This window comes from Psammomys obesus, unplaced genomic scaffold (genome assembly GCF_907164565.1).
Source record: "Psammomys obesus unplaced genomic scaffold, mPsaObe1.curated_primary_1811, whole genome shotgun sequence".
NCBI classification, from domain to species: domain Eukaryota; kingdom Metazoa; phylum Chordata; class Mammalia; order Rodentia; family Muridae; genus Psammomys; species Psammomys obesus.
The window spans coordinates 17643300-17709162 of NW_026585580.1; the positions used below are offsets into that span (position 1 = coordinate 17643300).

Here is a 65863-nt window from a genome sequence, read left to right on the forward strand (position 1 = left end):
CACATACACACACACCACACCAGATACACACACCACACACACACACACACACACACACCACACACACACACATACCACACATACACACACACACCACACCAGACACACACACCACACACACACACACACATACACACACCAGACACACATACACACACACACACACACAGACACACACTGCTTCTAAGTACGCAACCCTGGGAGTTTAATCCCCTGAACCTCTTTCATGAGATGACAAAAGATTTTCCTTCCTGATTATCTTATGAAAACATCAGCAGGATAGTAATGAATTAGGAGTGAATAGGTGAGAGAGGTGTAAAGCAAAGACTTCTCATGAGGGGGTTTCCAGGGAAACGTAAGAGTGCAGTGAAGAAAGAGCAAATGAAGGGGTCAAGAAAAACCAGTGATGTCTCTGCTCTTACCCAGGTCAGTGTGAAAGCTTGCAATACGAACTCAGTCACCTGGGGTTCTGTTGTCTGTTTCATCTTGTCCTCAGTGGAATTCAGAATGTGTGGTGAAAGATAAGAGAAACCACAGGAGAGAAACTGCAAGCATTAGAAGCAGAACCAGAAATGACAGAGGCCAAGAGGCTGACAGGTGTTGTGAAATAACTCTGCTTAGTGTGGTAACCGTCTAAGAGTAACAGCAGGTGAGGAGTGCTGAAGGAGTTGCATGGGAACTCTCCTGGAGCACAGAACAGGAGGAACAACACTGTAGTAAAAGGCCATGTCTTCGGGGGACTCAGTAGGAGACCTGAGTCCGCCAGTGAGAGAACTGTAGGAGAAAAGTGAATGGAAAAGTCCCAAACTGAAAAACAAAAAGGATGTTACAGAAAAGAGCAGAATACTCATGAGCCAGGCAGTTTGGGAGAGCGTAAGCTGTGCATATTGGAATATCCCAGGAGACATGTTCCTCATACACCCCAACATGGCCCAAACATAGAAAATGTCTCAGTAGGCGAGATCCTAAAACCAGTTAGCTGCAGGTACAAGCCTGTGGTCCTAGCTCTTGGGAAGGATGAGATAAAATTGTAAGGTCCAGGTCAGGCTGGGTCACACCATAAAAGCCTGTCTCAAAAACAAAACAAAACAAAACAAAACAAAAATATCCTAAAACCCAGTCGCGTACAGAATTTTACTGTTAAGTACAAGCTGTGGAGGACGGGCCAGGGATCTCCTGTGTAGCTCCTGTGGTTGTAACCAACAGTCACGGTCTCTTTTTGACTGAAACTTCTGTGTCTTAAGGAAATCGTGCCATCTGATGTGCCTTGGGGAAAGGTGTCTTCTTTCTGACATGAGCCACGTTTTCTTTGTTCTGTGTACCTGGTTCTCCTCATGAATACATTCACATCCTCCCAGATGTCAAACCATCAAACCTTACGATGTGAGGTATTTGTGCGCCTTCCACGAGCAGTCGGTGGCTGAGCGAATAAAGCACAGTTGAGTGACTTGGATTCAGGTCCTGCCGTGAGTGCCGTCTGGTCTTTCTGGAATGCCTCAGAAGTGAGTATGGTAAGAATTATTTCCCAAGATGGCACACTAACACACATCAACAGCGTTCTCTGTGGAACAGAACGCACACTTAGGGAACGACCCTGTGGGAACTGGCAGTATCCTATAGGGACTCCTGTGTCTTCCCTTTGCCAGTCACATGGTTGAAACACGGATCCCAGGTAACTGGGTTTTCCATTTCCTGGCTATTGTCAATAGCTGTGTGTAAGTGTGCTCCTTCTCCACATTCATGGCAGCATTTGTGATCCGTGGCTTCTGTTCTTAACATGTGAGCTGGATATAATGAAATCTCGAAGTAGTTTTAGCTTGCATTTAGTGAAATGCGAGCTAAAGGGATTGAACTTTTTTTTTAATGTGTCTCAGACATTTATTTATATTTCACCATTTGAGAATTCTCTGCTTAATTCCATGCTCTTCTTTTTAAAATTGGGGTTTTTTGATGTTTAGTCATTTGAGTTATTTGAATATCCTACATGCTAACACTCACTCAGATGTAAACATTCCCCCATTATGTAGGCTGCCTTTTCTGGTAATGATGGTATCCTTTGCTAAGGAAAAGCCCCTTTTAGTTTCAAGTGGTCCCATTTATTAAGCACTGGTGTTAATCCCTTTCCTGCCAGAGTTCTGGTCAGAAAGACTTTTCCTGTGCTCATAAGTTTTAGCGTATCGCCTATTTTCTCCTCTGTGGGAACCAGGGATCTGGGTCTTATGTTAAGTCCCTGATACGTCGGCAGTTGAGTTTTATGTACTTTGAATGATAAAGAGCTTTATTTCATTCTTCCTTTGTATCTATCCAGTTTGACCAGCACTGTTTGTTAAAGGTATTGTCTTTTCTCCTATGTTTATTGTTGGCCTCCTTGTCAAAAATTAGGTGTCTGTGAGAATGTCAGTTTATTTGTGGGCCCTCAGTTCTACTCCATTCATGATGTTGCTGTCTCATGCCATGCTGTTTTCATTGCTAGAGCCCCATGGAATAATTTGAAACCACCTAGACATCAACTGATGAACTGATAATAAAATCTGATACATTTACACCATGAACTGTCACTTAGCTACTAAGAAAAACAAAACTGAGATTTGCAGGTGGATGGGTGGAGGTGGAAAGACTCCTGGGTGAGGTCACCAGGCTCAGAAAGACAGACATAACGTAGTCCTTCTCTCTCATATGCAGATGTTAGCTTTGAGTCTGCAGACATTCCTGCTTTATTTGAAATACGCATTGAAGTCAGGAAATTAGTGAGAGGTCATGGGAGCCAGCACTTAAAGGAGGGGAGGTGGATAAAGAGTTATAAGGGAATAATGGGGCTGAGGGTATTAAATTGGGGAGATGGGGGAGTAGGGCCGATGATGAAATATGGGAAGAAGAACTGACACTAAGACTTTTCAGGAAGTCATATGGAAGCCTGCTACTGTAGGTGGGTCACAGTGGCACACGCCTGTCATCCCCAGTACTTAGGGAGGCAGAGGCAGGCATATCTCTGTGAGTTCAAGCCTAGCCTGGTCTACAAAGTGAGCCCAGGAGAGACAAGACTACAAAGAGAAACCTTGTCTAGAAAAATCAAAATCACTCAAATGCAAAATGTGTGTGTGTGTGTGTGTGTGTGTGTGCATGTGTATTCCAAGTTTAAATGGAGTTACCCTATAAAGAAGACAACACCTTCCTTACTACACACAACAGGCTAACAAACAAATGCCAGGATTGGAATGCCTCTATTGCAGTGATTAGCCAATGAGGTCCCACGGACCCTCCAATATCACAGAAACTTGCCAGTACTCTTAGTTACCCTTCATAATGACATAGTACAATAAAGACCTCTCACTGCAGACAGCACCATATGCTTGAGTCATAGAACATATGGAAATCAAGCTGGTGCTCACCCAGAGCCTTTATCCCTACTGACATTTTTTTAAAAAAATTAATTCTTTGAGAATTCCGTACAATATATTTTTATCAAATTTACTTCCCTTCATCTCTTCCCATATCCTCCTTCTCCATCTTAACGTTTCCATTCAGCCAACTTGAGAGTTTCCTTCAACTCAAAAGAATCAGTAGCCCTCCTATATACAAAAAACAAAAGGACTGAGAAAGAAATCAGGGAAACAACACCCTTCACAATAGCCACAAAGGACATAAAGTACCTTGGTGTAACGCTAACCAAGCAAGTCAAAGACTTGTATGAAAAAAACTTTCAGTCTCTGAAGAAATAGAAGAAGATATCAGAAGACATAAAGATCTCTGATGCTCATGGCTTGGCAGGATTAACATAGTAAAAATGGCCATCTTACCAAAAGCAATCTAAAGATTCAATACAATTCCCATCAATTAATTCTTTATAGACCTTGAAAGAAAAATTCTCAACTTCATATGGAATAACAAGAAACCCAGAATTGCTAAAACAATCCTGTACAACAACAGATCTTCTGGAGGTATCTCCATCCCTGATCTCAAGCTGTGCTATAGAGCAACAGTTATAAAAACTGCATGGTACTGTCCTAGAAACAGAATGGTGGATCAATGGAACCAAACAGAGGACCCAGAAATAAACCACACACTTACGGACACCTGATCTTTGACACAGATGCCAAATCCATACAATGGAAAAAAGATAGCATCTTCAACAAATGGTGCTGGTCTAACTGGATGTCTGCATGTAGAAATAGATCTATGCAAATAGATCCATACTTATCACCCTTAACAAAACTAAAATCCAAGTGTATCAAAGACCTCAATATAAAAACGAACACTCTAACGTGTTAGAAGAAAAAGCGGGGAAGAACCTAGAACTCATTGGCACAGGAGACAAGTTCCTGAACAGAACACCAACAGCACAGGCTCTAAAATCAGCAATCAATAAATGAGACCTCATGAAACTAAAAAGTTTCTGTAAAGCAAAGGACACTGTCATCAGAACAAAACAACAGCCTGCAGACTGGGAAAGGATCTTCACCAACCCTGTATCAGAAAGAGGGCTAATATCGAGAATATATACAGAACTTAAGAAGTTAGAAGGCAACAAATCAAGTAACCCAGTTAAAAAATGGGTACAGTGCTAAACAGAGAACTCTCAATAGAGGAACATCAAATGGCAGAGAAACACTTAAAGAAATGGTTAACATCCTTTGATTCTCTTTACCAATTAAATCCCCTTTGTGATGCCCAGGAACTCTGGGGGCAGAGCCTACCTCAGAGTGCGACCCAACAACAGGAGTCAGATCACTGAAGAAGTCCGACTCTCCCTTTGCCGTCATCATTCAGACATCAACAGGGCCTCAGCTTTCAGGGGATTCATCGGCTGTGTGGGGAAGCGTCTCTGAGGAGAACTGAGACACACTCTTCTGTGGGTGTAGTGAAAGCCACTAGCGGTTACTTTACTGCTACATCATTTAGCAGACAGGGCCTGGGACTGCTTCACTCATTGTCCTTGTCTCTGTTCTCTGCACCAGTGAAGGATTCACACAGTTCATACCTGGGCGAGACTGATGCTCTCTTCTCTCCAGCAGGAGCATGGTTCTCACTGTTGAGCACTATGAAAAGTCCCTCATTTTCCAAAGTTCCCAAAGAACTTATAAAGAGGAAAAAGAAATTGCATTTTCCCAGGGGATCTTATCTTGAGAGGAGGAAAAGGCTGAAGCTTCAGAACAGCCAGAAAAGAACTTGTCTCCAGAAAGGGCTCTCACAGTGTCCTGATGCTTTGCTGGACACCTGGCTGGAGACACAGGGTCTAAGACAACAATTCCACATGACCAGGAATACGTATCCACATTTCTTGTCTTCTATTTAGGCTTTAGCCTCCTGGCCAGGCTGGGAAGGCAGACTCGGGAGTGTGTTTGTCCCTCTTTCCAGTGTGGCCACGCTGACTAAGCCTCCTCTCTCTCTGCCTGACTGGTACCTGTCTAACAGGCCTATTGAGAATGGGTGGTAGGGTCTTGCTTGTTCTGGCTGCCGGGCCCAAGCTCTGATCCTAACTAATCATTCCAGAGGGAGTCAACTGCTTTTGGACAAGTGAGACATTTTTTGTAATATAATTTCCTTTGTGTGAGCTTCCAGAATAAACAGAGAATTAAATGGAGAACAAGGTGAGTTACTGAAGGGAAAGAGTCTAGAGCCCTTGTTTGTATTCAAATGTAAAAATGTCCCTTGAGGACAGCAAGAAAGAGAATGCAGTATTTGCCTCTGGCCAGCAGATGGCAGTGTTCAAACCAATTCTGGTCAGTATCCATCAAGACTGACAACTCGGTTGTTGAGCAATCTTTTACCATTTCGTGCCAGTTGTTAGAGAGGCAGGGAGTTAAACCAGACCCACGAAGAATTATTAGTTGTTATTTTCTCGTATAATATAATCATACAATAAGGGAGTAGCTGTGAAGATACTTCAATGTCAATGATGTGGTACGGGGAACCCGATGTCTGCCTGTACGTACTAAGTCCCATTAATAAAAGAAATTTAAAATTTACTCAGAAATAAGCCCAAGTACCATGTTACAAAAGTTTCAGAGGAAAACAATAAAACAAGCAAGCTGAAGTTCCCAGCATCTTCTGGAGAGGAGGTAGAGAAACATCCATTTGTCATAGGCATGAGGTCAGAGAAGCTAGGAAAAGGCCTAAAGCAGGTTGGAGATTTAAGTCCATGTCTGAAAAAGAGATTGAGAAAAGCAAAAGAAAAAGAAAGACCATGTTCATACTGAGTTCAGAGGACACCTGGCTCCTGGTGACGATTAAACTGTGGACACATGGTTATGAATGGAGACGATTTATTTAAAAATGGAAAGCTCGCCGGAGAAAGGAGCAGGTCAGTGTGCTGAGCTGCTGAGCAGACACCAGGCCATGAGGCCGACAGTGGGACCAGGCCTTTCCATAGTCCCTGCCTCTTCCGTTTGCATTGCGCTGGCTTTGCTCACACCTACTTTTCTGTAAATAAAGCCCAGGTGACAAAGGGCCTCCATCCTCCTCTGTAAGCTAATCCCATCAACAGCAATCTTGGTTTTCAGACTCCAGCGCCGTCTCTCCTACCGCAGCGGGGAGGAGCGTGTTACACAAGAACCACTACTGTACCGGCAGGCATGTTGTGCCCAGTTGTTGCTGTAGCTTCCATGCTTCAGAGCTGGGTAAGCGTTAATGACTGCTTTCTACTTGGATTTAAGGTCAGCTCCACATGACAGAAACCAGGCTTGGTGTGGCAGACCTGGCCGAGAACCCATGGCTGGGGAGCTCATGGCCAGAGCAGACCAACTACTATTACTAAATGCATCAAACCGCCTCTCAATTCCCGTCTCTGTGCAGTGTGTAAGCGCAGCTCTGAACCCTCAGAGAACCTCATCCTGCTGGGATGGCGATTGATACAGAAACCCACAGTTAAAGTGCTGAGGATCAGTGACAGCAGACAGTACAGCCCTAAACGGGATGTCCATTTCACAGACCCTGCCTCCCAAAGCTCAGCAGTCACTGAGGAAGGTAGGAAGACCGTGGGAGCCAGTGGCAGTAGGTGACTGCAAGGAAGCAGTGGTTTCCAGACACACTAGGGCATGTGAACTCTCAACAGTTGTGATAGTGTTCACAAGCCTTCAGCAAGCTCAGGCCAGGACGGTTCTGCTCTTGTTTGTGCTAGGATCCTGGAGATCAGGCAGGCCCTCCTGGGTAACGGAGCATCTCCACAGATCAGGCAGCGACCACAGTGTCTGTGGTTGTGTTTGCTCTGCCACACCTCACTTCAGCTGGGTTCTTGGGAAGTGTAGGGTAGAACCCAACCAAATGTTTGACATAGTGAGATCTTAGGAGGCTTAAAGGAACAAGAAAACGGCTTAAAACCCACTGGGACTGAAGTGGAGACTGGGGTTTAGGGAGTAAGTACAAAGGATCCGCAAGTTCTGTCTTGCACTGTGTGATCTCAGAGACGAGGGCAGCCAGGGTCAGCAAACCCTAAGCCACCGCTTTGGGCAGGACATAGGGCAGGGCTGTTCGGATGCTGCTCGTGGACGAATCCCAGGCAACACAGGCCACAGGCAGATGGTGCTGGTGTCTCAGGAAAACAATCTGAGCATTCGCTGGAGGTCAGCTCAGATAAACTTTCAGTATGGCTGAGCCAGAGTGCACGGTCCTTAGATAACTCCGGTTGCAGGTAGGAAGAACCAACCTGGACCTGTCGTTCTTTCTAAGGATTTTTGTGCCCACAAATTCCTTCTCCAGGGTTTCTCATCAGAAGAGGTAGCAAGCTGGCAGTCCACAGAGGCCTAGGTAGGTGACCAAAGATGCTGTGTGCCTATTGAGCAACAGCAGCCAAACGGAAAGTGAGTTATAAACAACTCAAGAGTACATTTTAAAAGCTCACTGGCATGTTTAGATATGAAACCAAACAGAGGAACTGAAGAGACAAGGGCAGAAAGAAACAGAGTTGTTTCTATTGCATTGTCTTTGTAGATAGCAGGCATGGTTTATATTTTAAGAAAATACAATACTGAAAATAAAAAAAAGAAAGAAAGAAAAGAAAGAAACCCAGAAAACAATGTACCTGAAACTTAAATTCAGCTTTGAGATACATATTCAGAACAAATTAGTTTGTGAGCCACCAAAAAACAGGCTTTATGTCCCTACATGATACTTCAGGAATTGTGTTTCTAGAGCTCTAAATGATCTTTTAGATATCATGTGAATGTATGAGTTATAAACCTGGACCAAACCTACATTTTCTCTTCCCCTGAATGTCCACATGTAATTTAGAGGTTAATTACAAATTCCATTGTTTTTGAGAGCTCTCTCTCGGCTCTGGGTAGTGGCAATTTACATTTCCAAGAGCCTCTCAGACCTCTCCAAGTTGTCACACTCATTTTAGCCTAAGAGGGGCCTGTTCTGACTCTCAAGAGGAGGCCAGAACAGAACCCAGAGGCTGGGCTTCCCTCTCCACCTGTATGGATTGCCCAACAGCAGCAGTGATAATCTGAACCCGCCTCCGTCTCTTTATAGTCATGGGAAGGTCAGCTATTTTTTGATCCCCAAGGGAGAAGGAAAGCTTCTCAATCAGTATCTTAAAATAGCCAGCCATTCTCAGCTGCTGGCCTGGAGCCCCTCCAGGGGGAGCAAAGGGACAGGGTGGAAGGGAGAAGCCACCACAGCCCAGCGAGGACCTGCTCCCCAGAGCTTGCCTGCTCGAGTGCCACTCTTCCTCTGTCGTTCCTGAGAAGTTGACTGTTCAGTCAGTTTGTTCCTTCATTTGGAAGGAAACCAGTCAACTGGAAAATGAGACTGAATGTGGCCATTTTCTTTGGGGCTCTCTTTGGAGCTTTGGGGGTTTTGCTGTTTTTGGTAGCTTTTGGATCGGATTACTGGCTTCTTGCGACTGAAGTGGGCAGGTGTTCAGGTGAACAGAATGTGCGTTTCTTCTTCAAAATACCGATGTACTTCATAGCAATGAGAGCAGCTTCATGCGTTATCTGGAAGGACAGCAGTGGGGCGTTTGTCTCTTCATGGGAGAGATATGTAGGGAGGTAGCGGTCGTCATTCTTGGGGACTGTAGGCTCTGAGAGGTAGCAAGCTTGACTGTACTCGGGCTGACCATGGGCCACTTGTCTTCTGTGCAGATAGAAAACATCACTTTCCACCACGAAGGCTTTTTCTGGAGGTGCTGGTTCAACGGCGTGGCGGAGGAGAACGACTCCAGCATCTGGAAGTTCTGGTACAGTAAGTGCAGCTGGCCTGTTTTTCCTTCTTTGTCTGAGACAAAGGCAAGCAGCCTCCTAGGTAGTACCTGTCACTGCAAGTGGAATGGATTCCTTCATTGTTCATTCTCGGTAGGGTAGCATCAAAGGGTCACAAACCGACCTTTACAGGAAGGAGAAACGTCGCTAGGAGTAATTTCTATTCTGTCATAAGAGTAGAAGTCTGATTATTTATAATAAACTTGAGTACCTGCTGTTTCTCTGGCCATATTTAAAATCCACTCCCTCTAATTAAAAAAGCAGATTTTTGTCCACGCTGGTTTCTTTTCAAGTGTCTATTATTGCTATGTTTCAAATAAGTGTTTCGGAAATTCCTTTGGCCATAAACTAAAATTTCAAATACAAAAGCCCAGAAATAGAGGTATTATTTTGTATTCGTAGCTTAAGGTTTTTTTTCTTAATCTTTTTTTTTTTAATGAAACTTAATTACAAGCGGTAGCAGGTGAATGCCGCCTTCATTGGGCTTCACCCAAGTTTGTAGGCAACATGAAGAAAGCCTTCCTTTTGACGCTCTGTTCTTACAGGGGAGTTTAAAGTCCTCTTTGAAGCCCAGGAACTTGAAGACTGTGATGCATTCCTTGAACTGTATTCCTTCTGCTGTGTTTATCTTTGCAAAGCAATTCACCAAAAACAGCTACTTGTCATCTATTATCCTCAGCAATAGGAGAGCTAGCTATTAGCCTAAACCTTAGCGGGCTTAAGCGTATAGTCTTCTTTTCAAATTCTCCTGTCAGTCCCTTGCTCTGTGTGTGTGTGTGTGTGTGCGTGTGTGTGCGCGCGCGTGCTGCGACTTGTCCCTAGACTGACTAAAGCTCTGGTGACCTTACATCCTCCTCATAGATTTTGCCACCTTAGCCACTGTCAGAATACAGACTTAGACCTTGAAACCTCAGTGCACATGGGACAAATTTTAAGATTTTATAGGACATAAGAGTTATTCTTGTTTTCTCAAATGCTGGAATTTTGTTTGAATTCTTAATTTTAATATCCCATTATTTGTATCTTTTCTCTAACATTAGAATGAATACAAAAGAAACTTTCTGATAGTGTGAACAAGTCAAAATCAAGCCTAACTGCATTAGGTTCCCAAGACAGGCATTTTGAATACCTGTCGTGTGCCAGGCATCCTATTGGTAGAAAGAATATATGAAAGTGGGTGCAGTTTTGTGCCTGTACTTTCAGACCCTGTGGTAATCTGTGTCCCTTCCATCCAATTCCAGTTGTTTCAGAAAACACTCGTTCCAAGAACTCCATGTTTTTCAGTAGCATTTTTGTCTCCTGGCAGGGCCCGGCGCTTGTTGAAGGGCCAGGAGTTTTGTTTTGCGTGTGTGTTTTGCTGGTTCCTGGGTTCTCATTCCATCAGGCATGCGTCATCTCCAAGCCGTCAGTAATTGCTCTGCTCTTCTTTCCAGCCAATCAGCCGCCATCCAAGAACTGCACACACGCGTACCTGTCCCCGTACCCCTTCCTGAGGGGTGAGCACAACTCCACCTCCTACGACTCTGCGATCAGTGAGTACCCCTGGCCTCCGTGTGGCTCCCAGGATGCCCTGGCTGAACAGTTTTTACAATGAAAAACAGTTTAACACCTCTAAGTACAGCGCTCCATCTGCTTGCCAAACGTAAAGCGTCGATGTTTGAGCACATCTTTTAGAAGTCCAATTAAGCACATCTTTGGTCTAAAATTGCAGCCGTTGTAGTACTGCCTATTTGTGCAAATGGTTTTAAGTGCAGCTTTGAGCTGGAAGGTAGCGTGTCTGTCAGAAGGGCTGCTTGCTGCACACGGCTAGTCAAAATGTTCTAGTGTGCCCCCTACTTAGGCTTTTCTGTAGCTGTTCCACATGAAACGCGGAACGCTACCCTGTTCATAGAAGTGGATTAAGTCTGTTGAGTGTGGCTGACCATCGACAGAGTGAAAATCCAGTAATCGAAGCATCAGTACAAACTCTCAGTTCATTACAGAAAGTCAAATGTATTGTTCTGAAAAAAAATCCTAATCCATGTAATGTTTTGAATGAAATTATATTGGCCAGAGTTCTACAGAGCAGAAACAGCGAATATATATCTTTTGCTGTATGTTTGGCAGACTGTTCTAGAAATCCCCATAGCTACCCCAGCCCTCAGCGACTGAAGTGATAGAGCAGTCACAGGTAACCCGCTCGCCTCCGTCTAAACACGTTAGGCCACGTCTAGATTTCCTATACTGCATATTGAGCATGCAAATTGTATTTAAGTGAGTGTTCAGCTGTATCATTATGGAGTGCCAATAAGCATGAGACAAGTGGCTTGGTAGAGGCACGCTTCTTTTCCGAGAATTTATAGCTCACAACTGGACGAAACCATAGGTGTGGAAACTGAGGCTTAAAGCGGAGAGCCACACAAAAACTGCCTGTCATTCACATCTGCCACTACCATCTGTCTGCCTGCCTGCCTGCCTGCCTGTCTGTCTACCTATTGATTTTAAGGATATTTCCAGGTAACTGTGGGCCTGGGAAGTCTGAGGTCTGTTGACGAAGTTGGTAGGGTGGACATTGAGTGTCATCTTCAGGAACCCCGTCCTTGCTCGTAAGGCCTTCACAGTGTTGAGTGAAGCCCACCGTTTACAGAGAGCGATGTGCTACGCTCAGCAGAAGTCAGCTGATTACAGGAGCTAATGAGATCTAAACGGAAACCTTTGCAGGAATATCCAGCCTCAAGTATGACCCGGGAGCAATAGTGCGTGCGACATAGCATTAACTCTCTCAAAACTAAGAGAGCTTCACAAGGCTCAGAAGTCAACTGTTTTTCTGCTTTCTGTCAAAAATACATTCATTACGATTTGTGTTTATGAAAGGCAGTAGCATTTGCCTCTGTGGCAGCCCCTTTGACAATTTATGGAAGAAGTGTCTAGTCTGGACAGGAAGAAAGGCAAGGATGAGGTCTCCTGCAGCGGGGGGCATCCAGACATTCCTAAGGACTGTGGCCTTCAATGCTGGCCCTGATGTGTGCTCCCACGAAAGCGGAGGAAGGCATCTCCTGCATCCGTCTGAGACTCCTGTGCCCTGGAGGGAGCAGGCTCCAGCATTGACAGCAGAGGACAGGGGTGAGACAAGCAGGAACATTGGAAGGTATTTGGTTACAGGACACTCACACAGCCGTCCCTTCCCCACATTTCTTAGTTTTAGAAAGTAAACTAAGAGGCAACATGGGGTTGGATTTCCAGGAATCAGGGTCTTTACCTCAATGTCAGTGTTGCCACTATCATCCCTGTGCCGAGGTCCTTCAGTGAGAGAGGTCTTACAGACACCATGTACTGAGAGCTTGTGCACCCTGAGGAGATGCTGGAAAACTATGGAAATGGCGCATCATCAGCTGCGCATAATAATTATGCTGGAGATGGAGAGTAAGTGCATGTCCTGGGAATCCCACTGCAATTATGCTCAGAATTACTATGTAGCACTTGGTATAATTATTATGCCCATAATTTGGACCCAGTGACAAAAATCGTATCCAATTTTTAAAAACCATACCAAACTCCTGTTTGGCATCCAGATGTAACTTCATGTTCTCTTCAAGGAGCCTAATTGGACACTGAGTAAAAATGACAAAGTTGAACAAAGACATGTCCTGGAACAGGACTGAGTTGTATGTTTCATGTGTTGGCTAATGAGGAACGAAGTTGTCCTTTGTTTCCTACATTCATGGAAATGGCAGAGATTTCCTGAGTGTAGCCTACCTGACGTCTGTGTTTGCATTTCCTAGTTGATGAGACTTGCGTTCCCTAGACCCCAAAGCTGTTTTGTAGGCAGCTCTAAGGAGTTCAGTAATTACCAGGTATGACAGCCATTTTCAGTAACTTGGAGGTATGGTTTATAAAATTTGAAATATCATGGCCTGGAAAATTGCTGATATGAGTTTCCACTCACGTGAGTTTTAGGATGGGCGTGGGTCAGCGCTGGTTTCTGTGTGAAAATGGAGCAGCACACACTCACACAGCCAGTTATCAGCAGAACTAACACACAGCCCCGTCTCTGGCTTCCGTTCCATTGCAATTTTATAAACTACAGTGAAAGACAAGGCCAAGTGTGGGCACTTAGTGCGAAGAGCCAGGAGTTTGGTGTCACATGACTGGATTTAGCAGGCAGGTGGGGGATTCACGTCTAGCCTGGGCTACACAGCCATTCTCCATCTCAGAGACACAAAAAGAAAATCAAGCAATCAGCAGTAAGAAAGTGTGTTTTTTATGACTTCATCTGAACCAAATCTGCGTGGACATTTGGTTATAAATCAGTGTTTTCTTTAAATATTTTTAACTCTCAACAATAGCCTGAGAGAATTGTTCATTCTCAAATTAATGTAACGGAAAGGTTGTCCAAGCTTAGTGAAGGTGCTTAATTCTTAATTTAAACAGGCTTGAGTAACCAGCCCCCTGGCGTCCTGCCAGGGGTTAGGTGTCCTGGCTGCTTGATGCTTGTGCTCGCCACAGTTCTCTTGTTCCCATGAACTGGTGGTGACAGACTAGATGTACTTTTGTCTTGAGGATGATTCAGCTCTGACTGGAGTAGCAGCTTCCTGTGTTGGTGTCCCCGTCGCCGCTGGCCTCTGCCCACCTCTAGGCAGCAGCATGCTTGTGTGGTCGCCTCCCTTGGCTTCTTCCAGCTCTGCAGCAGGGCAGGGCACACGAGCCGACTTTTATTTTTATTCACAGTGATGTTTCTAGAAATTACTATTACTTCTTAACTGGGAAATGGTGATAATTTGTGGAGCCATGATTTATATCAAACTAATTGTTAGAAGCTGGAGACAGCTCAATGGTAGAGCATTTTCCTAGCATGTGCAATCATCAGTGAATCAGGCTGCATACAGGCTACCCTGCCTCTCTTTCTCCCTTTCTTTCTCCCTCCCTCCTTCCCTCCCTCACTCCCTGTCTCCCCCTTCCTGCCCCCTCCCTCACCAAATGGTGTTCAAGTAAGAAAACTAAATAACAACAGAAATGTGAGAATGAAGAGAAAGAGGGTGTGTTTAGAAGTGAAAGATGCGGCAAAGGTTTGGGATCAGATGTGTTAAGTTTGAGCTGGTCATGGAACCAGTTTGGAAGGAGTAGCTTGAAGCACAAAATCAGTTCCTGAAAGGTACCAGTTAGCACAGCAGTTCGTGATGAGAAAGAGCAGGAGCAGGTTTTGATTTTGTGTGCAATCTTTTCGAAAATAATCCTGGGAACCAAGGCATTAATGTGTGAGGGCAAGAAGCAAAAAAGGACAAACAACCCAAAGTGGGGGACAGCAGAACTGGGGACACATTCACGAGCAGAAGGGCCATGGAGGAGAGCGAGGAGGCATGGTCTCCAGTGACAAAAGCAGAAGGAAAGGGAACCAAGAGGCACAGGCAGGAACCGGGTCATGAGCTAATGATGCCCAAATGACCAAAGCAGCCCGTCTTCACCAACGCTCTGCTGCCAGTGTCCATCAAGACTGCCGATTCTGATTCCTGCTTCTTCCCTTAAACCTGCCTGCCCTGCTGGTTCCACTCTGGCCTGCCAGACCTCTGCTCTACAGGGCATTCTGGCTCACTGCCTTCTTAAATTGAAATGGAGGCTCTCCTTCTGTTGATGCCCTTCTCCGCCCCTGGGGAACTCATTTCCAGTTCTTGCACATTTTATCACCTCCTAATCCACACGAGAGCCAAGTCCCACTCTAGGCTGGCCCTTCCTCCTCCTTCTCCCAAGGGACAGCCTAATAAGCCCCTCATAGAGGGTGGGGCCTCAGGGTTCCAGGAATGTGAAACCTCCCAGGGATGGCAGTGAGAAAGAGGAGAGTCATGTGGTCAGCCAGGACCACAAGAACACAGCATGACTGGGGGGCCTTCCAAAACCAGCCACGCAAACTCATCCTACTGGGCTGCACAGAGCAACATCGCATTTCGAAATACACGCCTGGGCATTTGGCTCTTCTCTCTAGCTCGGGAATTCAATTTGAGTGGAGTTCAAGTAAATGCTTCAAGTATGTAGTAGATACAGAGGCAAACCCTTGGTGCTTAATCCTCTTACTAGGATGTCTCCCAGTTTCCACTTGTAGATCAACTTTCTGGGGTGTCTCTGGTTCATTTATTAATTTTTTTGCTTATCCCTAGATATCAATTCTAGATATCAACTTATCAAATTTACCATTCTAAATTTCACAAGTCTTACAAGCATTTCAAATTTACCTAAGCAGAAAAAACAATGCTTCAAAACTGAGTAGAAAATTGGGTTCTGGTTTGGGGCCTTTCCTTTGAAGACAGTAGCAAAGGCAATATATATATTTTTTTAATTACTAATTGCTGGCAGTACGGTTGGCACTATTCTGAGTGCTTCAGGATAGGCTTCAGGATAAGCCCTCATAAACATAACATCCTATGGATAAGGCGAAATGAAACAAAACAAAAATCCAGACACAAACCAGACCCACCCAGCACAGCACTGTGATGGATGCTTGCAAGGCGGGCGGGGAGTGTAAGTTCTAAGCAATAGGAAAGGGAGGGCCACACTGGAATGAAGCCTTCTGGGCGGCTGAAATGTCGTGCCTCTCTTGAGGACTAGGTACTGCAGAGAGAAGGAGTCACTTAGGGGCTGGCATGTGGCCAGCTGCTGTGGGGAGTTAGGAACCCAGCTTCTAGCCAGCGCTCAGCCTCTGGCCCAAGCGCTTGAGCTAAGAGCACTGACAGCAGCTTGACTGGTTTGTAAAAGAGACACAGAAATAGAAGCCACTTCATACAGTTGTGAGTAAAATGAACAGAGATAATAGCGTACAGTTGCCATAGCATTGTTCAGTAATGTCAGCTGTTACTGTGATGCTAACCCTCTTCAGGACTCCCAGGCAGGACACCATCAGGCCATAAGCACTCGTCATGGCTCCTCTCCAGTCTCCAGTGCAGTGTCTTCGGTGTCTGTGTGTGTGTGTCCATATCAGACACTTGGTAGAGTTTTCACCCTGTAAATTTCTGAGGTTGTCACCATAATTACCATTCTGGTAGTAGCATCCTCATCTACATGTGACCTGACCAACATCTGTCCTTTATCTGACTGAAATTCATTCAGCAAACGTTTGTGGAGTACATGTTCTAATGGGCCAGACATTTTGTGCAGGTTCTGATGGTTAGAGTTAGCTAAAATGCTGTTGCTCTGTTTTTATTTAGAAGGTTCCCTTGGTGTTTTTAAACAGTTCTCTCGATGCCTGGTTTCGCACTTTCTGGTCCTCTGATAGTGTTGTGATGTCTCCTTCATGGCCAAATGCTGTCCTCAGTCTCTGTGTTAGGTCTGAGGTTGACAGTTGTTATCTTTCGGGGCTTGAGGAATGTGCCCAGTGCCGGGTGCCCCGACCTGACCCCTCCCTTGTGATAAACATCCCTTGTGTTAGATTTTTTTTTTTTTTTTTTTTTTTTTTTTTTTTTGTCTGTGTAAGGAGTTACCATTCATCACTGTTTGGGGGTTACATTTCTTTGCCTTCTGTCAAGAGCCAGAGTTTGATGCATTTGCCATTGTTGTCTTAGTTTTGCTGTGAAGCTCTTTGGCTTCACGCTGTTCCAGCTTTACTCTGATCTATACTTTTATGTATTTTGGCAACTTTGAAAAATTTCAGCAATAATTTCTTTGGATTTTTTTTCAGCCTGATCTTATTTCTTCTGACCTGTGAAACACAGAATACATGCATTCTCAATATTTTGTCATAAGCCCACAGATTTTCTTTTTTTAGTCTCTGTTAATTTTTGTAAGTCTACCCAGTCTTGTTCAGATAAGGGAATTTCTGTTGCTTTGTTCAGAGTTCATGGACTGTTTCCTTGTCTCTCTTCATTCTGCTATATAACATACTTATTGATTGTTTTCACTTCAGTTATTTCAGATAACTCGATTTGCATTTTAAAATGCTTATTGTCTCTTCCAGTTTTAGCTTGATTCTAGAATTTTCAAATTTGTTCCTGAAGCATTTTCATAGCAACTACCTCAAAGCCCTCATAAGATAAAGAATGTCTGACCTTGGCTTTGGTGTATGAGGTCTCTGCTTTTTACTAATGTCACAATTTCCCTGACCTTGGCATTACCGTTGATGTTTAAATAGGAACTGAATTAGTGAACAGACCACTATGTGATCATGGACCTTGTTTAAAATTGTCATTTAAATCAACTTTTCTCCACAGGACTCTGGAGAGGAAAAGGGTGGGCGTGGCTTCATTTACATGTGCTGGAGTCTAAGCTTCTCCTCTGTAACCTGTGACAGCTGTGTGTGTCTGTTCCCTGTTATGATGACAGATAGTGAGGGCCTGGTCTCACTTATGCTTCCTCTGACTCTGGCCTGGCTGTCTGAGGCCCCATTACAGCTCTGCCCGTAACCTTCCCTCCCAAGCATAGGACTGGGCAAGGTGGCGAATGTCCTGCCTCTCATAGGCCTCCTGTAACCCCACGCTGGTAGGAAGAGTTGTGCTTTGCCCCAGTCTGTGATGGTTGGAAGTTCTGGCACCGGCATGCTCTCCTGTCAACATGGAGGGCAGTGCTGCTGACGCCCCCTCGGAGGGGGCAGGTGCCCAGACTTCTCCGATGCAGAATCGATGAACTGAGACAGCGTTGGCGAAAGTGACTCTGGAGCTCCTCTGCTCCTCCTCTGGCACTGCACAAAGCACACCGGCCAGTTGTGGACTCTGCATGACTACTTGTCTCGTCTTCTGAGCAGGAGACTTCTGTTTTCTTTTTCACATATCTGCGCACCTCGATTCAAGTTCTGGGTCACATAGCGTAATGGGAAAGCCCAGGCAAACCATCCTCGTGCTGTCCCTGGAGTCCAATGTCCCTGGCTAGCCTGCCTTCTGCTAGCCACATTTATGGGTATTTTTGCCACTCATTTTCCGTGTGACATCCAGGGTGTTTAGTTGTGCTGGGCAGAAAGAATAGAAACAAGTGTGTTTACTTCATCTTCCTGGAAGCAGAAGTACTTTTTATCTGGCTATGCCGAGCAGGGACAGCTGGCTGGATTTACTGATGGATTAGATGCGGGATGTTACAGAAAGGACACTGGGTGATAACTCATTTTTGTCCTTAGCAACTGGGGAGATAGAGCAGCAAGTACTGGAGATGAAGAAGGGAAGGCAGGCTTTGCAAGCATTTGAGCTAAGTGACTATTATGTCAGCCTTGGGCTTAAAGTCTGAGGTTGAAGGCAGGGAATGTACCTGTGGCAATCATTGTGTGAAGGTCACTTTAAAGCTTCAAAACAAGAGGAAACTCTTTGCATAACGAGGGCAGAAGGACAGGTCAGTGCAGGAACAGATCTAGGATATTCCATTCACAAGATCAGGGAGAAGCAACTTAACCACACGCCTGCCTGCCAGGTACGACACCTGGAGGTTATCACATGGTAACATCGTAGGTTGCTAGGCAACCCAGAAGCAGGTGCCTAAATACTAACATTCCTCCCTTTTTCTGTAATTAAAAAATGAGGAGCTTGGGCTGCTTCTCATGTAAGGAAAGTTAAAGTGTATGTGTAGGTTCATTGGAAGCGGCTCTTGGCTGCCATGCAAGGGGTGGGGTGGGGGAGACAGAGAAATAGCAACAAAATGTCCAGTTACATGGTCAAGAGGAGGAGGGGAAGCCCCTGCCCTGGAAAGTTCAGGGCAGAGGGCTGCCGTAGAGTGTCACCCTCCTCACAAGGCAGCAGGTAGGGACTAAGGAATACTGGGAGAACTTGGATCTACTTGTCCTGGGCCTGAAGCACATCATTCCATCCTTTTGTTAATAATAACTGAATAACCGGCATATATTCTCCTCTGGCTACTTCCTGCTGACACTGGGGGCGCTGTAGGAAGGTCAAAAGGCTGAAGTGGTGGCCAAGTCCAGGAAGAACAGGCTGCTTTGATGCTGTCCAGGGTCTGTGAGAACATCCGTGGCTGGGAGGGAAAGTGCAGGTCCAGCTTGGTGGAAGTCTGTGAGGTCAGCCTGGAGCACTGGTGTAGCTGCTTTGGCGCTGCTTTGGATATAGGAAACACCTGGGTCTGGCAGGACACTGAAACTTATAAGAAGAAGACAGAGTTAAGTAGGTTATGAAGACAATTGCTTTAGGTGTATATTTAAAACTTTTGGGAGAGCAAATAGAGGTGGAAATTTTCTATCAAAGAGACTTGAACGTGGGAACCTCCATTTACCTGAGGAAACATCCATTTACCCAGTCACTGGCAGTAATTAAAAAGGTTTTGCTTTGGATCTCTCATCTAAGGAAATTGAAGCCAAGTTTGGTTACAGAGGTGTGTACGATTAGAGGCCCTTAAGAGGGCAGTAGGTGCAGAAATCCAAAATTCTCCAGAAGACATCCCAGAGGAGAATCTGGAGGAACGGACGCATAGACTATTCCTATTAGGCAGGCAGGAGTCAGTGAACTGTCAAGGTGTCCAAAGAGCAAGGTTTGACTCAGTAGAGTAGTATAGTAAAATCTGTTCCAATAGCTCGTCAGCGTTGTCCAGAGACCAAGGGCACAGTTGCCCGTAGCAGACATGGTTTACCTAGCACTAAGATTTTCGTAGATGAGCAAGGGGGAGGGAGAGAAACTGTGATAGTAAAGGGAAAATTTTACCCAAGGGAGGAGACGGTCCTAGATGAAGGGTTTGGATATAGGTTGGCAAGAGCAGTAGGAAGCATTTGCACCAACCAGAAGTGAAGACTCTCCAATCCGCTCATGTGAGTGTAAGAATGTAGCAATCTGTAGCCAGGGATTGATACCTACGGGAAGGGAAGACTCATCAATTAGCTAGTGTTGAACGTAGGAATGTAGCAATCAAGTAGCCAGGAAAGGGAAGTCCCAAAACCAGAGAAAGGGGAGATAGGGAATAGGTGCAGTACTTATCTAGAGCCCAGTTGAGCTGAGCTGGATTCAGGTGGATTTCCTGCAGCTTACAAGAATTGTTTTTAAGTTTTACAAAGGAGATAAAACTTTATACATGTTAGCATCACATGATGTAATTGTAATCTGCACTGAAATATACGTTGTAGAAAAGGCAGTGGACAGAGGCATTTGTGTTGACAGCACAGGCATTCTTTAGTGAGCTCTGATAAAGCAGAAGCCTTTCATGAGGCAGAAGGGACAAAAGCTCCCTTGATCATAATCTTTAGTATAATTACATATTGTGGAGATTTAAAGGAGATCTAAAATCTTGAGTTGGAACCAGGAATGTGGGTGGTATAGTGGAATGTTTGCATTAGAGTTAGATTAAGAAACCAGAGCTCTATTGATAAAGGTCAAAGCTCTGGACAGTCAATATAATAGTAGCATAGCAACAGGAGGAAATATTAAGCATTTTTGCCTATTTAGGATACCTTAAATCACCTTAGACCTTGAACCTTTTTTACTTGCATTTACCAACCTTAAGACACTTTCTTAGACCCTCTAACATTTATAACTTGTATTTATCAATCTTAAAACACTTTCTTAGACCCTCAAACAATATTTTTCTTAGGCTTTGTATTTAGTTATTTACCATGAGACATAGGTGAGACTACTCTGAACATTTATTGTCCTTTAGTTAAAGGGATGGTAAAAAGTTACATTCAGGCCTGTTTCTTGAGTCTGGCAACAAGGCATATTGTGTCTAGGCCTGACAATAGCAAACTCTAGGACTCAGGCTTAAGGCCTGGTCTCCTGCATATGAAGAGAACTGAGAAGGCATCTGAAGTCTCCAAAGACAGGAGTTGGCATTATGTCCTTGGGACCCCAGTGTGAGGCCAAAACAGACCTGTAATGTTATCCTGGGCTGGGCGAGAGTGGTGGAGGTCACTCAATCTGGGAGCCACTTGACCTCCACCAGGCCAAGGAGCTGGAAGGCTGGAAGTGTCTGTGGCTCTTGTGCTGACTGAGCCTCCATGGCTGGGCACAGAGGACAAGCCTGCATGGGAGCATTTTGACTTCCAGAGGCCAGTCTACCAGCAGGCAGCCAAGGCTTGTTGAGGCAGCAGCGGGACCAGTGTCCCTTTTGGCTGCATTTGAAACAGTCACCTGGCAGGATTGACTTTTCACTATACCCTGGCAGGATGGAGGAATTGCAGACCTCTTGTTTTCTGTGCTGGAATGCCAACAGCCTCAGAGCAACAGCCCAGGTCTGGAGCATAGTTTTTGCTGTAGATGAGCCTGTCAGGAAGGCCCTTTCCTTATTATTTTTACCAGCTCCTGTATGGTGACTCAGGGACCATCCTCAGCTGTTTATTAAAGATGGCAGTGAGACCATGTCTGCATCTGTAGGACTATAAATATGTCTTGAACATGTTTAAGGACTTGATCATCCATGAGATGACTGACTATTAACTTGCATTCATTAACCACAAAAAAGAACTTTAGGTTTTGTCCCTTTTAAATTCAATCCTTAAAAGTCATGAATATGGTCCATTAAAGTGAAAGCATAAGAGTTTTCTGTATGATTTAATATATAAAAAGTTTATAGCTTATAGAAGTCTAGGGCTATACTATAGATTAATAACATTACCATTTTTAGAAAACAAGACCAAGCATATTTTAATCTTTTGATAGTGAAGATATAGCACAATGATCAAGTTTTAACATAAATAAATTCCTCTAACATTAATAGATCTTAATTTAGAATATTGGTAAAAACCTGTATGTAGTAACCCCTGAGTTATGAGTTTTAAAACCAACAATATAGTAGAACAGTATAAAGCAATTTTAAAATTACATTTGAATTTATTATAAAAATCTATTAGCCAGAAAGCATAGTGGTGAATCTGGATCATAGGCAGCTCATGGCAGGAGAAACAACATTTATTAATTTAGGAATTGATAAAGACATAGGCAGTTAGACATACATTTTAAATTAGTTTAATTTGAATAGACCTTTATAAGTTTGAAATTTTAGCATTATATAAAATTATTTTTATTCTTGTAAAATGTAACTTTGAATATATATATATATATATATATATATATATATATATATATATATATATATACCAATTTATGATGAGACTTGTTACTGTCCTAGTCTAAAAGAAGATAAATTATTATTCTAAAAGGAGAGAATTAATTATGATTAAAATTGTTCATACAACATAGTCACCTTAAGGTTTAATTTTAAGATGTTTTTGAGAGAATAAAAATGAACCAGAGAGTCTATATAGTGAGATAACAGGCAGAGAGAAACAAACAAGACTTTGAGAAAAGAGAAGAAGGGACTTATTTTTTCACTTCACGATACTCTTAGCATTACTGGATATTACTGGATAGTAGACATTTGAGTAGAGCAAATATAGGCATGGAAGTTAGAGGTTTCCCTAACAGGGGAGAATACAAGGAAGCTGTTCCTGCAAATGAGAAAGGGGAAATGGAAATAGACCCTGAGGCTAATGGTTCATCAACCAAATAATACAACAGGTCATGGGTTTGGCCCAGCTAAGCCCAAGAACCTTGATGCTTGGTATTAGGGCTTTATCAGCAGTAAGGCAGCTTTAGAGTGGAGGTAGGAAGGGGCGCAGTGGGCTTTTAGGGTTTACAAGAGAATGAAGTTTTGCAGCTCTGAAAACAGTGGGGCAGAAACAAAGTAGTAAAGGCAGCTGGCAGTGGGGGGAAACCACCGTGGGGTTTTCGTTTGTTTGTTTGTATTTTGTTTTGTTTTTGTTTTTTATAGCCAAGATGGCTGCCAATCATATGACTGCCCTTGATTGCCCTAAGTTAAGATGGTGGGAAAATCATGTGCTTGCCCTTAGTGTATATGGCAGTGAAGCTGTGGCTCCACCCTCCTTATCCCAGTGTCAACATGGTGGCTAGACATGTGTGGCAGTCGGCCATAGTGGCATAGTGAGACCAGGTGCTTGCTGGTGGGATGGCTGTTCTGGCCTGGTTCGAAACTCTCTGTGTGTGTGGCATCACTGATCAGAAGGCTGCACAACTGAAAACCTTCCTCTCAGAGCAGCAAGCCAGCCTCTCAGAGCAGGCAATCTGACACTATCTGTGTGCGGGGTCCCCAGCAATTGCTTACCTAGCAGCAAAGTTCAGAAGCAGGCAGTGTCTAAGCAGCAGTTTCAGCATCTGCTGTGAGCATTTTGCTTTCCCCAAGCTGATTTTGGCACAGCGTGAGTGTCTACTCTGTTCTGTATGCATGGAGCACAGGGCAGGCTGCCATGAGCAGAGGGACAGGTGTGCGTGGCAAGGGCAGGGCACTTGAGAGAAAGTGTAGGTTTTAAGGCATATATGGTTGGGTGGTGGTTAGGGGATAGGTAAAACAGAAAAAATATCTGTTGCAGGCATCATGGTCTGATTAAAGGGGTCCTGGCATGACCAGACCAGGTGCTACCAGGAGAGCCCTTCCCAGCCAACACTCCAATGTTAGGACCAAGGAAATGATGATGTGCACAACAGATTTTATATAAAGGATGTTTATTAGATGGAGATGAAGGAGAGAGTGAGACATGATGGGGGAAGGGAGAAGGAGCCTTAACAGAGAAAGCGGAGAGAACAAGAAGGCAAGAGGGCAAGAGGGCAAGCAAGCAACAAAGTGGCAGGTTGATTCTTTTAAGGAGCAACTGAACTGCCAGGACTCACCAGCCACTGGAATCATCCACGTATTGTCTGTGGTCTGGAACAGAATATCATAAAGCTGGCAACACAGATTTGTCTCCCCATCTGCAACACTCTAACTCTCCACACTCTGAAGAATCTGTGGAATCTTCAGTGTGGGAGGGGCTTCAAAAAATACCTAGGGAACTTTAGTTCTCTATTGTAAGGGAACCATTTGTGTGTTTCTCACCATGATAAACACTTTAAAACAAAACATGCTAATTAATTTAGAAGATTGAAATTTTTCTTCTTAGTTTTGGTATAGTGAGTTGGTGTCACTTGTTTTTGCTATATTTCTGCTTTTCATAAGTTAGTTTGGGTATACTGAGATAAAATGATACTGAGTTGCAAATACAAGAATTTTAAAATGGGCTTGCCTTGTCAAAAGTGGGATTTCTAGTATTTTTAAGCCATTGCCTCCTGCCAGTCCATGACCAAGGCTATGTTTGCATCTACAGCTGTTTGCTTTAGTGCCGTTAATGTCCTGTGGAATATTTATGAAAGTCAACTTATTCATTTGTTTCCAGAGCAATGGCAGTTGTTCCACAAGCAGAGGGTGTTTGCTGTAACAGCTGCTTGTGTTCAGTAGTAAGGAGGGAAGTCTTCCAAAAATGTGTCCACTCACGGCAGATAAGTGCATAAGGCAAGCTCCCTACAGATGTTGAGGGAGCAGCTGTGGCTGTCCTGTGCTGGCTCTTTGAGGCGGTTTTCTCCTTACAAATGCACAGTCTGAGTGAGCTGCTTCTTTCCAGCAGAGACTTGGAAGTTCAGGGTGTACATTTCAGGGAGAATTGACGGTATTCAGAAGATCAGGAGGTGGCCGCCGAGGTTGCTGCATCAGCCTCTTCATGAGATGAAACAGCCAGGGAGGAAGACTTCTAAAGAGCACGTGACAGCCAGTGAGGAAGAGGAGGGAGCCAGGCTGCGCTGCAAATTTCCACTGCAGCCTTAGGCTCCACCCCTGAGAGAGGGCAGATCCCTGCCAGGTGCTTCTGACTGTAGGTAGCAAGTGCCGACTTTGAAGGGCCTGGACCAGGCCTCTCCCTTCTTGGGAAGTGTGGTGCTGTGAGGTCACTGTAAGGACCACAGGAAAGCCTTCTTTTGGCCCCTTGAAGACTTGCTGATGAAGACAGACCCCACTCGTTGATTGTGTACACTCAGTGTAAGAAAGTTTGTCACGGGGTCAGTGTGGGGGCCAGAGGTGCCCCAGCTGTCCTGCTTGTTCTGAGGAGTCATTTCTTCTCTGTGCCCTTTCCTAAGACTCCTTGCACAGGTGGCTCACACCTGAGCTCACCCAGCTCCTTCGTCTTCACTGGCCAAGCCTCTTCCAGGAACATCAGCTGGTGGGCTCAAGCCCCGGGTACTTGCCAAATGCCATCCCAGCAGCCACACGCCTCTTCTGTTTCTATTTTTTACCTTCTTCCTGAAACTCTGTGGTCCTTTCTCTTTAGTGTCCATTCCTTGGGAGACTTCCAACTTGTTCACTTTCTCCAGGAGACAATTTCAGGTTTCCAGTGCTTTATCTCAAAATATTTAGTCTCTGTAAAGGGACTATAAAGCTCTATACAATGCAAAGGAGGCACCATATTATTGCCTTTTTATTTTTTATTTTTTATTTCTCATGCTAAACCAAACTGTCTCCTAGACGGTTTTGACACTAGTACACTGAGAGGATCTATAGCCAAGTCTTTAAAAGTTAGTTAGTGATTTAAAAAAGAAAGGAGGAAAGTCCTAGAACTTGAGGCAAAACTATGAGAACAATGACTACATCCTACGAGGCACATCACTAGGTGTCTCTTGTTCCCTCCTGGCTCCTGTCTGGCATCAAGCTTGCCATTGTCCCGCACCTTCATCCTAAACCCTGTCAGGTACTTCTGTATGCCTCCACTTCCATCTTTCTTGTCCATGCTGTCTCAGGACTGCCTTCCTTCCTGGCCATGCCTGCTCTCTCCTCCTTGCATCAAGAGCCTCAAGCAGTGTGTTAACACGGGGCCTGGCACCCTTCCTACATTCCGTGTAATGTGACATCCAGCTGTCGTGCAGACGGTCACTGATGCCATGCTATGGAGCGCTTCTCCACCTTTTATGCATCTCTGATGTTATAGTGCAATACCAGGAATTGATTATCTGCTTCAGCACCTGACACAAGACAGAGTTTCAAGTTGGTGACTGCAAGGATGGGATTCAATTTAGTTGCTGATCACTTCTTTTGTGGCGTATCTTATACACATGGAAGAAGATAGCAAAGCATTTTAACACCAGGTAATTCTTAAATAGTTTTCTCTTTGGTAGGATCGTAGAAACACCTTTCCAGTCACTTCCCGAGAAGAAGACTGTGTTTATAATCACCTTCCTTAATAAAGGGCCTCAAAATCTCCTGTAAAGATATGGTTTCCAGGATGTTAGGTATTTTCAGAATAGAACCATCTGAAGTAGAAAACAAGATCGCAGGACACTTAGAATCCTTGCTGGGGAGCCCTTGCTAGAGATTTCCTAGGATCAGTTCAACAATTTTGGGCAAGGAGATTAAAATTTTGTATTTAAAAACGTGAATAAAGCTGTTTATGAACATTCCCTACGTGGCTTGCTGTTAGGGACAATGGCTTTTTCTTTTTAGACCTCAGTAGGAGTTGTTTGTTGGTTTGTGTGTTTGATGAGAAGGGAATCGTGGGTAGGGAGCTTGGCTGGCCGTAGGTGTTCAGGGTGAGGTGGACAGGGGTCAAGGCAGGAGGCCCGAGAGACCTCCCTGCTCTGGATTCAGAGGATCACGCTGCTGTGTGTAGGGACGAGGAAACAGGGACAAGACACAGTGCTGAGGGCCCAGCTGTCAGCTCCTGCTCCGTTGACAGCCTTCACATGAGGCTGTTTCTTCCCAGTGCAAATCTGGCCATTGAGGCAAAGGGGTCTGGGCAGCAGATTTATTTTCTTTTGCACTAAGGTGCTTCACCCAGTTCCACAAGCCTCGAATGACCCCGAGACTCCGATGAAGCTTAGTGGAGGAGCTAACAACCGTTTGCTCATTTATATTTTACTGAGTTCACATCAAGCAGTAGTTTTCACTTGAGCTAGAGAGACGAATGAATCTCATTCTGCCCTGGAAGGAGTTCCTGGTTCAGGGTGGGAATGGGGGTACACACAGAGAGACTGCAGGGGAAAGCATTCATTGTAGAGACTGGCATGTGTCAAGAACATAAATGAGGCCTCGGGTCAGGTGTTCTGCTTTACGACTATAGCACCCAAAATAGGCAACGTTATTGTCACACATTAAGGAAGGAAACTGGGGCCTTCAGAGGCCAAGAAACAGGCCCAAGGTCATACAAATGATGATGGACATTCCATCTCTTGACCTACTTGGCCTACTCACCTGCTTTATGTACAGGCAAGGAGAAAACTTGCTATGTCCCTTCAAAGAGAGGAGGGCGGCGATCAGGTCCGGGAGGATAAGAGGCACGTCTGTGGTGGATAAGGGAGGAGTTTGCTTGCAGCTGTTGAGGAAGGAGTGGCTGGATCCCAGGGAGGACCTCTCTTGCCTGTCTTCTTACACCATCCTCCTGTGGCAGAGAGGAACCCGTTCTGTCTTCCCGATTCCGTTACAGGATCCAACCTCATGCCTGCATCCAAGCTCACTTCCTCCCCAAAGGCCCCCTGCCTTCCAGTGACCTCTCTCCGGGTCTGCGTTTAGACCTTCAGCCTGTGGATCTGGGGCAGGAAAGAGAAGCACGCGGCCCCTCACAGGAGGAAGGCTGTTGACCAGAACGATCTTCGCCAAGCCCTTGAAGCCTGCTGAGAGCCCCGCCCCTCCTCCAGGCTGAAGGGCCAGGCCAGGGCACTCGTGTGGTTTCTTGCGCATCCCAGGACTCTGTGTACACTGCCCCTCCCTTCACGGCCCTGGCGACAGCGCTCTGGATGCCGCCCTCCAGCGTCCTCACCAAGCCACCATACATTAAGGATGCGTTAACCGCTCTAGCTGGCTCACTGCTAGTGCAGCAGGGCCAGCCGCAGGCACAGGTTGTTGTCCATCCTTGACCACAGGCCGGACTGGAAACCGCAGCCGTGGCGTGCCATCAGCAGACACAATCCAAGCCACCGCCCTGGGCAAAGACCTGTTCAGATTACGGCATGTCCTGACTGCAGACCGCTTAGCACCTGGCTAAAGGCGGAAGTTTCCAAATGGGACCATTGTAAATTGGGGCCACTCAATAGGCACACTCCTATTACTGCAGCCTTTACTGTCCCCAGCACCGCAAAGCCCTTGTCCAGGGTCCATTAGAGAAGGCTCCATTTCCACCCTCAGTCTGCTTTGAGGCACTAACAGGATACTAGAAATGAATGCACCCACACCTGAACACAGGCAGGCTTCCCTGAGCCAGCGTGAGGAGAGCCCTGGCAATCCTGCCCAGCATGCTGCCTCCTCGGCCCCCTGCGAGTGCAGGAGGGAGACTAACAATTCACCATGTCGCTTTCTGCGCCTGCCGCCCTGGGAACTGAGAGTGACACGCGGCTGTCCGCGCCGGGTCAGGCCGCAGATGCGGACACGCTGTACAGACAGCCCTCCCGCCTTGGCTCAGGCAAGCCTGTATTTTTAGTCCTGCCTGTCGCTGCCAAGGCAAGAAGCTCAAGGAGCTGGAGGACAAGATTCCTGGCCTGCAAGTCAAGCTCTTGCCTCAGGCGGCAGCAACCTTTACTGCAGGTACTTGTTTGCCCTGGAGGGAGGGGCACTGTGGGCTTGGCCTGGGCCTCCTTGGCAGCATTTGAAGCCCCGGAATGGGTTGGAGAGTGAATGACAGGTATCTTTGAGCTGCAGGTAAAATATTGGTAACTGGATAGGTATGTGCAAAAAATGACAGATTTGAGATTGGGGTCGTTTTGGATTGACTTCTCCCTCTGTGTACAGCGGATGAAAGAAGTCTCACTGTCTAGATTACAATGTTACAAAGTGTCAAGAGGATACTTTGTCACTTGACAGAATGAACTGGGTGGCTGCATGGGTACAAGGCAGCGAGGGTTCATTTTTCTTGCTCATCAGGTGGTACCGCAGAAATCACTGCTTCTTTCATCCCTGCTCTCGCGCCTCAGCTATGCGCCAGCCCCTCACACGCCCCCCCTTGGAATGCTACACTTATGTGTTCTGCCGTGTTTTCCTGGCAGTTTAAAGATGCAGGCATTTCAGCACTGATGTCACTGACCGCCGCGACTCTCCAGCGCCGTGGAGGCACTGGCCCAGCTCTGCCATGTCATGTAGGCTTCACTGCCCTGCCCAGTTCCGAGTCACCAGTTCTGCCAGAACAGCCGCTGTGGGGTGGGGGGCGCTTCCTCCTAGTTTCCCATGGAGTTCTCACCTCCTCCAGTTAGAATGACCCTGAACTCTGCCTGTCCTGTGGCTTCATGAAATGGCCAGGCAGGCATCGAGGCCAAGCACAGCATGTCTTTGTCGTTGTCGCTCAGCACTGAAGTGACGCCACGGTGCACATTAAAGCCTACGAGGTGATGGACAACATTGCCAGGACAGTTATTGGTGTTAAATGAGCTGCTTTTCCCAGCTGCAGTGAACTTGGAGAGAAAGGACTGTGTCTTGCCTTATCTGTTCCGCGCACTTTGTATACAGGCAGCCGTCAGCATGCATCTGCTAAATCGGGTAGTTTCTGGTCACTAGCAACCCCAGGGGCATTCTCTGGGGTTCCTGGTGAATGTGAGTGCCACAGGAAGGAATTTACTCACAAACCCACAATCAAAGCTCAGTGATTCTGCCCATCATCCTTCACATTGATGAGATTTTATTGCCTTTTTACTGATTCACAGTAGAAAGTAAATAGCTTTCTGTTTTCTCTTTACTAGGGACTCAGGATTTATGCTCATTGTGCTATTGAATTTCTGTCTGTGGCAACTTACTTAAGTGCCCAGGTGTGCCCATAAATACACGCACAGTCACGCACAGGAACAGGTGTATTAGAACTGCCAAGCTGGCTCCGTTATTGACCCACGAGCTTAGATAATGGATGTTAGTGTTGACCGTGGTATTGACAAGAACGCTTTATCACAAGGCGTAGTAGGTAATTATGACCACAGCCTCTGTATCTGAGGGTTTAACTCATGCAGCCACTTTTCACAAATGATCCTAGCGTGTCCTCACATGCACGCACGCACGCACGCATGCACGCAGGCGACACGGCTTCCTCTGCTACGCAAGCAGCCATGGAAGCATGCCATCACAAAGCAGACTAGGCTCTGTACACACGCGGCTCACACGCAGCTCATACACAGCTCGCACGCAGCTCACGCGCGGCTCGCATGCAGCTCACACGCAGCTCACACACAGCTCACACGCAGCTCACACACAGCTCACCTTCTGCTGACCGATCCTTTATCATCTTAGATTTACTATGGATCGTGGCCACGCTTTTCCCAGTTCCACGAAGCAGGTTCTTGCTATGAATGCTCGTTTGACTTTGGGAGGAAAGTGTGGCACATGTAAAAAGAATGCGATACAATGGATACAATGTGTCAGAGAAGCAGGAAGCTCCAGGGAATTCTGTGATGCGCTTGAAGGCATCCACTCCAGAAGTTTGGAAGCCTATTCGGAAAATTAAGCACATGGCAACATCACCCAGGAATCTGCCCTGGAATCGTTTTATTTTTCCTGTTGGTTAAATCGGCAGGCAGCAGTGCCCCTACCTTATTCTGAATGTGTACCAACCACGCCAAACTCTCAGTCAAGTGTGTGAATATTCTGTGGTGTTTCTGGAAGTGTTCGCTGTGGTCGCACGCCCTAGACATACACACAGGCAGACAGACAGACAGACACACACACACACATTAAAACAGATTTCACACTGCTGTCACCGCACTGCAGTGGGAACTGTAGGTGTTAGGATTGCTGTCCTGTGTGTCATCACCGCCTCCAGGACAATCTTGGATCAAAGGCTGGAGCTTCCGGAGACTGTCTCTTCTGTGAAACAAAGACGTTTGTATCCACAAGTGAGAGCTCCCAGAAGGCCACGCTGCAGAGCTGTAGAAGGCTATCTACATACAATGGCAAGGCTCCTTAAAGGTTCCCACTCTGGCTCCTTTCATCCAGCGAAACTTCTGTGCAGCCTATAGGTGTATAAAATAAACATACAAAACAGACATTTTCTGAAGATAATTTACTAAGAAGTTTATTTTCAAAAGTTTGTCCGGGGCTGGAGATACAGCTGAGTTCGGACACTGCTTGCCTAGCATGGAAGCATGGGGGTTGATTCCCAATGTAGCCTAAGCTGGGCTTGGTGGCAGCGCCTTCTAATCCTAGCAACTGGGAGGTAGAAGCAGGAGAATCCTGACATTAAACATGGCTGCACAGCAGGTTCAAGGGCATAGCCTGGACTAATGAAACCTGACTCCAAAACTGTGTGAATGAAATAAAAAATGTTTCCGTACATAACACACACACACACACACACACACACACACACACTTACCATTTATTAAAGATGAAAAAAATTGCATACTGAGATAGATGTGCCTATTTACTTTTTTAATAAAAAATTAATTCTTGATTTAATATTTGAAATTTCAGTGTTAGAGAATCTTCAGTGCTTTTCAGAATTGATCAATATTTTGATCTTATAGTTGCCAAAGCTGAGAATGTCACCTTACACCCAAAAAATGTAATAAAATGACAAAAAGTATGTTTATGGTCACTTTAAAAATTGTTGAGAGCTTTGTTTTTATCTCAAGCCAGAATACCTTCAATATTTTTAATGAAATTAAACAACTTAAATTGGTTTTTGTTTTTATTTTTATTTGGTTTTCTGAGACAGGGTTTCTCTGTGTAGCCTTGGCTGTCCTGGACTCACTTTGTAGACCAGGCTGGCCTCAATCTCACAGAAATCCACCTGCCTCTGACTCCCCGAGTGCTGGGATTACATGTGTGCCACTGTGCAGTATTTTTTAAATCAAGTTTTCTGACAGAAGACCCTCTAAAGGCATGACCATTTGATACTGACATGCTGAGGAACAATGGGAGGAAAAATACTGAAGTGTTTTTGTAACTAAACTATTATGCTTTTGTGAAAGCAGAAAACTTAACCAGTATAAACAAACAAGCAAACAGCAGCAGCAGCAACAAAAACAACAACAAAAAACAAACAACACCAAAACAAAATACCTCACTTCATCATATCTAAGAACCTCAAACCTAGCTGAGGACCTGAGTTCGAGTCCCTGCACCAAGTCCAGCGGCTCACAGCTGCCCACAGAATCCTTCTTCTGCATATTCAAAACCATCTTCTAGTTTCCTCAGGACAAGCAACAGGGCTCCCAGCTGCTGAGTGTGCTGGCTGTAGTTTTAAATCTTAATGTTTAAATCCATTTTAAGGCGCTCAGAGGAGAAAGTGATGGGTTATCACACTCACAGGTCCTCATCACTTCCTTTCTTGTTTTTGATTTCCCAAGCGTGGTCTTGTTTTGACTGCTGTGGATCTCAAGAACCCACTTGAGCAGCAGCTCCCGTGGGACGAGCCTGCTGCAGCAAATGCTTCATTCCGGAGTCTCAAATGCCCTTTTCTCGCATCTGTTTTTTGATGTTGCTAGGTGCAGACTCTCAAGCTGAGAGAGTCTGGCACTTTAAAGTGTTCTACTGTGTTTTCCTAATTATCTCTTTTATTTTTTAGACTATATATTATCTCCCGCTCTCTCTGATGAGGGATTTGTGGTCACCGCTCCCTGGATGTGGCATTTTTCTCTCCTTAGATACGTTCAAGAGAGCAATAGTTTTCAGTCACTTTACTTTCAGCTGTCTGAGAGAATTTCTTTGACCTCACAAACTTCGGAGTTCCTGTGTCTATAGACTTGTCTTTCCCCACACTCGTGGAGATAATTGGCTTTGCTTTGTGAAGAACTTTGTTTCTAAGCCAAAATCTGCTTCTGCTCGAGGAGTCTCTGTGTATACAAATGTGAGAGCCTTTGATTTGGTCACACAAGGATCCAGAACACCATTCGTTTTCCTCAGCTCATATTTGTCAGTGTTTTCTTTGTGTCGTCACCGAGGCCATCTCTTGTGGTGGTAAAAAGCCACCTCAGACGTCACATTTTCAGAAATTTTTCCTGCAGATGCAGAGATTCCGCTTGGTTTGTTATAGGCTTCTCCGCTCTTTTCGTGCATCTCAAGCGCATCCATCCCTCAGCACCGGCCTGGACTCTGTCTGAGAGCTGAGAGCTGAATCACTGGCCTCCCATTTGCTGACTCCCTGCCTGTTCCCCAAAGCCTTGGTCAGAGTTTCGTGGTCCTGGTGTATAAAATAATCCTAAGTTGTATCCTAGGCAGGTTTGAATAGCATATTCTCTGACTTTATATTTTTAAAAGAATTCAGAAAATATTAACCTATCAGGCCAGAAAACCAGTCTTTTCACCCTGTCCTTTATGTTTGTCTTGGCAGCTTTGACATCCACTGAATTTTCAGAGAACCCAGGGTCCTGCACTTAGTGTGCCTAGTTGGGATCCTGCGCTTGGTGTGCCCTACCTGGGGTTGGCTCTGGGGTGCTGGAATATGGTTCTCAAAGGCTTTGACACACTCCCCTGGGCATTTGTGCCTGAGGAACGTGGGAGTGAGCTTGATACTAGTGTTGGTTCCTGCACGGAACTTCAGTTTCCCAGCTTTCTCCCAGCACAGTGCCCCATCCCCTCAGCTCTCGGTTGAGTTCTAGCCCAGTTTAGACCCAGTCCTGTGGCATAGATCTTTGTAAAAACAGCAAGAACCAAAAGGAAATATTCAACAAGGACCCCCCCCCCCCCATGCTTTGGAGAACGATGATCCCCTTTTCAGGTTCCTCCATGGATCATCTTCCAGATATTGGATGCTAATGTTCACTGGGGTAGAAATTCAGAGACACACTTGAGGGAGAATTGTCTTTCTTGGCTACTAAATATTTTGCCAACCTCACTACAGCTACAAGCCAGACACCACAGCAGTCATGGGGGCTATGGCCAAGAGTCAGCACTGGAAAGTAGGATGAAGGCTGACCTCTTCACCACTGCAGCCAGAGCCTAGCCAACCCCAAAGACAGCAAACTTTCTTCCCTTGGCACCGTGATGGCTGATAGCTCAGCTTTCTAGAGCCCTGCCCTTCGTTTCCTAAGATCACAGTTGATTGACATATTTCTTCCTTGGAGGCAGGATTGAGAAAAATAAATTTTATTTCCCCATAAAGACTCTATATTTTCCTTAAGAAAATTATAATTTGACTAATATATCTCTCTGAGCTTACCCCATTTACACAAAAAGAGAATGCATTGTAGCATTTTTTTGCCTTAGGGAAATGATGAATTTGTTTAATAGATTGGTAATTATCCAGCTCAAAAATGATCATTAGGATGCCTTTTCCTTTGATTACTATAAATCACCAGACCCACAATCCATTAATCACCAGCTGCATGCAGTTCCTCGGCCTGTTTGTCCTTGAGCAAGAGGCTCCCGAACGACTTCACGCTGACACTTTCTTCCTGTAAGACAAACATTTAATGAAAGCCACATTCCATACTCGGCTGACTTTACCTCTTCGCTTTTATATTCTTTTTATTTATTTTATTGATACAAGCCTTTCTTAGCAGTTTAAATTTTATTATCGTGTGTACCAATACCCTCCATGAGAGCCGTGGTCTAAACAGAAGCCAGCCTTTTGGTTAGGGCTGTCAGGGGCTCACCAGTGTGCAAATGCCATCTCAGTGAGATGAGGCGGTGTTTGGAAGTCACAGGGTTGCCTTTTCTGTGGTCACACTGGGCAGATCCTCAACCATTCCCCTTTCCAGAAAGGAAAACCCTTGGTTAGAGGAATGAGCTGATACATTCAGAATGTTGGTGGTGCTAAGGCTGAGCGAGAAGCATTGCTGAAGTGTGTCCATATGGGTGTGGCCGAGCTTGGTTTCAAGCTAAGGATGCGTATTCCAGATCATGCCTGGTCCGCTATGTGAGATTCTGCCCAGCAGCCCTGCATGGCCTTAGAACGAGGAGAAGCCAGGTCCTGTGTGCCAGCCACTCCAAGCAGGGCTAATGCATTTCTGTCTTTGTTCTTGGTTTCCAGTTTACCGTGGCTTCTGGGCAGTCCTGCTGCTCCTGGGGGTCGTGGCCGCCGTGACTGCGAGCTTCCTGATCATCTGTGCAGCCCCGTTCTCCAGTCACCTCCTCTACAAAGTTGGAGGAGGCTCCTACATTGCCGCAGGTAGGCGCAACACCCAAGGCGTGGTCTCTAGTCGCATTCCCTGTGCTTGTGTTTTAGACACACGTCTAGAGTTCGGGCCTTTATTAATAGCAATACACCGATGCTCAGGAACTGGAGTTCCTGCACGCTCGCTATACGCCTGGCCTTTTCACAGATTTCCCGTTTCCGTGAGCTGCCAGCCTTTGCCCATCGAATCCTCAGTAGGCAAATGAAAACCCTGAGGCTGATGATCCACCCTGGCATCGGTGAAGGATACTAGTCTATACTTTTTTATCTGTGACCCGTCTTCTATACACTATCAAATGTATAAATGTGAGGCTGATATTCACAATGACAAAATGTCTTAGTCAGGGTTCCTGTTGCTATGACGAAACACCGTGACAGAAGTAAACTCGGGAAGGAATGAAGATGATTTCACTCATACTTCCTTACCAAAGCACATCACGGAAGGAAGTCAGGGCGGGAACTGAATTCGAGGCCATGGAGGGGGGCAGCTCACAGGCTTGCTCAGCCCCCTTTCCCCAGAACCCAAGACCACCTTCTGAAGGTAGCTCCACCCACAATGGGCTGACCAGTCCCCCATCAAGCACTAACTAAGAAAATGCCCCCACAGACTTGCCTGTAGGCCAGTCTTCCGGAGACCTTTTCTCAATCATGGTTTGTTCCTTGAAGATGACCCTAGCTTGTGTCAGGCAAACAAACAACAACACAAACAAAACCCCACACAGGACAGAAGGGCCTGAGCATGGTTGGCCAAACTCACCGTGGTTGTGCTGTACCGTAGCATCATGGAGTGTTTCTATGTGAGGCCACAGTGAAGGACACAGGAGAGGAGCTGATGACAGATTTGCTTGTCTTTAGGAGACTTGTGTGACAGCACATGATGCTGTTCTTCAAATTTCAGCCAGCGATCCATTATCACTCACATAGGACAGCCCAGGCTCTTCATAATGAAGACTGTGCTCACCCATGGCTCCTCTGCTCACACAGCACCTCTCTGAGGAGCCTCCTGACCAATGGCTCTGCCCTTCTTTTACCTTTCTTGGGCTACAGGCACCTGCCAGAGCTCATGGTCGTTTAACCTCTTCCTGTCTTTACTAAGGTAGAACCCCACATACCATTCAGCCTGCTGCTTTTAAGTAAGTAATTCAGTGGAATTTTTAGTCATCCTGCGAAGGAGCTCCATCTTCCCTCCTCCTCCCCTTTATAAGAAACTACTAATCTGCTACCTGTTTTTATGTATTTGCTTATTTGGAATGTTTTATGTAAAGGACATCTCATGCTCTTTGGAAGAGATTTTAAAAAACAAATACCATTTTTCTCCAAACTGAAACAGTGCCTATTCTGAAAGCTAAGTAGGTGATTATGAGAACAGATCCTTTGACTTTTAATTTCCTTGATGGCACAATTATAAATCATGTGTGCATGATTTTGCAAGAATATAAAGAAAATGAACATCTCATGAAAGAAAACACCACAGTGCATCACATCGTTTGGGGCAGGAAGAGTCGTGTGTTCAGAGACAACTATAGCTGACTTTCCGCCAGAAAGTTCTACCAGAAAATGCAGTCTTTAAGGACTTGTGAGGCCAACAACCGAAGGGTAACACTGAGCATTATCGACAGAAGAACTTTAGAATCTTTTGTCCATTATTAATAATTTGACAATTTTATTCTCTCAAAGTTACATGCTATCTTATGGGGAACCATGCGAACATGGACTGCTTTTCTTGCCCAAGACTCATCAGCTAGGAACAATTTCTTTGTGCCAGGTGGAGTGAAGATTTGTACAGAACTGAGCTTCTAACATTTTATTTAGAATTTAGGTTTCATAGAATTTGAAACGAAGGAGTTTCCGCCTATGGGCCCTGGCTCCAACTTCGCAGTCTTTCTAGACTTGTCCAACCCTCACTTTCTTGTCCTTTATGACCGCTCTGCTTCTCTGCTGTCCTCTGCCCAGCACTTAGGAACAGGTGCAGCTCGGCCTCAGGGTACTGTGGCCAACTTACCAGGGCCACAGACAGGGCCGAGCACTTTATTTACTTGGGAAGATGGAACCTGGGAAGGGCACAGCTGAATTCCGAGCAGCCGTTCTGAGGCGTGTGCATACAAAGGGTTTTTGTCAGCAGCAGAAGCCTGTGTAGGGTGTTCCACGCTTGGCAGATGGACACTGAAGTTGCAGCTGTCGGGTGGGAGCAGAGGGTTGGTCCATGATATCTCCGTGCTGTGCCAACTCAGGGCAGGGCTTGGGAAGAGGGTGTGGCCTCACCCTGTGCTTGGGTACCCCTCCTCACCTTCCCGCCCTGGGCACGTGTTTTCTGAGGAGGTGCAGCTCTGAATAAAATTTGTCTTAACTGCCAGGGTATTGTAACCCTCAGTCTATGCCTCAGTGATTCACACACCTGAGAAAACCTTAGCTCCCTGCTAGAGGGCTCTGATAAAGAAAAGATGGCCTCTTTCTTCACATTGATATAGAAGGAAAACTAACACAGACATACGTGCAGGCAAAACACCATACGTATAAAATAAAAGCAAATGGTTGTAAAATTAAAACCAGAAGCCAATTCACTAGCTAGAAATCAACGCGTGCTCTCTTCCCATCGTACAATCATCTGCCTGCCTTGTCCTGAGGGCCGCCTGGGGTGAATCCTGAGCTTTGTGCTGACAGGGGAAGCAGATGGCACCGCACACCTGCCTGGTGGAGTAGCAAGGGGACCCATGCTTGGGCCAAACTCTTGCTGTCCCCTTGGGTTGTAACCCTCTCGTCAATCAAAGGGTGGTGACCTGAGCATTTTGATGGAAACGAGAGAGACCCCTGCTAGCAGATTCTAGAAGATTCCCGGGTGGAGGAGCTCACACTTGTGTGCCCTGCCTCATTCTGTGCCCCTCCTCCAGGACAGCTGTCTCCTGGGCTCTCATTGCTCAGCAGGGGCATGAGCAGAGTGACCTGGCATGAATTACATAAATCTCCCATCAGGAGGACGAACAGGCCGAACCCCAGCCTTCAGGGGCTTACGGTGTCCCCTCCTGTACTGGAAGAATTGCCATATAAAAGTGTTTGACTGTGAGCCCTTTTGGAAATGTAGTGCCAGCAAAGGCTGGCTTGGAAGCCAGTAGGGTCTGTGGCTTCCTTTCTTGCAGAAGCTCAAGCATACTGCAAAAGTTCCCCAAGCTTCCTAAGAAATCACGTTTATCCCTGCGTGATGGGAGCACTCACAGTGACCTCGTCCTGGAGATGTTCCCCTATGTGGGAGAAGAAGCAGCGACCAGAAGCCGGTGGTTTAGCTCAGACGCTCCTTCTCCTCTGGCTGAGAATGACTATGAGGTCACACGGGGGCGGGGCTCTGTCCACCCCTTGTCATAGCTGTATCTTCCACAGGAGGCACAGCGGAGAAGTACAGGGAGAGGCTCTGCGCAGAGCAGGAGGGGGCAGGAGACCCAGGGCAGGAAGGGTTAGGAAGGAGCCTGCTGACAGGCCCGGGGGTCACCGGGCTGGAAACAGCGCCTGGGCCTGACGCACATACGGGGCTAGTGGCAGTGGTGGCTTTGCCAAAGTCGCTTCAGACATGTCTTTCCTGCTGTGCTGGAGGCAGTTGTGAAAGAGTGCTTGATGGAATCTGCACTCTGACGTATGCCTGCCACGTGGCCTTGGAGTTGAAAGGGCACACTCCACCCCAGCCAATTGTCAGTGGAGCTCAAGTCTGGAAGTTCCTAGAGCAGTGCTCTCAGGGGAACGTGAAGACCTCATCTCCCTCAAGAGATGCCTTCGCACACTTCCTCGGTGCTGACACTATTGTCATGTGGGAAAGCACCCCTTCAGATTGCACCTTCTGCTCTCCAGGGTCTGACACTTTGCACTAATGCCACATAGTAGCTAAAGTAAATCAGCCTCACCCAACCCGACACAGGAGAGAGTTTTATCTCAAAAACATTTTAAAATATGGCAGCTGTTCCCCAGAGGCTTCTGTGATAGTTGTGTGTGTGTGTGTGTGTGTGTGTGTGCGCACGCGCGCGTCCATGTGGGTAGCAGCCTCATAAGCCCTTTCTGATGGGGTACCATATGGCATAAGTGATAGGACCCTGTTAAGAGGAAACCAGAGCCCCAGAGCCAGGGTTCCAGAGGGGTCCTTCCACACTGTTCTTTGAACCAGCAGTGAATGGCCAGAGTGTGGTGTTTGCTTCTTCACTAACGCTGATAACGTCTTACACTTTCCTGCTATCACAGGTAATGTGCTTGGTGGGGAGCGCATTTCAGCCAGGTCCACCAGGACAGCCATATTTGCCAGGAGGCCGCTCTACAAAGAACATTTACCTCCTCTAATGAGAGGGCTGGTGGGGAGGGTAGGGGGTGTCATTAGCTGGAAATGTGAAGCGTCACCCTCCAGATGGATGAGTTCAAGTCTGGATCGGTTTGTGCTTTTCAAAGTCCTTGGTGAAGAATGGGGAGAATGGTGCCATCTGGTGGACAGTCCTGGCAGAACACTGGAGGCAAACATTCCATTTACCCTCTAAGTCCTTCTCAGGCTGTCAAGGGACCCTTTCACAGGGGTCACCTAAGACATCGGAAAACACAGATATTTACACTGTGATTCATATCAGTAGCAAAATTACAGTTATGAAGTAGCAACAAAATAATTTTATGGTTGGGCTCACCACAACGTGAGGAACTGCTTAAAGGGTCACAGCGTTAGGAAGGTTGAGACCACTGCTGTAAGATCTCAGAGCTGGAAGAAACCCTGAGGAGTTGATTCTTTGCTTCCAGACCAGCTCTGAAACAGCGGGGTCACATGAAATTCTCCGATGCCTTAGAACACTGGGAATTACATTACTAGCCATTTGCAGAAGCTCATGCCAAACCATGATGATGATGATGGTGATGATGATGATGTTGTTGATGGTGATGAAGATGATAGCTGATGCTTCTTAAGATTAACATGCTTCCAGCACAGTGCTGACTGTGTGTGTCATCTATCTCCCATGACCTCTTTCTTATATGATCACAGCTTTGCCAATGAAGGAACAGATGGAGAAGGGAGAAACATGTGCAGGGTTACTTAGCAGCGGAAAGTGTTCCAGCCAGTAGAGAGAGCTGAAAGCCAGTGTGGTCAGAATCCAGACTTGTGCCTTTCAAACACTTCTGGAAGCTCAGTGGTTGTGTATAAAGCCCCCCCCCCTTAGGGGTGAATGAAACTCAGCTCTTCAGGTGAAATCCTAATTGCCTGAAGATAGTTCTCTGTTAATTCTCGTTTCTCATTGGCATTCATTGCATTGAGCACACGGATGTCTAATGCAGAAAATCACCGTAAGTGTTTGGGTAGCCCTGTTTGTAGTACCTCCTCAGGTGAGCTGAGGAGGTAAAAGCATGACTCCAGAAAGTGAAAGGGAAGGGTCAGTCCCTGTGTCTGGGAAGTGGTGGGGTGGGCATCGTGGCAAACGCCAGTTAGGTGGATGGTACACTGGTTACAACTGCAGGAACACTTAGGACTAACTCAGAGGACTGCAGAAATGTCGGTGGAGAAGTCTAAGAAAACATGGGAAAGCTCGAGAGTGCTGGGCATACTGACTTTGTTGTCCCAAATTCCCGAAATACAATACATGAAAGAGCATCATCTGATTCTAAGAGGAAACTGTACCTATTAGTGTAAAAAAAAACCAAACAGCAAGTTATTACAAAACACAATTTAACATATTTTAAAGGACATTTAGCTGTGTGCTCAGAAAAACAGTCTTGGCTTTAATGCACGCAATATTCATGAAATTACTTAGGAAATGCTTTCAACTGTAATGAGAAGTATTAGCATCTAGAAAGCTGGCAGATTTCCCATTTCCCTGTTTGTATTGTATAGAGGATAGGATAGATGCGATGGGCTTGGCACAGAACTAACTGTGTGAGAGGGTCAGCTTGCGTGAGTCCCCGTTGGCCAGGCACACAGATCTTGTGGAAATGCATTGAGGCCTCAAACATGGACATTTCTTCAGTACCTGGGACATTACACTTTAAATTACATGACCGCAGGCTTGTAAGTGCTGTGCTATCTTAAGCTGATAGCATTTGGTGAGTTAATCTTAAATTTAACCTGCTAAGATGTGGGGACCCTGAGATTCCATCCTCCTAGTCTCCACTGGTGGCCTGGCCTCAGGCTGCTGGCCTGGTGCCACCTAGGTTTTTTTCTTTTCCTTAGCTGTAAATATTAGTATTTTTAATGACAAGCTAGAAACATTTCTGAAATATTGTAGGAGCATAACTCCTTCCAAAGGATTCACAGCCAAAGGGGCGCAAGTATGAGCAATGTCCTATTTCCTAGTTGGCGACTAGTTCACACGTGTTTTACAACTGAACCTCATCATATTTCATACTGATTCATATGTTATTCTATGTTTGCCAAGTAAATGTTGAATTTTTTTTAAAGAGAAGAAACCCAAAACAACTGATTACAAAGTACCCCCGTGCTACAGGCTTTAGCCGTTCAGTAGCACCTTGAACAGCCATCAAGAACTCTGCTTAGAAATCAGAGTTAGTGTGGAAATTAAGGTTGTATTCTGCTGCTTCTCAAGAGCTGCGTCCTCAGTTGGGCTTCAGGGCGACTGGGGTTCTGGGACTGGAGAGACGGTGCATGCAAGCCCCACCAAGTACCAGCCCAATCCAGGGCCATTTTGTCAGTGTGCCATGGTAACCCACAAAAGATTTTATTGCCGTTCCCCCCTGCAAAACTATTTGGCCTAAGCGAATGCTACCTGTCATTTCAAACTCTATGACTATGTCAATGTGCCGAAAAACAATGTATTTATTGTAGCCTAATTCCTAAGAGTCCAACCTAGAATCGATCAGACGTTGACAGGCTGATGAGTGGATAGACAGGCTGGACTTCACTGCTAACATGGCCTTTAGGGGCCGCAGTGGCACAGGCTTGGTGAAGTGTGCCAGGGGAACCCAAACACCACAGAGCCTCTACCAGAAGAGCTTCTAACGTCTAAGCCAAGTCACAGCGTGACACTTCGGTAGAGCAGAAACGGGATGCTGAAAGGGCGGGCATAAAGGATTTCTCTAAGTGAGAGATATATTGTGTCCTCCTGGTGTTACTGTTTTTCAAAGCCCATCTAACCTTACTTTTAAAAACATGAGCATAAGAAACAACAGAACTAGAAGGAATGTATACATGAGAAAAATCTCCAAAGTACCAGAGTTTAGTACCATGTGGGAACTAAGTTACTAAATGCCTATATGAAGAGTATTTGTATATTGTCTGCATTGCTCCCCTGTTCCCCACAAATCATTCAATGCCCTAAGACCTAAGGTAGGCATCTGTGGCACAGCCCTCGTGGTGAATTCACCTCATGACGAGTCACTCTCTCCACTATAAAATGACAGCGATGACTTCCTTTTGGGTCTCCTGGCTGAGAACTTGCTCATTGCTCTTTCCCTAACAGGCCCATGAGCCCAGATTTTTGCTCTTTTCTCTTCTTACTGAAAGCCTCTGCCAGCCCTCCAGACAGCTCCATTACGTCTCTCTGTATCTTCCTGGAATGTTTTTCTTGTTATTGGGTGTTTGGGGGATATTACCAGATGAGTGTGGGAGATTTACCAATGGACTCCAGTCTGAAATAACCCCTTGGGTAATGTTTGGTCTTAGTGGACACTTAACTACTTTAGATCTCTTTTTCCTTCCTTCCCTCCATTCCTCTGTCCCTTCATCCTTCCATCCCTCTGTCTCTCCATCCCTCTGTCCTTCCATCCTCTGTCCCTCCATCCCTTGTCCTTCCATCCCTCTGTCTCTCTATCACCCTGTCCCTCCCTTCCTCTCTTCCTCTCTGCCTCCTTCCTCTCCTTCTTTCTTTTGAGAGGTAGGAATTACTGTGTATGTCTGGCTGTGTATGTCTGGTGACTCACTACATAACCACATTTGAATTTGCGGCAAGCCTCCTGCTTGACCCCGTGAGAGCTGGTATAAGGTATGGGCCATCCTGCATGCTTATAGACCTCATTTCCATCCTCTGAAAGGAGTGTGTGCATCTCCAAGTAGAGAGAAAAAGAGACATTTGTCATGATTTTAGTTTGCTTTTTGCCTTAACTGTCCTGGAAAGGCACTTTTTAAAATCATGATTCCTATGTCCATTAAAAGTTGAAATAATTTGGCAATGAACTTGTCTATCCTCACAATTAACCAAAGAATTATCTTGGATTCATAATTCCTCCCACAGTAAAGCCCATCACCACCTACGATTTAAATTAAAACACAGGAAATGCAGTTTTTCGTGAACAGTTGAAGATCAATTTTTCATTTCAAGTCACTCTCAAACATCTTTAAAAATTCATATACACGGTATCAGTTACCTTTCTGCTGCTTTGATAAAACACCATGACCAAATTCGGTCTGTGAAAGAAAAACTTTATTTTGGCTTACATGGCCATCGGGAGATGAATTCATCCTGCCAGGATGACAGGGCAGCAAGTGGCAGGTGTGGTGTCAGGAGCGAGAAGCTGAGGGATTGTATCTTCAGAGGCAGGTGAGAGTGAAATGAGTGGAAGTGAAGGTGAGAGCAAAACGGGAGCAGGAGAGACATCCTACTCTCAGAGCCTGCCCCCAGAGACATACTCCCTCCAGAAAGGTCAGGCCTAAACCTCCCCCAGATTAACCACGTGTGTGTGTGTGTGTGTGTGTGTGAGAGAGAGAGAGAGAGAGAGAGAGAGAGAGAGAGAGAGAGATAAGAACATAGAACTTCTTAAAAAAAACCCTTTATGTCTTTTTCTCAATTTTCTGCACACAAATGTGCTTATAAATCTGTTTTTACAGCATGGTTATAAGAAGTTTTACACCTGTGCTTCTTTTATTCTTGTTTTTTTGTGACACAGAACTAGCATTGTGCGTAGAACGCCTTGGCCATGGGGAGTCCTTGTGAAGCTTAGCCTCTCTCTGATTACTCCCATCATCAACAGCTCTGCTCAGTGTCCATCTGTAACTGGATGGCGTGCCCTTTGCTTCTGGGTAGTGGGGGATAGGCTTTGAAATTGAACTTAGGCATATAAAACACACAGGCTCAGGCACGGGTGTGTGCGTGTGTGAGATGATCCACGTGAAACGTGCAGGTTAAATGACACTAGGACATGCTGTCTATGAGGGACTCCATGTACCTTTCTGGCTGCTCAGCTCCTTATTCGTTGTTTAGGATGACCATAGTACTAATGGTCTTTGAGACCATTCTTAGGCTTTTTTTCTTTTGCTGAGCTATTTTGTAATTTTAAAAATTAGACTCCAGAAAACAGGTATCATAAAATGTAATTGTAAACAAACTGGCTTTTGAACTATATGGTCATCTTTAACAGTAATTCTATTAGTATAGAAACAAATGGATGCCCGATCTTAGCACTGATTTCTGTTCTACAAAGGCAGTGTGTTACCCCGTCCTGTTGGTGCTCACAGTCTATAAATAAATCTTCCCACCCACGTTCCTCTCAGCGCCCGTGGCCACAGGGCTGCCCCTCCTCGCCCGAAGTCCTCTTCTTCCTGGTTTGGGACGGCCTTCAGTTCTACAAAGACAAATTGCAGGCACTTTCATCCAGCTCCCTCCATTGCTGGTTTTGTAACTTTTAATTTCCTTCACAACAAAGGATCTGACCTTGAGCACAAATTGTGTTTGCTTGGGTCACGGGGGTCTCCCCCAAACCGGATCTGGATCTTCTTTAACTTTCAGGACCTCGGAATTGTTGAAGAGCAGAGGCCTCTGTGTTCTGGAACGGTGCTGGACTTGGTTTTGATGCTGTTCGTGACTGGAGCAGGCTCTGCGTCTTGATGTGGCACCCCTTCCGTGCAGTGACCCCCACCTTCACACCGACGCAGACAGCACTGGAGATGTTCGCTCGGCTCACTTTGAATACAGTGGCATTTGACACGTTTCTTTAGTAAAATTTACCCTTTGTGCCCTTACAGTTAACACTTTGTGGACGGGCTGAGCCTGCGGGAGTATTTGCTGTCTCATCTACACACTTCATCTCTGTCACCTGCCATCGGCGACTGCGCATTTACCCTGGTGCATTCGATTTCTAGCGTGACGGAGATCACCCGATTCCTCTTCTTTTCACATTTGTAGCAGTGCGATACACAGCTCCAGTTACAATTAACGATTTGTTGTTTGCTTAGCCTAGCCGTATGCAGCAGCCACCCGACTCTCCTCTTGACCACAGACCCTGTTCAGCTTCTTATGGTTAAATCTCGTCGCTCCAGCAGTTAAAGGCATTCACCCGCATTTCCCACCCCCGCTTATCACTTGTAATTTAATGGGGAGGGAGGTACGGAGTGTTTTGCCCCATGGGTAAGATAGAATCATAAACTGATTTCATATAAATTAAATGGACTATGTTAATTTGTATCTATTAATGAACAGAATAACAAATGAAAGAAATGGGTATTTTTAATGTTTTCATAATGCAATCCTTCTCCAAATAACAGCATTCTTTAGGTATAAGTTATTTCTTACTAAAAATCATCTACATTATTGCTTACAATGTACTTTTTAACATTCTAAATCCAATCATGGCTCTTGAAAAAAATGCATATGAGGCGTCTGATTTTTCACAAAGGCAATTTCATATCTTAATAAGAATATCTGAAAAGATGATGTTTCTGTGATGGAAGGAAGATCAAAACCATAGCAACAAATAACCTGGAGACTGTGGCTGTGTCTGCAGGAGGCGAAGATGCTAAGCAAGGCCCACACCTTTAGACTCACAGAGTACACCGTGTGCACAGTGCTGTATGATGGAGGCACGGAGTCACTGTGCAGCCATATTGCCAAAACCCCAAGTAAAGCTTTGTCGGGAGTTTGCTCTCTGGCTGCATCTCTACTGTTCCTCTGCTGCAGCTGTTACTCAGTGGTGGTGGCCTTGTCCTGTGGGCCAGTGCGTGAATTACAGCACAGATCCCAGCATGAAGCGTGTGTCTGTTTGGGGCAACACCTAGGTTGATTTCATGTCGATCTTTAGCTGGAGTGGTCAATGTGAGCAGGTGTAAACTTGGACACCAACACATCACAACATAGTTGCAAACCTTTCTTTTGGGTCTAAGCCTCAAGATTCTTTCTGAACTTGATGGCCTGGTGGTAGCGTATCATCCCCTCGGTGGAGGACGACAACAAATGTGCCGAGCAAGTTGGAGGGTTGAGCTATTAAAAGCCATTCTCCTCCATCAGTATGCTGCCGTTTCTGCTCTTTTCAATAGAAATAGGTTAGCTTTTAGATACACAGCAATCAAAACATGAACATTTTATGCTTGCTGTCATTGTTATCTTAAGTCTTCTCCAATGGACACGTTAAAGGCTTTGACATCAGCCTGTGACTTTCCTCTCAGGGGCAGACTCTCCTGGAGACAAGGCCTAGTGGGAGAGAGCTAGGTTATCAGGGACATACTCTTAATGGGACGCTGGGACCCTGCTCCTTCTTTTTCCTCTCTCTTGGTGCTTCATTGCTCTTCTTAAGTAAACAGTGTCCTCAGCGAAATGATTCACTATGAGGTTTTAACTTGTGACAGGCCCTAAAGCCACAGGGACTGGCCTCTGAAACTGTGAGTCAAAATAAGCACGTCCTCTTTAGAAATTCAGTATCTCAGACTGATAGACACATCACTGGGCTTCACACAATGCAAGTTGTTTAGTTCACCAGCTACTTCGGTGAGCATAACTGTAAATGTTATGCTTGGTTCAACCTTTCGGACAACAGCAAATGCCCCTCAGGTTCTACGCTTGGTCCAAACCCTGCAGGCTGTGCAGTTTGTGTGACTTACTAACTAGCACATCAGAAACCTCTGTCGTCATCAGAAGCTGATAACGTCACCAGAAGCCAATGATGAGCTCTGCCTGGTAGTTAGAGTAGCCGTTACATCTGAAGAGCTGCTCCCAAAGCTGCTCTCAAATGTCACTATCCCCAAGCGTCTGTCTTCTCAGTGGTTAAGGTCAGGTCTCGTCAGCGCTCTAGCAGTGCTTTGAACTGATGGATTATGTAGGGGTGTTGATAAACTGTGATGTTGGTTCTTTCCCTCTTCCTCTTTGGCTTCCCCCTCCCTCACTGACCCACCGCCTTTCTCTTCCTTCTTCCTCTTCTCTCTCTTCTTCCTCTTCCTCCACTTCTTGGCTCCCTCTTCTCTTGCCCTTTCTTCTCTTTCCTGCCTGCTCCTTCTTTCTTCCTGCTTATGTTCTGCTCTTCTTCCTTTCTCTTACTTCCCTGCTCCCTTCTCCTTTTCACCCTTCTCTTTCTTTCCTTTATTCTTCCTTTTCTCTTCTCTGCCCTTCTTTTTACCCCTTTCCCTTCTCTTTCATATGTTTTCTTCCTTACCTCTCTCTTCTTTCTCCTATTTCCCCATTTCTCTTTTCATTCTTCCTTTCCTTTTCCTCTCTCCTCCCATCTTCCCCTCCCTTCTTTCATTTAAATAAAGCCTGTGGTATCAAATTTATATAGTTCTTATATTTCTCAGACTCTTGTCATCAATTTTCTTCCATCGTTCTTTCAAGACACATACATGTGTGTGTCTAGTGCATTTAATATATATATATTACCATGAATGGCTAGATGAGGGGTTTCTGGAGAGGTGTTTCATGCGTTAAGAGCACTGGTTGCTCTTCTGATTTCCAGAGCCCCATGGTGGCACATACCCAGGTGTAAGCAACTCCAGTCTTAGGGGATTAAACACCCTCTCTGGCCTCCTCTGGCGCTGACTGTGTGTGAACACGCTGTACACAGCTATAAATGCAGGCAGAACATCCATACACATGAAATAAAAATGCCGCTTTCGATAGTCGTTGCACAGTTTGTACATTCAAGGGGCCACGCCTGTCCTAGTGTGGCATTCACATGACTTTTCCTTCCGTGGCCATGTTTGCTTGTGGCTGTATAGAGATAGATGGGTTTCCATGGTGTAGGAAGGGCTTGAAGAAAGCCAGGAGCCATGTCCGTACACCCTTAATGTCCGGGGCTGATTTCCACTATGTCCACCGTGCCACATGTATGTTAAAAGAAGTCATGATGGTCACAATGCTTTCCTCAGTCTCAGCATCCGTTAAAGTGTGTAAGTGTCTAACGTAAATGCTCACACATTCAGCACAGTACCTGGAAAACAGCAAACACTCGATAAATGCCTACCAACTGTGGCTGCTGTCTCAGTGCTGGTACAGGCCTCCACAGAATGCTTAAATACACAGCCTGATTGATGAGGTCAGCGTAGGAAGTGTAATTTTGCTGCTGTTCTGAATCGTGTCATAAATGCCTGTGTTTTCTGGTAGTCTTGGGTGACCCCTGTGAAAGGGTTCTGCAATGCCCCAAAGGGTCTCAGCGTAGCACAAGCTGAGAAAGAATAGCCCAGGGTCTGACTTAGTGCAGAACTGGGGCATTTATCCTTCAGTCCATAAGTAGTTTAGGGGGCCGAGAGGGGCCACATCTCCAGGCTGATGGCCGGTCTTCTGTCCTCCTCAGGCGTGTTCTTCTCCCTCGTGGTGATGCTGTACGTCATCTGGGTCCAGGCGGTGGCCGACATGGACAGCTACAGAGCCATGAAGATGAAAGACTGCTGGGAGTTCTCGCCCTCCGTGCTGTACGGCTGGTCCTTCTTTCTGGCCCCCGCCGGCATTGTCTTTTCCCTGCTGGCTGGCTTGCTCTTCCTCGTCGTTGGACGGCACATCCAGACCCATCACTGACGTTTGCCCGACCGTGTTCGGGAGAGCTCTCAGAGCACCACCCTTTCCTCTCCGCTCTGTGTCAGCACTGGTGTCAGCTGATGTGCACTTAGAGCTGTTCTCTCTAATGAGTCATTTTCCCTGTGATTTCCCCACACACGGAGGTCCTCTGACTTCCCCAGAACCCAAAGCTGTCTCTGCCGGAAGGAACGCGTTCTGTAGGGAGCAGGTGCTGGGTCCATCATTCAGTTTGGAGTAATTGGTAGCGTGCAAATGTGATCACCAAAGCAACCCAAGCTGAGGTGGAATGTCTCCTTGACATTCACTTCTGCTATTTTTTTCTAACAAGGAGAATAATTACGAATGGAAAACAAATGTCAGGCGACTGATTTTGTTTCTTCTCCACCTCCGTGCCCATCACAGCCACATACCCACCCGCTGACTTCTTCGAGCAAGTGATTCATTATTTAAAAATAGACAGCAGCTGTTCCTCCTATCAGAACTCCGAGCTCCCGAGCTCAAATGGGCCACAGCAGTTACGCCAAATGTGCGCAGTCTAATTCATTACCAAGTGCATCACCTGAGATTTTTTTCTTAACTTTACTTGCTTACAGAAACCTCACACTCTTGGAAAGCAGCAAATCCACACGGCACAAGTGCATATTAGAACTCTGTGAAGTTAGAGGGTGTTAACCCCGAATTGTAATGTGCTTTAAAATTTGTAAAGCCAAGAGCCCCAGTGTAGCACATAATTCTATTCCATATTTCAAAATTCCCATTTAAAACTTACGTGGCTAAGATGTTCAGCATGTTTGAATTTATTGAAAGGACGTGTTTTTAATATTGCCCATCTGTAACGTTCCCAGATACCTCCATGTGAGGGTCGGAACAGCCTTGCTTTATGAAGACCGTGGCGTATTAACTGTCTCCAGTGTGTTACGTGATCCAGTTCGCCTGATCATTTGATTCCCATATTGTCCCGAAATTTCTTCCTCTTTGCAACAGACGCATTAACGCTTGCAGTTGCACAATTTCTCCTAACCTCACACAATTACATTTGTGGGGAAATGTAATTCTTTATTATTCACTAGCACAGGCACTTTGCAGATCGAAGGGGTTCCTTTGCCAGGATTGTTGATTAAGATCAAGCCCATATCTGAAAGGCTTCCTCCCTTGGTACTTGCATTCTGAAAGTTTCTATCCAGAAGGGTTTTGGCGTTAGTGAGGCCGAGAGAAACAGCACCGAGCTTTGCTGGGACCCACTGCTGCTTTCTGCCGCTGGAGCAAGAAGGGAAGGCAGCACTGAGGCAGGGGAATGAGCACCAGGTGCTCTGCGCAGGAGGGCTTAGCCCTTCTCAGCTGCTGCATGTTCAGTGTGATGCTGCCTCAGCCCTCCCTACTGCTGTACACGCAGGGACAGCTGGAAGGGCAGCAGGAGCCTGAGCGTCCGCATGAGGCGTTTCAGGGCAGGATTTCCCTGAGCCGCTAACCGCTCTCTGTAAAGCTCCAGGGGCTTGCTTCATCTTGCAAACCGTTTCGAGGACCTCAGTGCACTTTCGCGTTCCTTTCCCTTTGTTGGCTTCCCTTTCCTTTTGATATTGATTCATTTACTCCCCTGCTGTCTTCGGCTTGGTTATCAGGAGAGTAATTCTGGGTTCTTTAAGTGTATCGCCTGTGATCTTAAGCTATGGCATGCCATTAAGTGTGCCAGGAGACGCTTAAATGTATCTGGTTATTTGTGTCATCCTAACCTACAATTCTTTTTTTGTAGAACTTTGGAATGAAACCTTTTTCAGGACTGTATGCCATTTACATTTCACATGCAAGCTGTTTCTAGTAAAAGTTTGAATATTTATAAATTTCAGATGGTCGCCCTTACTTTTTTATTCACCTTTTTTGTTTTTATTATTTTTTAATTCACTTGTGTGGCTACTGTGTGTTTATAATAAGGCAACTGGCCAGAGAGCTGGTGGGTGTGATGATTTACACAGCCCCACACATCAGAAGTCTTTCTGGGTTGTAAGGTGACCGTGACGCTTGCACTGATGGTAAGCACCATTTTCAAGTGCTCAAGAAGTGGACAGAACTGGGTGAGTTGTGCCTGCTGGGTTGGTGTATAAACTAGTGCGTGAAAATAAGCGCAACAGCTTCATGTCTGAGCGGCACCGTGCTCCAATTGTCCACGATTTGTTTGTTTCTGTTGGGGACACTGGCTCCTTCTGGAAGCAGTCAAGGGAAAGGTTAAGCTTTCTTGAGTGTTGATTTTGTACTGTAACTTTTTCATTTAACAAGTAGGACAGCTCTTCGGGATGCAGGTGAAGAGAGTAAGGAAGGCAGTGAGGAATGCCGTACATTTCTGGCAGCTGTGGTGTCTCTGTGTAGTGGACTTTCTCAGTGGCCTTAGGTCAGTCAGCAGCAGATAACGCATTAATTAAAGGCAGCTGGAGAACATACACAGTGCACATTAATGGTGGGGTTCAGCTCAGGTTCCGATGTAGGAAGTGGAAAATGACATACTCACTATCTGGCATGCTGCCCTCTGCAGTCATTTTACCAAGAATCTGCAAAATACTGTGTTGAATTTAAAGGTTAAATTTATTTGTGAAGGAATACAGTAGAGAAAATATCACCATTTGGTAATTAGCATTAAAATATACAGGTGTGTGTCAGAGAGAGCCAGAGACTCACACACACAGAGACACACAGAGACAGACACACACAGAGAGACAGTGGCACAGATGCAGAGACAGATACAGACAGAGAGAGAGTGTTGGATTCCAGGAATGCATGGAAAGGTAAACTGGTTGCTGTGGTCAGTGTAAGTGAGCTGGGCACAGGGTAGTTTTCTTGGATAGTACTGACGTCATTTCCGGACGACACCTTAACAGTGCCCCTCACCTGAGGATGATCTATCCAATGTTGCCATAACTTGATCTGTGTTTTCATGAAAGTCACCACACCGGTCTTGGAAAAGACCTTAGCGGCAGACACAGACTGAACGATAGTTGGACCTTTGGAGATACAGGTGAGGGAATCAGAGGAGACACCAGCAGTGCCCGGTGACATAGTAACGAGGAATCTCAAAATAAGATTTGCTTTTGGGGGGTCTCCATTGGGACGGGGGTTCCTGAACAGAGGTGAATAGAGAACTGAATTCCTATTGGTTGTCTGAAGGAATTAAATGTGTGGAGACTTTTCAGTACTAGTCAAATGTGGGGGGAACTTCCAGAGAGAACACGGGAAGACAGTGTCTTACATGCACAACATGGGGGAGGACGCAGGAAGAGTTCATGCCTTTGATATCATGTCACAAAATAAACCAAGCAATGGATTCCTTGAGCTGGATGGCAGGGGAGAGAAGACAGAGGAAAACACCCATAGACAAAGGTGGTGATCCCCACTGTCACCCCATCCCAGCCTCGCAGAGAAGAAGTAGATCTCAGTGCTCATGGCCCATTCCATCACACAGTGAGTTCAGATCTAGCCTGGGCATCTTAGCAATGTCTTATTTTAAATAAAAAAGGAGAGGGGTGTCTGGGGAATATGGCTCAGTGGTAGAGGTGCTGCCCGGTGTGTTCCTGAGTCCTGTTTAACCCCTCGATATCGGGAAAGGAGCTCAGAGTCTCTAAGCTGGCTGACAGCAGCAGAGCTGTGGTCCCCTGGGCATTAAGTTCAGTGTGGGGTGTGTGTGGGTGGTGAATACCAGGGAAAACGCTGAAATCAAAGCAAAACACTGTGGCCAACCCACCGTGACTTAGAGCTTCCCGTCCCTCTCCTGGGGCAGTGCTGAGCAGCTGGCTTCCGTGAACTCCTTTTTGGGCCACCTGTATTTTGGATGGCATGGCTGGCACCTGAGTTCTAGCCTTGCGTTTTTCAGAAAGCTTTGGGAGAGTGAGTTTGAAAACATTATGCCTGTGCATAGATGCATATGGTAAATCTAATAAGTCTATATTTACGTAAATGATATACTTTGGTCTATGGGGGAAACTGAGTTGTGTTCAATTTAGCTGTAGTTGCATGATATATTTGTTTACTTTTTTCATAATATTTGTATTGATTATTTGTGAATTTCACATCACAAACCCCAAGCACACTTGCTTCCCAGTCCTCCCAGGTCCATGCCGACTCTTGTGACCCCAACCTCAAAATGATGCGGAAGAAAAGGAAGAAGAAGAGGAAGAAGAGGAGAAGAAGAGGAAGAAGAAGAGGAAGAAGAAGAGGAAGAAGAAGAGGAAAAGGAAGCACTGCAACAACCACAACCTCAGCAGCGTTGCCCATGTAGCCGCTGCGGCATGGTAGAACGCTGGGTGACTGGCTTCCTAAAGAAAACCGACCCTCCTCCGCCTGCGCCCAGCCCGAAGGAAGCCATCACTTGTGAAGAGCTACACTTCAGTATCGCCCCCCCGCCCCCATCTTTAAGCGTTCTCTTCGGCGGCTTTCTGTCTGGGCTGTTCCTTTTTTTAGTGGTGGGGTGGTGTAGGGCCAGGGGTTGTCACAGAAGCCTCCTCTGGACCTCTGTCCCAGCTGTGAGCCTGCAGTCACCGACACCATGGCAGAAGTCGCTTCCTTGGCCGTTAGTCAGTGGGCGCACAGATCGTGGACTTACACGCGGTTTCTGGCTACCGCATGGACCACGGGCAGCTGAATGGTGCCTGGCGTCAGCACGTGTCACGGACCTCAGCGTGGCCTCCAGGGCGGCCCAGACCACGGAGGTCTTTCGAGAAGGTCCAATCCAGAAAACGAACTGTTCTCTATGTCGGATATTCTGTCCTTGCTCAGAATGGTCTTGCGGCTGGGCATGTGTTCAGGGAACGAGCTGGAGCGCAAGCCCCGGGCTGCTGCACCCCCCCCCCCCGCCCATTGGACCTGCAGCGACATGTCCGCACCCTCGGCAGGCCACGCTCACACCTTTCACAGCCCACGAGTGTCCGGCTCCGCCTCCCTGCGCTCTCTGCTCTGTTCCTCTGTCTTCCCCACCTCCACATCCATTTGTCCGAGCGGCACCGGAAACTGCCGAGCGTCATGTAGCGTAGGGTTTTCCCAGACGGAGCAAAAGTTCATTTCGCTGAGTCGATGGTCTGGCTCAAGGTGTCTGGTTTCTGAAGCACCATAATCACTGAACCATGGCTGGGACACTTCTGAAACACCCTCCAACTGCGCAGACTCAGGGGAGGTTGAGGCAGGGCATTGGGGCCGGCTCTGTGCGCGCTCCCACTGCCACAGCATCCCGCCCCTGACCTCTGCACCGGGGGCTCGCCAGGCTTAAGCTCTGTCCTTGCAGCCTGCGGGCAACTGCCCTGACCTGTCCATCTCCCAGAAGGGCAAGCAGCATGTGGCTCCGTGTTGGGTGCCAGCTGGTGGGCCAAGGAACAGGCTTATTCAGTTACGAGGTGTTTCCACAGGAGCTCGGGGCCTTTGCACATCGCCTGTCCTCTGCGGGTCACCCTGCAGTCGGCTCCGGGCATAACGGGTCCCGACTGTTGCCTTCCACATCCACCAGGGCCCTACCTGGCAATGACCTTCCAGGCTGCCCCTCATTGCCCCAACGCTCGTCGGGAGTGACTTTTGCGCTGGCTGAGGCGCAGCAGTGAGCGGTACGTCATCTCGGGGCAGCGCTGTTCTGCCATCTCTCCTTCCAGTTTTGAGTTCACGTTTTAGAAGCAGCTTCCACAAGACTTGCCCTCTTTTTCGTGATTATTCTGGAGTTATTTCAGGCCCTGCAGACTCCGTTCCCTACCACGTCAGGCCCTGCAGCCTCCCGGGTCGGAGTCGGTGGCGCTGCGGGGCCGGCGGCAGCCACCCTTTCTCTCATATAGCGCATTTACAAAGTTCCTGTATAGCAATTGCTTAGAACGACTGTGCGTCTTCCTGGTCACATGGGAATATGACTGCTCTCCTGCTCCACACACGTGACAAACAGTCCAGCCTGGCTCTAGAGAGCGAAGCACATCAGCCTGATCCAGCACCAGGCTGTTCGCGGGGTGGGAGGCTCACTCGGATAAGATGAGAGCAAGCAGCAAAGATCTTAATACTCTCCTGCATCTGTGCGCCCAGAGTTAGTGTGACTTTAACCCGTGGGCACACAGCAGCACAGCTCCTACGTTCCCCTCCCTTCCTTTCTTCATTCTTCCCTTTCTCCCTTCTCTCTCCCCTGCTCTTTGAATTTCCTTTTCCATTATTCTTGAACCGAAGCTGCCACTGTTGAAACAGTCCATCAGTACCTCAGCTTGTCTTGACATTAAACTTCCTAAACACAGATGTTTAAACTGGGCGGCTTAAAAGGAGCGACAGACAAGAGCCATTGCCTTGCATTACCTTGTATGTTAGTGGGACCTAGAGACTCACGATAAGAGAGATATTGGTGCAGCCTCTCACTTTTCAAAAGATAAGGGAAGTTGATCGCAAGAACAGGTGTTTGCAAATGTTTTAGGGCTCAAGCATAAAGTTGGATTAATACGTGTTTCTACACACACTCTCTCACACACATCTGCTTGGCTGTCCTCAGGATGAGTGAAGAGTGAGGCCGTGTCAGTCCTAGCATTTCTCTGCTCCTCGGATCCAGGCATATGTGCTGTGTTACACGATCAGTTCATGGGTAATGTCTCCCTGTGAGTCCCCAGTGAGAATGATGGCATCTCAAAAACATCTGGGTACCATGTAGCAATTGGTGGTGATAAATATTGATTTAATACTTATAACAATTTGGACAAAAGCGTTTCTTCCAGAGTAGAATATCCAGCTTGTTTGTCCTCCCAGGCCTTCTGCAGAAGACCAGGCCAGGTGGATTCACCGTGAACTGCGTGTTGGGGGCCACGCATGAGCGTAAGGAGACCAGCGTGGTGTGTGTGGGGGGGAGTGTTAAGCCTTGGTCTGACCACCTGCTTCCCAATCCTCTCTTTTCTTCTTATCTAGTCTGTAGTCACATTCACAAACTTAATTCTGCATTCAGCTAGACTTGGAGGGTAAGGAGGAAAATATGGAACCCAAAGGCCTTCAGTGAGACCGGAGGTCACAGGGCACTGTGAGCAGATAGGATGGGTGCCTTCCTGAGCTGCAGGAGGAATGGTCTGCTGGGTAAGATGCCTCAAGTCAGAAGAGTTAGAGTTGTCCACAGTCGGAAATGGTGATCTTCTTGCTGGTCTTGCCATTCCTGGACCGAAATGCTCCATGGCTTCCATGATGTTCATGCCTTCTTCCACCTTCCCAAAGATCACATGCTTGCCATCCAGCCCCTTAGCCTTGACAGTGCCGATAAACAAACAAACAAACAAACAAAAAACAACTGGGAACAGTTCTGTTTGGTCCAGCATTTGCCATGGACAAGATGCCAGGACCTGTAAGCTTCAGGATTAAGTTCTCATCTTCAAATTCTCCTGTAGGTGGACCTGCCGTCAGTGCCGTTATGGCGTTTGAAGTCACTACTCTGGCACATGAATCCTGGAATCATTCTGTGAAAGGAGGAACCACATCCGTTCTATCCAGTGCTCAGAGCATGAACGTTTTCTTCTGTCTTTGGAACTTTGTCTGCAAACTGTTGGAAGGAGACACGGCCCAAGGACTGGCCATTGGCCCTGATGTCAAAGAACACAGAGGAGCTGAGCATGGCTGAGGAGACAGCATCGTCTTTAAAGCCCTGGTCCTGGGATTTAAATTTATAATCCCCAAGTTTTTGCACCCCACTTTCTATCAGTTTGTTTAACTTGTTAATTCAACAATGAGAGCACCGTGTCACTAATGGCGCTTAGAGCTCTATAAACATGTCGTGTGTGATACCAAATAAAGCAGACCCGCCATCTTCATTCTTCAGTGCGAGGCCCGGGCAAGGACGAGAGACAGCACATGAGATAAAATGAGCAGAAAATGTCACATTCTACACCGCTCTTGGCAAAGTGCCTCCGTAGATCCTGGAGTCAACACAATTGGAAGATAAATCTGTTAACAGAAGTCAACAGGAGACTCAGTGTGAGAATACTGGTGTGACTAGGGTATTCCGTCTTCGATAGCCAGCTAAGTGTTCCCTGACTTGTTTTTCTCTAGATCTGTTTAAGAAGAAATTTGTGGTTTTCTTTTGAAGTTTGGAGTTTCACTCCTATCTAGACAAGTCACAGTGGCTTCTACTGGTGAGATCTCAGCTTCTTTTTGAGGACAATCTGAAGGCATTCCTATAAATCTCATGGGGCTGGGCTGAGAGCCTCACAAGTTCAAGGTAAGGCTGGGTCACCTAAAGAGCCCCTGTCTCAAAGGAGAAGAAGAGTCGAGAGAACAGTGGAAAGGCTCACTGCAGCGCGCACCATGCCACATCCAGAGACTCTGTAATCCGCACGTCGCCCATTTGTGACCTAGGAAAATGCTTGATATACAAGGAAAATATAGCTTACCAAAAGGGAGTGATAAGGTGAAAGAACATGAAGGAGGATTTTAAATATGGGCTTAAGTTGGATTCACAAAACTTCTCATAGCCCTTACTTTGTAGCTCACTCATTTTGAGCAGCGCTGAGTGAAACAGGGCCTCAAACAAGCAGGGCAGATGGTCTACCACAACTCCCAGTGCAGGCTGGAAGCATGTCTGACCCTCTAAGGCGAGGCAGGAGGAAAGTGGGCTTTCTGTATGACTGTCCTGAAGGGCCACTGGAGGGCTGCACTCTGCCGTGCTACAGCTTTGACTCACTGGCGCCAGGTACAGCCTCTGTCACCTCCCAGTCCACAAGTCGCTATGTCTTCTGAGTGAAGGTTTGGGCCTGGTCGCTTTACTGCGGTGTTGTTTACATCATGAGATATTCAGCTTTAAAGCCCAGATTTTAGCACCTAACAAGCTCTCTCAAAAACAGTTTCCAAGGTGACTGCTTAATCCACACAAAAGGACAGAGGGAAAATGTCAATGAAAGCTTTTAATTCTCCAGGCTGTTTAATGTGTATTTATAGGTAGCTGCTGAAAAAGAATGGCGAGGGAGCAACAAATGAAGCTGCCCTCCACCACTAGGAGCCCGGGGCAGGTCTACGAGGCAACCGGAAGGTTTTGCAGAATAAAGTTTTGTATACTTAGTGTGTGTGTGTGTGTGTGTTAATGAGTATGCGTGTTGTAGGCATATGGTCGTTTTCCCTGCATGTTTGTCTGTGTGCCACATATGTGCCTGGTGTCTATGGAGACCGAAAGGAGGCATCACATACCGTAAGACTGGAGATGCAGATGGTTATGGGTCACTTCAAAGGCGCTAGGAATAGAACCCGTGTCCCCTGCAACAGCAGATGTGCTGAGCCATCTCTCCTACCCAGGTTGTGTTTTTAACCTAACACTTTTGTGTCATGAAGTATGTCTCAAAGATTATTGACGTTTTTCAGCCGAGCCGTACTCCTGAATGCATGCTGGCCTTGTTTGCGCCTTGTCCCTATCTCATATTTTTAACTACGTTACTAGTGCCCCTGTGCACTATACGGGGCCCACGGGAGCTTGCCTAGGGTGACTGTGAGGTAGAGAGCATGGACCAGGGCATTCCCACGGGGAACCCGGAAATTGCTTCCTAAACATCCATGGAATGAAGGTTAAAGCGCAGCAGAAAGCAGCGGGGGATGAGGCTGAGTGCTGTCTCGGTGGCTGCGAGGTTGCCCGCTCTGTCTGGTACGGCCATTTTTCTTGGGGAGAAGAAATGGGGGCAGAAGGGATGTGTGAGAGGGAGGGGCGTAGAAAGTAATTTTCCAGGTGTTTGAGGTCCACGCTTTTCCCATGTGTTCTCCGAGACTGTGAAAGAAAACTGCCTTGTGCCTTTCTAGGTAAAGCAGACTCCTGGGGTCACATTAGATTAGTTGTATGAAAGAAAAGCAAAGTTGCACAAAGCAAGTCCCTTCCACATCCTTGACCCATGGTGAGTTAGCGCTGGGGTGGGAAACGCTGGATGATGTGGGGTGGTGAGACACCAGTCTGTCCGTGTGGTGTGCCCAGTGACCAGCTGAGTCATTGATGCGAGGCAGAGGGGAGTGTCTAAGCCGCCGGAACAACACCCGCAGCACAGGACGATCTAGAAAGCCAGCTCCTTGGAGTGCACGCTGGGCTGTAGCAATGCCAGCCTGACTCATGGCTCCTGGAGGAGAGCGGCTCTTCAAGACAGGCACCGCACTGCCCCACCGGGCCTCAGGACTAGGAGACTCTCATCATGTGTTGCCTGCAGAAGCAGACCGCCAAGGAAGAGAAAGCACCTGGTTTGGATGGGCTTGCCAAACACAGTTCCCAGTGGAGTTACAGCTCTTGAAGCCGGGGTGCACTCGAGTGGGCGTAACAGGGAAAGGCAGGATGGTGATGAAGACCAGCTCTGCCCTCGGCAGGCCCTGCCACCTGTTATGTGGCCTCCTTTGAAGCTGGCCCTCTCTCTGACACCCATGGCAGCCCACCAGCCCCCAAATGGCCTTCCTGGCAGGTCTTTAAAACCCAGATTATGGGACTGTGGTTGTGCCAGGCTCCCATGTTGCAAAGTGGTAGGTTCCTGGTCTTAGCTTTGCACTGGGTACTGGTCCCTGAAATTGCAGGCACAGCCTCTGTGGTTTCTTTCTTTGAGCAGAGCTTTTTCTGGGAACAGGCTCTTGTTCTTGTTTGGTTGTGGGTGTGCAGGCAACAGCCACGGTGAGTAGTCTCCCATCCTGGTGACCATCAAGGTCTGGAAGCGCCGCTGGCATTCGAGAGTGTGCCTGTGAAAATCTCCTGGCTATGTCACACAGTACACACTCAGGAATCGCCGAGGGGAGGAAGGTGAGTGTGAGGTCAGTGCCCTGTGCTGCTGTGAATGTGTGACACAAAGCCCTCCGCCCACAGCTTAGCACAGACCTGAGAAGGAAAACCTAAGGAGGCCCCAGTGCTGACAGCTGGACCTGGAACCGGGGAGCGAGCACAGATTTCCAGGGTGCAGGGAGTAGGTCGAGGGGTGTGTAAATACTTCTGTAAAGAACGGTGTGTTTTCTCAGAAAAGCAAAGATGGTTCTGTGACAAGTTTAAAGCAGATCAGCAGTCGGTCTGTGAGAATTCACGCTCAGCCCTGACATGTGCCCGCTGTGTGGCGAGCTGTGATGAAGGGTGAGGACGATTGTGCCAACGCCACCAGTGTCACTGAGGTTCCCTTTGGATGTGTAAGTCCCATTCACAGAAAGGTCCGAGAGTGGACAGAAAAGGAACATCCCTGACAGTTAACAGAAAAACGGGTGTGGTCACGTGAAGGCTTGTGCAAGAGAAAGAGGTAGTTACTGCGAAGGGCAAAGTGCTTCCAAGAGTACAAGTGCTCTAGTGAGCAGGGAAAAGGGTAAAGGCCCTGGCTGTGGGGTGTGGTCCTTTCCACCCACACTCCATTTCTAACCCCAGGGCTTGTGTCTGGCTGCATTAGTGAGGATTCTCTAGAGAAACAGAACTGATCTAATGGACACACAGACACAGAAACAGAGACGTAGGCAGACAAACAGACAGCACGCACACACTCACACATACACTCACACCTTTATTAGAGTGTCTCACAGGCTGTGGCCCTGCTAGTTGCCTGTAAATGGAAATTCCAAGAACCCAGCAGAGTTTCAGTCCAGGAGGCCGGATGTCCGGGCTGGTCTTCAGTAGACACTGGAATCCAGACAAGCCAGCTCTAGAGCCAATGAAGGGCTGGGCCAGCCAGCCAGCATGAGGGCAAGCAGGCAAAGGGCAAACAGCCGTCCTCTGTGCCCTTCATATAAGCCTCTACCAGCTTGAAGGTGGCTCTTCCTGAATCAGATGATTGAACATTCCACGGGTGTACCCACCCGTTTGGGTCTTAGCTAATTCCACACGTGGTCAGGTTAGCGCCTCAGCGCTCTGGCGTCCTCCACACCCTAATCGCTGTGGGGCTCTCTCATCTCCACTGGTCTATCTCATCCGTCCACCTGGATGCTCTCCCAGCTTTTTTCTTACCTTCATAAGGATTTTTCAAATTTTCATTGTTTTTTAACATATCCTTTAAAAATTCATTCTTTGAACATTTCATCTGTATATAAAAAGAATCTCTTCCCAGCATGAGGAGCCTCAGGGAGAGAGCTGAGAAGAAGGAAACCCGGGGCTCTGAGCAGGCTGTACTCACGGCTCAGGCTACCGGGTCGGCTAGTGGATCGGGTAATTCTTATTTACTCGGAGCACTTTGATGGAATGTACTTCCTGGGAAAGGATACTGAGAACGTCTCATATGATTTCTAGGGAACAGCGCCCCCACTTTAGCTGCCCCACCTTGATCCCCACCCTCTCCTATCCTAATGCCACATAGCCAATGCACTAACTGCACCCAGATTCCTGATCTGAGGACAAGGGTAGCAAAGAAGAGTGACACAGGCCGGTTCTTTCCCCTCTCCCAGTTACTTCCCTTCTCCATCCTCTTCCCTGGCACCAGCATAACCTGGGGACAAGGCCGATGGTGTTAGAAGGGATGACAAAAGCGTGAAGGGTATATGCACAGCCACCATGGAAGGAATGCAGGGCATGCTAGGACAGACGGAAGCCCTGCAGGGTGTGTGTGTATGTGTGTGAGAGAGAGCTAGAGAGAGAGAGAGAGAGAGAGAGAGAGAGAGAGAGAGAGAGAGAAAGCCAAGTCACCCCGAGAGTTCAGAGAAGGCAGCTGGGCACAGTGGCACACGCCTGTGATTCCAGCACTCAGGAGGCAGAGGCAGGCAGATCTCTGTGAGTTTGAGGCCAGCTTGGTCTACAGAGTGAGTCCAGGAGAGCCAGGGATACGCAGAGAAACTCGGTCCTCATAAAAACAAAACAAACTTATAAACAGAAAAGTGCGGCCTTGAGTGTGGCAATGTGTTCTTCTGAGAGTTCTGAGGTTCCCACCTCCAGGTTCCCGGCAGCCTGAGTGGTTTCCTTCCCCTCTTGTCTTTGTGTGACTCCAATTTTCATGTGTAAATTTTGTCTAATCTACTGGTCCCCATCCAGCCTCGTGGAGTGTGTCCCCCAAAGAGCGAGGAGAAAGGGGGGAGGTGAGCAGCGGCAGCTTCAGCAGGCAGCAGCCTAGAGGCTCTCGGTACCCTCTCCTCTGAGGTAACCCAGAAATCATGATTCGCTCTGTTCTATCCAAAGGCTTATGTGCCTTGAGGTAGATTTGCCTTTTAATCCATCTCTCATTCCTCATCACAGCCCTTGTGATGCCTTATCCCTGTTTCTGGTGCCGCCTAAACCTTTACCTATTACTCTCAATACCATAATCCTCAGACGTAATGACCAATCCATTTCGGACAAACATTTCATTCAGTGGACCGCTTTTCCTCCATGGCATCCCACCTCGGCACTCGGAGGCGTGTGAAACCACTGGGTTTTTTTTTTTTTTTTTTAGTGGATGGGTATTAAGCATTCGTCTATAGCCGAGGTCAAGGAGGCAGCACCAGAGCCAGTCCTGGATGTGTGAGCACACGTGGCGAGTAAGGCTTGCTAACCATACAGGGACGCTGGGAAAGCACATGCTGATTTATCCACCTGACAAACAACATTTCCATTTAGAGACAGGGCTCAGCCCATGCACATTTTTCAAGTCGTTGTGTAGAGAACACGGATGCATCCGGCTTCTTGGGACCTGCTGCTCCACGGAGGTTTCCAGCACGACCTCCTGTGAACATAATGTGTCCTGAGCTGGGGCAGCTCTGGCCACGGTGCTGCTTCTCCACAAAGGGTCATTGTGTGTGCCAAATAGAGGCTACCCTAGAGAAAACAGCAGTGCTAGGGCTGGCCTGGAGCCCACGGGTAGAGCTCACCACCCTAGATCCAGAGCTCCTCACCCTAGGGGCAGACAGTGAAAATGACCGAGATGTGTGGATGCCTTTCCTGTCTCCCATGCCCCCGGTGATGCTGACAGAGGACTGTCTAGTCTGAGGAAGAGAGTATATGCTTAGTACATCTTGCCTGTGCCCTTAGCTCTGTGTTTCCACTTTGCCCACAGAACAAACTTATGCCAAAAGGTGGGGCTAGGTCAGAATCAGTCCTACCAGTCCTTCATTTGAAAGACTTCTTCAATATTCTCCCAAGCCCTGTACCCTGAAAAGACTTCCAGCTATGGTGTCTCTGGCCTATTCTGTTGACATCACATATCAGTATGGACGTGACAGTGGCTCCACAGCTTTCCTCCAGGAGGGTTCCATCCAGCTGAACTAGGCGAGATGACAATTGTGTCATTATGGGGAGGCCCTTGGAAGATGTCACTGCAAACTTCATTTAAAAAAAAAAGGTAGGAAAGAGGAAGGGGAGGAGGAAGATGGTCAAAAACAAGAAGGAGCAGAGCAGGGGTGGGGAAGAAAAGGAGAATGAGGAGGAAGAAGACCAGGAGGAGGGAGAAGAAGACTGGGAAGAGGGGTAAGACTGGGAGGAGGAGAAAGAAAAGGAGAATGAAGAGGAGGAAGACCCGGAGGAGGAGGAAGACCAGGAGGAGGAGGTGGGAGAGGAGGAGGAGGAAGACCAGGAGGAGGAGGAGGAAGACCAGGAGGAGGAGGAAGACCAGGAGGAGGAGGAAGACCAGGAGGAGGAGGTGGGAGAGAAGGAGGAGATGGGTCTGCATCTAGGATGTCCAACCCAGAGGCAGTAAAATATCAACTGTGTTGGAGCCCGGCCCTTTAGGAAAAGCCAGAAGAAGCTGGAAGCCTGCGAGCCGTGTTTATATCATTGGAGGGACAGCTGGGGTCAGCGCTAAACTTTAAACCACCAGATGCAGGGAGATGGCTCTTGCATAGCAATAAGCGTGGGCTGTCACACTGAAAGGAAAATAGCCACGTTTTCACCTTGGAAAATCTATTCTAAATAGAACAGTAATTGTTTTAGAAAGCTATTCTGTGACCCCACCCCCACCCAGGAATAAGGTAAACTTTTCATTATAATTTATACAATGTGGTAATTTTTTGAATAGTTTAGTATTTTTTTTTATAGCCTGATAACAAATACGCCAAATTGCACGCAGCCTCCTGCACTGGCAGGCAGACAAGCTTGGGTGACCTGCCGGGGCTTCTCATCCCTAGTGTCTGTGAGTCTTTGAAACACATCCCAGAGCTTAATTGTGACAGCAATCTTTGTTATTCTGAGCTCCTAACAGCACGCTTCCTGGGAACAATGTAAAAAGCGAAGAGGGGGTGCTGGGCAGTGTCAGAACAGGAGCATGTGAGGACTTGGAGGGGCGCTCCCCCTTTAGGCAAAGGGAGGTTCAGGGAGGTGAGGGTGGCCTGGGGAGAAGAAGGCCAGTGGGGCTCATCAGGTTCTCCTTTAAGCTTTCACAGCCGGGAGTGAGTCACTCACGATGTCCTTCTTGCTGGAAGAACAACTGTGCTGCTTGAGAAGCTCCTGTTGATTGGGCAGCCACTTCAGTGCCCTTCACTGTCTGGCATAGCCAACCATGCTCTCTCTTCTCCTGGGAGAGCTGAGTTCGAGACTAGAGAGGCAGATCACGCACTCTGAGCTATCAAAGTTTCTACTTAGGAAGTAGTAGCAAGGTGGGGGACAGGGGTGCTGGGGGCGGGGCAGCTGGCAGCTCTCAAAACCTGGGGGGACCTTTCCAAGGTGGAAATTGTCCTTGAAGAAGTGTGGACACGTGACTGCACCTTGCTTAGACTCTGCCCAGTCTCTTCTCTAACATTCTGTACAAGGTCATACTCAGAGCCCTGCTCCAAACTGAGCTGCCGTGTCCCCTCGGTCTTTTCTATTCCAGAGAGAGGAGTCCCATGTTTTTTGTGACCTTGACAGTTTCGGACTTTACTAGCTGAGTACTTATCAACTCTCCCAGGCACTTTCACAGATTGGAGCTGTGGATTTAGTGAAGGGCATCTGTGGCGGTGTCCTAACTTACTAGGGAATCACGTCAGAGGGCTCACACGGAGACCATGCTGTGTATCAGCCACGATGACACTGAGGTGAGGCGACAGATGAACCTGCCAACCCATCCCCTGTCAGTGAATGGGCTGGAGTCAGAGAGGCAGCCTGGTGCCCTCAGGTCAGCGGGCATGTATGTGAGTTAGCAGGCATGCTCGGTAAACAGGGACCCGGGGCTTTGGATTTTTGATCGGGCTTGCATTCTCTGTTTTTTCCTGCTTCATGACTTGAGGCCATCAAGGCATAAACGTCTGCTCCAGTATCTGGGTATTATGTGAGTATGCACAGCAACTCAAAAAATTATTTCCCAGCCCTTGCTGGACCCCGCCTTTAAAGGAGAATAAGACCCACCAACGGGCTTTGTCGGCATAGCTCACCTAGGGAAGGAGACGATAGGCTGCGATGCCTGAGTTGGGATGGGAGAGCAGGCCCTAGGTTAGAGGATGCAGGCACGCTTTTCCCTCCTGCCCACCCCACTCCTGTCATTTGAATGGACACGGATGGGTTTGGCGAGACGGGTGACCCAGGGAAATTAGAATCTCTACAAGTGGGTGAAAAAGAAGAAAGAAAGAAGAAAAGATAATCCAAGCTGTGTCCAAGTACTGGGAGGTTGAGGAGGTTGAGGAGGTTGAGGCATGAGACCGGGGAACCCACTTAGCCCGGGACTTGGAGACCAGCGTGGACGACAGGGGGGAGTGCTGTCTCGACAAGCAAATGACGTAAAATTAAAAAGGACAAACACTAGGTGAAGGGGCCTTAGCAACTGGAGCACGGCAAACACGCTCTGGCAGGCCTTGCCCTTCCCCCACTCGCTCTGCCTTGCTAAAGGGTTAGAAGATTAGATTCCATTCCTAAAGGTAGCCACCAACTTATTCCCTTATTTGGCCACTTCCTCCCCCCGACACTGACTACTAAGGTCCAGCCATCAAAATATTGAAGTCCAGCAATCAAAGGCCCCTTTTGGCTCACCTAATTAACCCACCCAATTAACCTTATTGTAACACAAGGTTTCTTCTTGTGCCTTTATAAACTGTAGTTTTCCTATGGGTCACATCTGTTTCCTCTCTCCAGAGGCAGTCCTCCCCCCCTGCCCTCATCCCCTATCCCTCTCTCCTCCTCTTCCCCTGTCTTCCTCTCTCCCTCTCTCCTGATCCCCTGTCCCCCTGTCCCTCTGTCCCTTTGTCTCCCGTCCCTCTGTTCCCATCTTCCCCTCTTCCTGTCCCCTTCTCTCCTGTTCCTCTGTACCCGCCTCTCTCCCCCTTTCCGTTGTTTCCTTCCTCTCCTCCCTTGTCCTCTATCTCTCATCTTTGTCTCTATTCCTTGCCTTTTGTCCCTCTGGGGCACATAAACGTCCTTTAGACTGAGAACCTGGACTATGAGTGTCTTGTGCTGACTTCCAGGTCCTTTC

The 65863-nt window shown here is 46.9% G+C and overlaps 1 protein-coding gene and 1 long non-coding RNA gene across 3 annotated transcripts; one reads left to right on the plus strand and one right to left on the minus strand.

Moving 5' to 3' along the window:
* The first annotated feature begins 8742 nt into the window (after positions 1 to 8742).
* Tmem182 (transmembrane protein 182) lies at positions 8743 to 48641 on the plus strand. Its single transcript, XM_055608218.1, has 5 exons — positions 8743 to 8874; positions 9084 to 9183; positions 10634 to 10732; positions 34828 to 34965; positions 48421 to 48641. The coding sequence occupies exons 1-5, from the start codon at positions 8743 to 8745 to the stop codon at positions 48639 to 48641; spliced, it is 690 nt and encodes a 229-aa protein (XP_055464193.1).
* LOC129677577 (uncharacterized) lies at positions 33983 to 38256 on the minus strand. 2 transcript variants are annotated; one of them, XR_008720215.1, is made up of 4 exons: positions 38182 to 38256; positions 36974 to 37146; positions 35729 to 35800; positions 33983 to 34249 (listed from the first exon to the last, which is right to left on the minus strand). It is a non-coding gene; the product is annotated as an uncharacterized LOC129677577 (long non-coding RNA). The 2 variants fall into 2 exon arrangements; XR_008720214.1 differs by having other exon boundaries at positions 35729 to 37146.
* Positions 48642 to 65863: the final 17222 nt, after the last annotated feature.

What these genes read in the sequence shown, in the direction of transcription:
- Tmem182 (XM_055608218.1), top strand. Translation starts at nt 8,743, where the DNA reads ATGAGACTGAATGTGGCCATTTTCTTTGGGGCTCTCTTTGGAGCTTTG. An exon ending in GGTGTTCAGGTGAACAGAAT is followed by an intron (nt 8,875 to 9,083) that starts GTGCGTTTCTTC and finishes TCTTCTGTGCAG; the next exon opens with ATAGAAAACATCACTTTCCA. An exon ending in CTCCTACGACTCTGCGATCA is followed by an intron (nt 10,733 to 34,827) that starts GTGAGTACCCCT and finishes CTTGGTTTCCAG; the next exon opens with TTTACCGTGGCTTCTGGGCA.